This window comes from Zingiber officinale, chromosome 5A (genome assembly GCF_018446385.1).
Source record: "Zingiber officinale cultivar Zhangliang chromosome 5A, Zo_v1.1, whole genome shotgun sequence".
Lineage (NCBI taxonomy): Eukaryota > Viridiplantae > Streptophyta > Magnoliopsida > Zingiberales > Zingiberaceae > Zingiber > Zingiber officinale.
The window spans coordinates 89574304-89645917 of NC_055994.1; the positions used below are offsets into that span (position 1 = coordinate 89574304).

Genomic DNA, 71614 nt, shown 5'->3' on the forward strand with positions numbered 1-71614 from the left:
AAGTCCTCAGACCCAATTGGGCTTCAGCCTGGTGTCAAGTCCTTTAAACCCGTCAATTCCTACATACTCGATAAAAAAGTTAGACAAATATAACACCTGACTTTAATCTATTTGTCATTCATCAAAACCTGAGTTTAACCATTGGAGCTAACTGCACCAACAATCTCTCCCTTTTTGATGTAATGATAACCTGAGTTAAAGTTAGAAAAGTTTACAAGAACAAAGAACAAGACTAGCATTGTTAGTATTAGCCCTAATACCAATGATAACATATGAGGTATATATATACTACTAACAAATAAGTTAGTGTCTAACCACATGCAACAGGTATATAACTCAACATATGTAAGCATATCACATGGATATAAATAAACTACTGCATAAGTAAATAATTAACAATATCTGCAGGTATAATAATAACAGCGTATGCATGGATGACCACCCCGCCTATCCCTCTGTGCCATGACCCCTGTATGGCCGAGAGGCTGGATCGATGACAACTGTACTCACTCAAAGGCCGCCACTACTCTAGAGTGACCGAGTGGACAGGTGTTGAGTAGCTATTTAGCTACATAGCGAAGGGGGTCCCTGCTGCTCACAACTCCAGCTGCCACTATCCATGAGTGGCTAAGTGTAGCACGACAGGACAAGCGACATCTACTCTAGCTACCACTACCCATGAGTGGTCGAGCGTGCGGCTCTAGGCAACGACCCTCTCAACCACAAGGGAGACATGATCGCCAGCATGCATGCAAATGACATGATGCGTAAAATGCAACAATCATTATATATATATACATAAAGCCCGCATGCTCAATAAAATACATGAATAAAAAGCAATCAAAGCAAGTAAGCATAGTATCTGGTATCTGGTATCTGCTAAATATCATGGATAACAATGAGAGACTATATAGACATCAAATCGATTATCCCAAAGATCGAGTGGATAAGTATAAAGCTCAAGAAAAATACGAGTGAAGTCAGGGTAAATAAGCAACTATCTGAATATATAACTTATGCACTAAGGTCAAAGTACTAAAAAGATAAAGCAAGAAGTACCTACCTTTATCTGTCGATCATGATAAACCAATCTCACGTCAAGACGCTTGTCTCATATCAACGTCCTGCAATAACATGATATACAGATTTAGCTAATTACATACGAATTAAATAGTTAAATCAAATCTCCAAACCTATTTAGGGTAACACTAATCGTAATACTATCATTGATTAACCCCGATTATTGATTAAGTTCCACTAATCTCCAATTTCCTTAATTAAATTAGATTTAATCCATCATCAACCCTAATTGAATCAATTGGATAACAAATCCATCTTTTAAAACACTCCACATCTTATAATCAATCCAATGATCCTTAATAACGATTATGAATTCATCAAACTCAACTATTAATCACCTTTTAATCGACTGATCCATATATGAAAATTCACCCAATTAAATCACAGTATTAATTTAATGATTATATTAATCACAATATCAATTTAATTAACAATCCGTCATAACAAATCATAATGCCAATCCCACAATCCTATTAATGATCATGTAACCATCTACATCAACTAAATTACCAAAAATAACCATCAATCATATTCTAATCAACTGCAATCAATCATGAATCGATTACAAAATCAATCTCATTTATAATCAATTACAACCAACAATCACCATACTGCCAATTTCATATCTGCGTCCGCAAGATTAAACTTGTGGGTTGCTCCACTTGTGACATCCAACAATTATCCATATAGTACCCCAACAATCCATCGCCATTAATCAAAGGTTAATTCAACATAAATCAACTTAACTAGAATTCTTACTCAATCAATCCACAAACGCTCGGTGAAGAATCCAGGTGTTGCTACGATGAACAAAGAGCTCTCCTCTTTGAGTCCGAAGAGGAGATGGTGTCTTCAACGGCTATCCTCCTCTCCAAAATCGAAGGAAACACATATCTCCAATTAAGAGTTGGGCGGGCAATCTGGCGTCGAGCACTCCCCTATGATGGTGTCCCTGTTGGTTGCTACTCGGAAAGTCTAACGGTTCCACTGTACAAAAATTTTGTACAAAAGTCTGAACATTTTCCTAGCTACCATGTGTTCTTTTAAATTAAACTTAGATCGCCTGCGGAACTTTACACGTTTGATCCTAAGTTTAACTTATTTGTTCTTTTAGGTTTAGACTTGGATCTCCTGCGTAACTTAACACGTTTAATCCAAATCACCTAGGTTATTAATTCCATTAAATATTAATTTCCAAAATTGGCTTCCAGGACTGCATGGCGAGGCACATGACCTTCTTGGATATGGGAGCAACCACCACCGCCTAGACAAAGCCTTTTAAGGAAAGCTAATATTTAATTTCCTTAAATAACTCTAGGTTAACCAAAAAGAACAATCGAAGCACAAGTTCGAAAAAAAAAACAAAATAATACAACATCGAAAACTAATTCGAAACCTAGAATCACATGCCTCTTGTATTTGGTATTTTTACAAAGAAATAAAACTAGTATGATGCAAAAAATAATTACTAGTTATACCTTTCTTTATGAACTTTTAATGACCTCTTGATCTTCTACCGTATTCCTCTTCTAACCTCGGACATTGTGTGGGCAATGATCTTCCGAGATGAGAACCACCAAGGCACCTTCTTCTACCTTCCTACAAGTTTCGGCCAAGCATATCTTCTAAAGGATGAAGAACTTTTTTCACCAACCAAGCTCCAAGGGATGCAAACTTTTTCTCCTTCTTCCTCAAGCTAGATCCGGCCACCTCCTCCAAGCTCCAAGAGATAAAGGATTTCGGCCACACAAGAGGAAGAGAGAAAAGGAGAAGGGCCGGCCACACCAAGGAAGAAAAGAGGGAGAAAATAGAAAAGAGTCGTTAGCCATGAAGCCTCCTCTACCCTCTCTTTTATAATCCTTGGTCTTGGCAAATAAGGAAATTTAATAAAAAAAACTTCCTTAATTCTTTTGCCATGAAAAAGAAAAATTATTTAATTAAAAATAATTTTCTTTTCTCAATAACAATGGTCGGCCACCTCAAGCCCCAAATCAAGGAAAGTTTTAATTAAAACAAGAATTAAAACTTCCTAATTTGTTTCCGGAAATTTATAAAAATTTATCCAATTATTTTAATCCCTTCATGATTGGTTAATAAAAAGAAAATTTATAAATTAAAATCTTTCTTTTAAACATGTGGATAAAAAGAAAGTTATCTCTAAAAAATTAAAATCTCTTTTAATCTACATATAAGGAAAGATATCAAATCTTTTCTTAATCTCTTGTAGAAACTTATAAAAGAGAATATTTAATTTTTAAACTCTCTTTTAAATCATGAACATGGTTAAAAAGGAAAGTTTTCTTAAAATTTAAAATCCACCTTTTAATCAACAAATAAGGAAAGATTTCAAATTTTAAACTCGCTTTTAAACATGTAGATGATTTACAAATAAGGAAAGTTTTTGACAAAAATTAAAATCATCCTTTTAATCTACAAATAAGGAAAGAGATTAATCTCTTCTCTTAATCTTTTGTAGAAAGCTATAAAAGGAAATTCTTAATTTTTAAACTCTCTTTTAAAACAATAATATCCACATAAGAAATACTTTTAATAAAAATCCTTTTTAATATTTTAGTGGTCGGCCACCTAAGCTTGGGTCTAAGCTTGGGACCCAAGCTTTGGTCGGCCACCAACTTGGCTCATCCATTTGGTCTTGGCCGACCCTAGCTTGGGTTCCAAGTAGCTTGGCCAACTCCATTGGATGGGTAAGAAGGTGGGTATGTAGTGGGTATAAATCTCTATATACAAGAGGCTACGATAGGGACCGAGAGGAGGAATTGGTTTTGGTCTCCCGATGAAATTAAGCTTCCCGTGTTCGCCCCGAACACACAACTTAATTTCATCAATAATAATTCATTCCACTAAAGAACTATTATTGAACTACCGCACCAATCCCAAATTATATTTTGGGCTCCTTCTTATTATGAGTGTGTTAGTCTCCCTGTGTTTAAGATGTCGAATGTCCACTAATTAAATGAGTTACTGACAACTCACTTAATTAATATCTTAGTCCAAGAGTAGTACCACTCAACCTTATCGTCATGTCGGACTAAGTCCACCTGCAGGGTTTAACATGACAATCCTTATGAGCTCCTCTTGGAGACATTATCAACCTAGATCACTAGGACACAGTTTCCTTCTATAATCAACAACACACTATAAGTGATATCATTTCCCAACTTATCGGGCTTATTGATTTATCGAACTAAATCTCACCCATTGATAAATTAAAGAAATAAATATCAAATATATATGCTTGTTATTATATTAGGATTAAGAGCACACACTTTTATAATAACTGAGGTCTTTGTCCCTTTATAAAGTCAGTATAAAAGAGACGACCTCTAATGATCCTACTCAATACACTCTAAGTGTACTAGTGTAATTACATAGTTAAGACAGACTAATACCTAATTACACTACGATCTTCCAATGGTTTGTTCCTTTCCATCTTGATCGTGAGCTACTGTTTATAATTTATAAGGTACTGATAACATGATCCTCTGTGTGTGACACCACACACCATGTTATCTACAATATAAATTAATTGAACAACTACATTTATCATAAATGTAGATATTTGACCAATGTGATTCTTATTTCTAGATAAATGTTTATACCAAAAGCTTAGACTTTTAGTATACATCCTAACAGTCCCACGACAGAGAGGGGAAAGGAGGTGTTGGCATCGCTTGTCCGTGCGAGAAATGAGATAGAGACCCAGAGAGGGTTGCTTGTTCCTCTGGTGACAGTGGCACCCGGCGATGAAGTAGCTTCAACGGCGATCGAGTGGAATGAGGGTGCAGTGGTGGCTCTGTGCCGTGAGATTGGAAAGTAGTGACGAAAATCCGCAAGATGGGTTTGAGGAGAGGAGAGACCGAGAGGGCTCTCACTCGCGCTAATAGTGTTGCCTTTCATGATGGTTGCTGCGTCACCTCTGGGCCTCGCGCGAAAGGCCAGCATCGGTCGAGTGGCGCCGACGATGGCGTCAAGTGCGGTGTCGACAACGTCGGGTTAGGGAAGAAATGAGATCGGATTGGGAGAGATGAACAACAAACCTAGGTTTATATACTTAGGTTTCATAATCTAACTTTAGGTTAATCAATTAATCAACTTCCACTAAAATGATAATTCAAACAGGCTTTCTCTAAGCCTAATAGATCTATCCCCTCAAACATGTCATACGATATTCATTTAAATCTTAAAAAATTTCTAAAATTTTTTAGAAAATTCTATAAGGTTATTATGATTTGCCATATCTTATACAGAGAATACAATAAAACACAGTCGGTTTACTTGGTTCGGAGCCTTCGACAACTCCTACTCCAAGACCCAGGTCCCGTGGACGTATCGATGGGTAATCCACTAAAAAGCCTCTTTTGATACCTCTAGAAGAGGAATTGAGTATAATAAGATTAGAACGAGTGCAACACATTGTACTTGTCATTTTGCAGTAATTAAGTACATAAATAAAACCTGTTACCAACACGTAAGGATCGAGTGTGAGAGTGAGAGTGTGTTGGTGTCCGTCTACCAGTCCTGATTAGAAGTCCTCAGAACAGTCGTTAGGCATGTTAGGGTCAAAATATGCTAAAAGGGGGGGGGGGTGAATAGCTCATCGTTCTTGTTGATGTGCTTCTTTGATGATGTGTAGCGGAATAAACAACAAGAAACACACTCACAATGCTAACACTAAGGATTTACTTGATATCTACTTCAAGAAGAGGTGACTAATCCAAGGATCCACACATGACATGCTCTCCACTAATGAAAACACTCCTTCTCGGTCACAGCCGGAGGTGGAGAAGCCTCGTACAAATCCACACAATAAAATACAACACACACAAGAAGAAACATACAAGAATATAAATGAGAACTCTTTATTCTTGCTTACTTGTTGCTTGTTGTATCCTCTTGAACCTTCGAAGTGCACTAGCACTTGTCTCCAAGAGCCTCCAAGAACTAGCTATAAGTAGTGGAGAATTTACGTGAAGTTGTTTGAGAAGAATCAGGCGAAGAGTTGTTAAGGAAATCGCTCGCAATAGCTATATACTATGCTCCCAATTGATTGGGCTTCGTCTAAATCAATTGCCACGTCACATCCCAGCCATCGCAACCATACATCGCCTGCATCCCGCGTAATGGTTGAATCCCAATCAATTGGGGAGACTTGAATCGATTGACTGATCAATTCAGAGTGCCTCTATGCTCTTTGCAGAAAATATGGAATCGATTGACCAATCGATTCCGTCTGTCTCGCGTTCTTGCGAGAAAAACTGAGCTCAATCAATCGGCTAATCGATTGACAGCTTTCAATCGATCAACTGATAGATTTAGAAGATCACTGTTCGCTCAGAAACTCTCTCAATCGATTGACCAATCGATTGGGAAAGTTTTGATCGATTACCCAATCGATCAAGATAGTTTCTACACCAAATCACGTCAACCAATAGATTGGTTGATCGATTGACCCTCCCAATTAATTAGCTAATCGATTGGCAAGTAGAAAAAAGTGTAAAGCTTGAAATGAGCTTTGTTTCACATCCAAGATCACCTCATTCCGATATCCGAGTCAAGAGTTATGACCTTCGAAAGTTTACTATGTTCGAACTTCTTAGTTCCATGCCAACTCCCTATTGGACTTACAACCGCTAAGTGTTCGGTCAACTTTTTGTTGGTTGCTACTGGGAATATCATACCGGTTCCCCTGTACAAAAATTTTGTACAAGTCCTGAACCATTCCTAACAACCTATTGTGTTCTTTAGAAATTAAATTTGGAATCGCAAACGGAACTTAACATTATTGATTCCAAATTCAACTTATCTGTTCTTAGTGGTTTAGACTTGAATCACAAACGATGTTTAACATTATTGATCCAAATCCACCCATGTTACAAATTTAATTAAATATTAATTTCAGAGATTGGCTTTCAGGTTAAACATGACGAGGCACTAGGCCTTCTTGGGTATGGGAGCATCCACCACTTCCTAGACAAAGCCTTTTAACGAAATTTAATATTTAATTTCCTTATAGTAACCCTAGGTTTAACCAAAAAGAACAATCGAATCACAAATTCAAAAAACAAAAGAAACACAAAATCGAAAACACAAATTCGATTACCTAGATTCATTAGCCTCTTGTGTTTGGTATTTCAAGATCTAAATAAAAGGATGAACTAGTTATGATGCAGAAACTAATAACTAGTTATACCTTTTATAGCTTATAGACCTCACGATCTTCTGTCGTATTCCTCTTCTTATCTCGGACGTCGTGTGGGCGACGATCTACCGAGACGAGAATCCACCCAACCTTCCTTCTTCTCCAAGCAAGTTTCGGCCACCACAAGAACTCCAAGAGAAGATGAGGTTCGGCCACCACCACCAAGCTCCAAGGGATGCTAGAAACAAAACCTCCTTTCTCTCCTTCTTCTCCAAGCAAGATCCGGCCACCACAAGAACTCCAAGAAAAGATGAGGTTCGGCCACAAAAAGAAGAGAGGGGAAGGAAGAGGGCCTGCCACACCAAGGAAGAAAAGAGAGGAATACTAGATGTATATTCTTGTGAGGTGAGGCACCTCTACCCTCTTTTTTATATTCTTTGATCTTGGCAAATAAGGAAAGTTTTAATAAAAACTTCCTTATTTTCCTTGCTATTGAAAAGGAAATTTTAACTAATTAAAAATCATTTTCTCTATCAATGTGGCTGGCCATATCTAATCCTCCAAGGAAGGAAAGTTTTAAACACAAAATTAAAACTTCCTTATTTGTTTCTGGAAATTTTTAAATAAAAATTTCTCTTTTAAAAATTCCCTTCATTGTTGGTCATAAAAGGAAACTTTTATAAATTAAAATCTCTCTATTAAAACATGTGGATGATTTACAAAAAGGAAAGTTTTCTCTAAAATTAAAATCTTCCTTTCAATCTACAAATAAGGAAAGATATCAAATCTTTTGTAGAAACTATAAAAGGAAAGATTTAAATTTTAAAACTCTCTTTTAAAATCATGAGGATGGTTAAAAAGGAAAGTTTTATCAAAAATTAAAATCTTCCTTTTAACTACAAATAAGGAAAGATATCAAACCTTTCTCTTAATCTTTTATAGAAAACTATAAAAGGAAAAAATTTAAATTTTAAACTCTCTTTTAAAACCATGACTTCCACATAAGAAAAGATTTTAAAAAATAAAATCCTTTTATTTATTTTGGCCGGCCACACCAAGCTTGGGTTCAAGCTAGGGTCGACCACCTCTTTAAACCATCTCACCTTGGTTTGGCCGGCCCTAGCTTGGGCTCCAAGCTAGGCTTGGCCGACCACCTTAAGGTGGGTATGGGTGAGTATAACACTTTATAAATAAGAGGCTACGACAAGGACCGAGAGGAGGAATTAGTTTTGGTCTCCCGATGAACTTGAGCTTCCCGTGCTCACCCCGAACACCCAACTCGAGTTCATCAATAATATCTCATTCCAGTAAAGAGTTATTATTGAACTACCGTACCAATCCCATATTACTATATGAGCTCCTTCTTATCATGAATGTGTTAATCTCCCTGTGTTTAAGATATCGAATGCCCACTAATTAAATGAGTTACTGACAACTCACTTAATTAATATCTAGCTCCAAGAGTAGTACCACTCAACCTTATCGTCATGTCGGACTAAGTCCACCTGCAGGGTTTATATGACAATCCTTATGAGCTCCTCTTGGGGACATTATCAACCTAGATTACTAGGACACAGTTTCATTCTATAATCAACAACACACCATATAAATAATATCATTTCTCAACTTATCGGGTCTATTGATTTATCGAACTAAATCACACTCTTTGATAAATTAAAAAAATGAATATTGAGTTTATGTGCTTATTATTATATCATGATTAAGAGCACACACTTCCATAATAACAAAGGTCTTGTTCTTTTATGCAGTCAGTATAAAAAGAACTTACCTTAAATGGTCTTGCTCAATACACTTAGAGTGTACTAGTGTAATTTTATAGTTAAGATAAACTAATACCAAATTACACTACGACTATTCCAATGGTGTGTTCTTATCCATCTTAGTCGTGAGCTACTGTTTATAATTTATAAGGAATTGATAACATGATCTTCTATATGTGACACTACACACCATGTTATCAACAATATAAATTAATTGAACAACTACACTTAGCATATAAATGTAGATATTTGACTAATGTGATTCTTTATTTCAAAATAAATATTTACAAAAAGCTAGGTATACACTCTAATAATCTCCCACATATACTAAAAGACTATGCTGTCATAAACGTTGTCATACATCTGATTCTCATTCCTTCAACATGTCGATTAAAAGCTTTCGCCGGAAGGGCCTTAGTGAAAGGATCTGCCAGGTTATCTGCTGATGCAATCTTGGCGACAACAACTTCTCCTCGCTTTACGATGTCTCATATCAGGTGATACTTGCGCTCTATGTGTTTACTCGCTTTATGAGCTCGTGGTTCCTTCGAGTTTGCTACTGCACCACTATTATCACAATAAATTGTGATAATTTTGGGCAAACCAGGAATCACATCTAAGTCCATTAGAAAGTTCCTGAGCCACACAACTTCTTTGGCTGTCTCAGAGGCTGCCACATACTCAGCTTCCATGGTTGAGTCAGAAATGCATTTCTGCTTAACACTCCTCCATGCAATGGCTCCACCTCCTAAAGTAAACACATATCCTGATGTAGACTTACTATTGCCCCTATCTGATTGGAAGTCGGAATCCGTGTAACCCACAGGGAGCAAATCATCTACTTGGTAAACTAGCATATAATCTCTAGTCCTTCTCAGGTACTTTAATATATGTTTTACAGCAGTCCGATGTCCTTGTCTAGGGTTACTTTGATATTTGCTAACCATGCCCACGGCAAAACAAATATCCAGTCTCGTGCATAATATAACATACATTAGGCTTCCGACAGCCGAAGCATAAGGAACTTCCTTCATGTCCTCTATCTCCTTTGATGTCTTCGGAGACATCTCTTTAGATAAAGCTACTCCATGTCTAAAAGGTAGAAAACCTTTCTTGGAGTCTTGTATGCTAAAACGAGCAAGAATTGTATCGATATATGAAGCTTGGGACAAGCACAGTATCCAGTCAATCCTTTGATCTACTTGACTCTTTTTCACATCTAATTGATTAACCTTGACCAGAGGAGAATTGTATCAATAATCTCCCCAAACGGACGATTGCACCTGCAATCTCCATGTATTGTCAAACATCGAAACATAAATATCAAGACTGAAGCTTGAGCTAACTCAAGTTTAGTCAACCAGGTCAACCTTGACCTAGGGATAGCACCAACATGGCATAATATCTTCGTAGCAGAGTCGTAGCAGGAGCTTGGAGCAGTCGAAAGCTCAAACAGATGCTCTGTAGCTCGTATATCAGTGTTGTATTAAAGCCTTCTTGAGATTGCCATATGTAAGGCATGGAAGGCGCCTTCAACTTGGAAAATTTTATCCCGAACAGCCCGTCACTTATCCACGGTGAAGTCAAAATTTCATCCTGCGGAAGGCGCCTTCCATAGCCATAGAAGGCGCCTTCTATGAACAGTACGAAGGCGCGTTCACTACTTGAAGGCGCCTTTGGACACTGTTCATCCAAAAGTAAATTTGCTTATTTTTTCTGCAAAACAACGTTAGTCCAAATAACCTGCAAAACAATTATTAAGACAATAACAATTAATAATAAAGAGTAGTAGCTAGTTCCTGTCCTCACAAGACCAGGAACTAGTCACGGTCTTAGTTTTAGGGATCCCAAATAGACCTAAATTGAATTGTGGCTACTGTCCCTCAATCGAGACGTGTCCTCACAAGGTTACTCTCCTCTAGTCACTTACCTTAACTTACCAACTTGCCAAACATCTGATCAGTCTGTCGACCTGTCTGGACTTCATGCCAGCTATCCGGTCAACCCGTTGACCTAGTTGGACTTCATGCCAGATATTTGGTCAGCTCATTGACCTATCTAGATTTCATACCAGTTATCCGGTCAGCTGTTGACCTAGCGAGATTTTCTTCCAGATATCCAGTCGGCCCATCGACCTATCTGGACTTCTCTTGCACACTTGATCAAGTGATTAGATCACAACACAACCTAATTTAACTTACTTGTCATTCATCAAAACTTGAGTTAGACTGTTAGTGTAAATTACACCAACACCATGGGATACCAACATATAGTTCCACCGGGACTCATCCTGACTGGATCACTTTCCTCTAATGACTCACCTTACTTACCATTTGTAGTCACTTGAGTTCCCTTTTGACCCAGTAGGTCTTCCCATCAGTTGTCATGTTTGCAAACTCAATTGGACTTCAACCAGCTGTCAGGTTCCGCAAATGCAACTGAACTTCCTGCTACATATCAGGATGCACCTTGACCTATTTGGAGTTTATGCCAGTTATCATGTCTCATACCTAACTAGGCTTTAGCCCGGTAAAAGCCTGGTATTAGGTCTTCTAGATCCATCAATTCCTACATACTCAATAAAGAAGTTAGACAAATATAACACTTAACTTTAATCCATTTGTCATTCATCAAAAACCTAAGTTTGATAATTAGTGCTAACTGCACCAACACCGAGTCTCGATCTCAATCTCAGATCTCAACATCACTCATGTCTCACCCTCGGTCTCAAATCCCAGCTTTACTCAATCTTAAGTCTCAAATCTCAACATCACTCAGTCTTTAGTCTTAGATCTTGATATCACCTTGGTCTTAGTCTCAATCTCAGTCTCATATCTTGGCATCACCTAGGTTTTCAGCCTCACTCTTAGATTTCGACATCACCCATGTCTTGGTCATAGCTATCAACACTCTCCATGCCTCAATCTTAAATTCGGACATCATCTAGATTTCACCCTGAGCTATTGAAGTCCTTTCTGTCTCAATTTAATATCTTGACATCACACATATCTCAGTCTCAGTTGTCGATTTTATCTATCCTCAAAGTTACTTCACATTGACATCATTTGCTCATTTGTCCTCGAATCAGAACGACACGAAACCCTCATTGATGAGGCTAATTTTTCTAGAAGATATAGACAACAATAGCGAATATTTTAAAACACTTGACACTAGGTGAATGGAGAAACCCTTCCGTATTTATCAGATTTGTTTTCTAGATGCCCTCCTTTCAACACGTGGCGCTTTATGAAATGAGGGGCAACTAATGGCCGACGACTTTGGTCCCCCCATCAGCCCATACGAGGATGATGCTGTGTTTAATGTGGAGATGTTCTTTTGACAACTATATAAATCCCAGAGAAAATAAGTACAAGGCACTCTCAATTTCGAAACTCTCACACATGCTCTCTATGGTACCATCTACTCTTCTTCTTCTTCTTTTTTTTAAATATATACCACCTTAAATAAATATTAATTTGAGAGTCAGAGTGATTTGCAACGCTAGTCTAATGCTCCTTTGGAGTTTCTTTTAGGTTCTCTCATTATCCTCATTGCCAATTTCCGGAGAAGACGTATGTCAGTTGATGGCTTGATAATTCATCGTATTTAGCTGGAACAAATATCAAAGATAATATTATAAAAATCCTAAATAAATAAATGAATGAAAATGACTTCGTGCCTACTTAAAAATCAAATCTATGGTGGCACGACAACATCGATCCAACTCGATCCGAGAGGGTGGCCCGAGCTTGCTTGCTTGAGATTAAGTCAGTTTCTGGGCACCATATGCCTACCTATGTTATCTAGATATGAATATATAAATACTTCATATATCATGCTTTAATATTGGATGTTTATTTTTCACTTTATCCACTTTTATTTTATTATCAGTTTTTTGATAAGATAGTTACTTTACTATACCTTATTTTATTTTTTAAAAAAATCAAAGTACAAAATTGAGTAAAACCAAAGCACAAAATATATAATAAAATAAACATTTCTATTTGTTCTCCAACCAAGTTTGTACTTGCACAGCTAGGTTGAGTTGTAACTTTAGAAGTCAGCACCTACTAATAATAATAATAATAATAATAATAATAATAATAAAAGTGAAAGATATATTACAACCAACGCCGACACTACTTTAGAAGAACTTAATTAGATTTTTTATATGCTCGAATCTCATGTGGGTAGCCAATTTTATATAAATATAATTTAAATTAGATATAGAATTATATATCTCCCATCACAACCACCACAAGAAGGCCAAGTGGGCCCTTCCACGTATATTATATATAATAACTTTATTTTTTATCCATATATAATTCAATGATTTAATTTTCTCTATATATATTTAGAGATAGTACTTAAATTGTTATAATGACAAATTGAATGTAATTATTCAATGAATATTAATAGTACTAAATACATGTGAGGATACATGTACTATCTAATTTGACTTAAGAAAAAGAAAAATTACAGAATTAATAAAGATTGAGTTGGAAAATTATATATTGTTTTTTAAAATGCAACGTTAATGAATTATATGCTAATGATAAATGCACATGGAATAGTCGTTTAGAAAAAAGACATCACAATTTAATTAAGCACGAAATGGAAGTCTAATGATGCTCTTAATCGAATCATTACTTGCCCCAATAAATATATTTAAGCTGAGCTAGAAACATCGCAGTACATGCAAGCTTGGAAAGTTGGCAAGTTAGTCCATTTGTTCATGTAATTTTTTTTTTGTTTATTAGTTATTTTAATTATCTTGTCTCTCTGTCAAATTCCAGATTTCGGTTTCTCATTTGATTTTGTCGAAACTCAAACGTGTACTTTTTAAAAACAAATAAAAATACAAATAACTAGATGGCTTATGTGTAAAAATTTAAAAATAAAATCATTTTTTACAATAAAAAATGATAAAGCTTTTTAAGAAGGCCCTAAAAGCACATAAAAAGAGGTGTGAAATTGGTAAATTATATATGAATTTTAAACAAATTGCATTATTAGCACCATTTTTATATTTGTTTTTTTTTCTTTTTTAGTTTCTTTTAGAAAAAAAAAACAGAGATTAGGTGAACGAAATCACGAAAAGAATTTAAAGCTTTTGCAACGCCAAGTTTGCCTCTCCTTGTCAAAAGAATCATCAATTCTTCATACCTTTAATCAAAATGCTTAGGTTGCACCAAGCCCTCTCCACCGATTAATTATAAAGATGATCTGTTAAGATAAATATGAAGTGATAAGTAACCTAGCAATCCAATATCCGCCCAACTTTTTCATGAAGGGAAATGTTCCATGATGTGTCATAGTTAGGAATTAAATTATGACTGCTTGAGAAATTACATGAACACTTTGTTGATGCACCGTAGTTATGAGCAACTCGTTTAATTTATTTTTTAATTGATATTAGGTATCTAATTTATACTAATTAATTTTAGGATAATCGACCCAGTTTAATCCATGAAAATTTTCCATCAATCATAAAAGTAATTCGAGAAGTGCTAACTGACCAAGGATATTAGATGTTGAGCAAGTTTAGGACAAGGAAAACATCAGTCATCAATCGAGACTTTCAGTCAGAAAGAAGTCCGTCCTTTCTTCTAGTTTCGTTTGAAGTGCTTTCTGCAGTAGACGCTCGAGACCAAATAGCTCAAGGGGCGGTAGATATAGTATTCAAATTTATAATTTATAAAATTATATTATAAATAAGCTTAAATTAACTTATAATTTAATTATTTTTATTAGAATAAAAAATGATATCATTTATTTATTCTGAACAGCCTACAATAAAATACATATAAATAAATAACAAGAAATATTTTTATTCTACGAGAGATTAGACATCCAATAAAATATTTTCACATTCATGAAACAAAATAATCCTAAAGTCTATTAAAGTAAATATCTATATAAATATTACGATGAACAAGGATTGGGTTATGTAAAAATGCAGAATGATTAGATCGTGATTAGCTAAAAACATGGCAATTAAATGTGTTTAACCCAGGAAAATACCAAGCTTGGGAGTTTCTGGTGCGAGAAGACATAAGAGGTGAAAAGGCGACGATGTATACCCAAAATGCCCTCCCTCCGCCTTCCTGCTCCTTCAATTGTTTCCATTCCACTTCCACTCCATATTTTGCACCTCATTTGGCTTTTTTTTTTAAAAAAATCTGCTTTTTAGTAGTGTTCCACCATTCCCCCGGTTGTCCTGTCCGAATCGGAGGCCTGTCTCTCTCTCAACTGTGATCACTACTTTATCTCTTCTTTGAAGGAAGAATTTTATTGCTTCAAGTGTCTTAATTGTTTATCTTGTGTACTCTTTGTTGTTCAGGATCAGGAATCCTCTTTCCTGTGACCTCTCCTCCGCCTGACCTTTACCTTGTAGTTATTTTCTTTGAAGATCCACTTGCTACCTTTGTTTTGAGGAGTGTTCCAGCATTAAAAGTAACTTTTTTAGTTTGTTCTTTGCCTACTGCCGCTCCAAAATTTGTTTTTGTACGAGTCACCCTCGCTGTTAACAGCTGTATTCATTTGTTCTCCATTTTTTCTGAAGTGGGATCCGTGGAGAATAGGGAGGATAGAGGCAAGTAGTGGAGGCGGGAGAGAGGGAGGAGAGGGATCAAAGATCTGGGCTTTGTCTGAAGATCTAAGCTTTTTTCCGAAGGCATTTGCTCTCTAGGGCAATGAGGTCGGACGCTCTGCTAGATTCGGCGGTCTTCCAGCTCACGCCTACTCGGACCAGGTACGTTTCAGATCATTGTTTCTTGTTCTAGGGTTTCATCGAGGCAAGCGAATAGGATCTGGCTGAAGATTTTCTATATCGGAAAAAAGTTCCTTTTTTAAGAGTTTTGCCATGATTTAGAGTGGGTTTGTTCCCTCAAAATGAAAGGAGTCTGACTGCTATTAACTTGGAGTTTAGATGTATGAATCAAGTGAAAATATTGTCAGTAACATTGGTTGCTAATAGAAATTGTTAATTTTGTTATTTTACTTGGAAGAATTTGAAAAGGGATGTTGCCATCGTGGTAAGAGTTCATGCTTTCCTGCTTTCTTACTTAGTAAACCAAATTTCATATAAGCCAATGTGGTATCGATCGGATTATTATGAATCCATCTGTCTTGGGTTATCTCAGTGGATGGTGGCTTGCAGAATATACTGCCGTTCAACTCAATTCTATTAAAGAATGTTGTAGACTTGGGGTTGACTGGATCTTTACAAGAGATATTTTTGTAGATTCCTGGATGTTATTGGGAAGTAGTTTATTTTTTTGTAATTTTCAACAGGTGTGATTTGGTCGTCATAGCAAATGGTAAAACGGAGAAACTTGCATCTGGCTTGTTGACTCCTTTTCTTCCTCATTTGAAGACTGCCCAGGATCAGATCGCCAAAGGTGGTTACTCCATAGTCCTTGAGCCAGATCCAGATAATGATGCTGCATGGTTCACCAAAGGAACTGTGGAGAGGTAAAGAAAAAGGCCTCAAGTGCTTAGCTCTGCAAGAAACTGCTGTGTATTGTTTTTTCTTCATAAACTCCTAACTTCTCTACATTGTGATTATACTTTTATCTTCTGACGAACTTTTGGCATGTTGTTAATTACTGGTCCTGAATTAGCTTCTAATTTTGATACAAGCAGATTTGTTCGTTTTGTGAGCACACCTGAGGTCCTAGAGCGGGTGACTACCATTGAAAAAGAGATCTTACAGATTGAGAATGCAATTGCTATTCAAGGAAATGAAAATGCTGGCTTAAGCACGGTAAATATCCCTTTTATACTCATTAATATGTCAGTTGTAAAACTCATGATGATTTTTTTTCTTCTATTGTTTTGGCAGGTAGAAGATCATCAAAGCAAACCAGCAGAAACTTTTGAAGGTGAAGTAGATTGACCTAATTACTTCATTTAGTTTTGAAATTAAAGGTATGAAGGGGCTATCAAAAATGTTTACACTCAGATTACTTAGGCATATTAGCAGTGACTGACCAAGTGGCTAAACTAGTTGAGTCCATAAGACTAGTACCATGGTCATGTCATTACTTGAATAGAATCCTTGCATTAATTTTTTGTCACCTGTAGTACGTAAGCAGAACTAATGTAAATTACTTCAACATGCTCAAAGCATTCCATAAGCTTTGAAGTTCTTCTATAATCACATCTCACTAGGTTGATGACCTTAACATCATCTATGCCAGTATAGGAGTGTCTTGTTATGGAACCTCAGTATACTTCATCATCTATGCCAGTACCTTTTTCATTTAAATTTTGTAAGATTTAGCAAAGTGGATGACTGTGTATTTTCAACGTGTATGAAATAGATTCATCATATTGTTGAGCAGATTTCAGAGGTTTATTCAACTCTTGTACTTCTGGTTATACTAACCTTGCTACCATCACTTGCTTATGTGTAGTTACCAAGACTTCAGTCGATAGTGATGCTGGAAAGGCAATTGTTCTATATAAGGTAATGATTATAGATGTGTCATATATCCATATATGCTTTCATAACATTGCATATACATAAACCTCTAAAGTACCATGAATTTTGTCAAATAATTGAACATTGGCATGCCCCTGTATATTGATGAAAAGAGGAGACATGATGTATCAAAACATGATAATTGCACAACAATAGCATTTCATATGTTAGAACTCAAAATTTAGTTGAAGAATGTGAGGCTAAAGATCATGATAGATTGTAACTGATTAACTAGAATCCTTGACATATTCATCACCGAGGAAATCATCTTTTGGTTTTTAAAATAATACATATACTAATTAAAAAAAAAACTTAAGATATTTGAATATCAAGGTTATTCTGATTTTTATCCATTGTACGTGATCTAAATGTTTTACCAAAAGTAATCTGCTGTGTCAACAGTTGCATATATTTGTTTTTAGTGTACAGATCAAAATACAAAATAAGCTATATTTCAATTGAATTTGATCTTAAACCTTTCAAGTATCACAAGGGAAGTGTGGAGTTTGAAAGAAAAAATAACTTTCATTAAACAATCAAATGATTATAGAAAATACATGCAACTTATTCAGGAAGTATTGACAAATATTTGTATCAGCTCATTTTTGATTATGATATATCGAACAACTTGTTAAAACATTCCTTCTTAGGCATGTATAGATGGTTGTATGCCACACATGTTCACATTTTTATGCAAGTATTTGTTTGCTGTACGTTGTTCTGAGTGTGTTGTCTTATGTACAGCCTGGCTCACAACCTGACCCACCTGATTCTAATGGATCTGCCAAGCCTCAGGAAAATTCAAAGTATGAGCAATTTAACATGCTGTTCATATTTTATTATCTGTAATTTGCTCTTCTAAGCGTGCAAAAGTAACAGTAGTTGTATTATCTAAGATGCAAGGCTTTCTGCATAATGTAAAGAGTAATCAAGACTCAGGACTTTGTGAGTCCAAAACTTAGAACTTATTACTTAGCAGGTACCTAATTTATACAAGAGATGATACACACACACTTTACAAGAAAGAGACTCTTCGGTTTCTATGATACCAGTAAACACTATTAACTCCTAGTTTCCAACAGAGACTCTTCGGTTCCCATGATACTATTAACTCCTAGTTTCCAACATTCCCCCTCCAGTTGGAGCGTAGATATCAAAGGCATCCAACTTGTTGCTGAGATACGCAATCCTTGGTCCTCGAAGAGCTTTGGTGAGCAAGTCTGCCAGCTGATCATTAGAGTTGACGAAGGACGTGGTGATTTCTCCAGAAACAACTTTCTCACGGATAAAATGACAATCCATTTCTATGTGCTTTGTTCGTTCATGGAACATTGGGTTAGAAGCAATATGGAGAGCTGCTTGATTATCACATATTAACCTCATCGTTCCAACCTCACAGAAATTCAACTCAGCAATGAGTTGTTTTGACCATATCAGTTCACACGTAGCAAGGGCTATAGCTCGATACTCTGCTTGAGCGCTTGATCGTGCAACCACATTCTGTTTCTTGCTCTTCCAAGAGATGAGGTTTCCACCAAATAGAATACAATACCCAGAGGTGGATCTCCTATCACTTGGGGACCCAGCCCAATCTACATCAGCATAGCCAGTAATTTCTTTGTGTCCCCTATTTTCATACACCAATCCTTTTCCAGGCGACCCTTTAATGAATCTCAAAATTCGGACAACAACATCCCAATGTTCAGTACGAGGGGAATTTAGGAACTGGCTTACTACACTGACAGCAAAAGCAATGTCTGGTCTAGTGATAGTGAGATAATTTAGCTTCCCCACCAATCTTCGATATCTGCTGTGATCAGAGAATAGTTCTCCTTGATCAGGAAGAAGTTTGACATTTGGATCCATTGGGTTCTCTACTGGTTTGCAATTTAACATTCCAGTTTCTTCAAGGATATCGAGGGCATATTTTCTCTGGGATATGGCGACTCCTGACTTGGACTGAGCAACCTCTATTCCAAGAAAATATCTCAGTTTTCCCAAGTCCTTTGTTTCAAAATGACGGAGTAAATGTTCCTTCAATCTTTGAATTCCAGCGTGGTCATTTCCTGTTATGACAATATCGTCTACATACACCACAAGATACATGCATAGGCTCGAAGAATGCTTGTAGAATACTGAGTGGTCTACTTTACTTCTGATCATTCCAAATTCTTGTAGAGCCAAGCTGAATCGTCCGAACCAACATCGAGGAGACTGTTTAAGGCCATATAAGGACTTGTGGAGTCTACATACCAGGCCTGACTCTCCCTGAGCAGCAAACCCAGGTGGTTGCTCCATATAAATCTCCTCAGATAGGTCACCATGCAGAAATGCATTCTTGATATCAAGCTGGTGTAAGGGCCACTGGTTCATGGCTGCCATGGAAAGAAAGATTCGAACCGAAGCCATTTTTGCCACTGGAGAAAACGTATCTCCATAATCTTGGCCAAAAATCTGAGTGAACCCTTTAGCCACAAGGCGTGCTTTAAGTCGATTCACAGTGCCATTTGGCCCAACCTTCACAGTAAAGACCCATCGGCATCCAACAGGATTTTTCCCTATGGGTAAAGGAACCAGGGACCATGTATGATTAAACTTCAATGCTTGCATTTCTTCAATCATTGCCTGCCTCCATCCTGGATGAGAAAGGGCCTCCTGTACATTTTTTGGGATAGAAACAGAGGACAAGGAAGAAGTGAAAGCACATTGTATAGGAGAAAGGCGATGATAACTAACAAAATTGTAAATAGGATGTGGGTTACGAGTGATACGGTTACCTTTGCGAACCGTAATTGGGAGATCAGAAGGATCCGAAATCGGTTGGGATGCTCGGTCAGGCACTGAAGCACTGGGCTCATGAACAGGAGCTGGTTGAGGAGTCGGAACATTGCGGGAATGACGCTGATAAGTGATCAAATGAGGAGATCCTTCTTGAACATTGGACTCAGGAGTGGTTGTATCAAGAAAGGGTATTGGCAAGATCGGGGATGGAATGACAGTTTCTTCTTTGGAGGTGAAGAATGGTGTATTCTCAAAGAAAGTCACATCGGCAGAGATAAAGAACCGATGCAACGAAGGAGAATAACATTTGTAACCTTTCTGAACCCTTGAATATCCAAGGAAGATACATTTAATTGCTTTGGCTGCGAGTTTATCTTTTCCTGGAGATAAATCATGCACAAAACAAGTACATCCAAAGATACGCAGAGGTATCTTGTATGTTGGTTCATTGGGAAACAAAAGGGAGTGAGGAACCTGATTACCCAATACTGAAGATGGCATTCGATTGATCAAATATCCTGTGGTAAGAACTGCATCAGCCCAAAAACTTAGAGGAACATTAGCTTGAAGCAATAAAGTACGAGTAGTATCAAGCAAATGTCGATGTTTTCTTTCTGCAATACCATTTTGTTGTGATGTGTGTGAGCAACTAGACTGATGAATCATGCCTTTAGCGATCACAAAAGAGTTGAATGAAGAAGAGAAGTATTCTTTAGCATTATCACTATGGAAGATGTGGATTGTACGACCAAATTGGGTAGAAACCTCGGAACAAAACTTCTTAAAATTCTCAAATAGTTCAGATCGTTCTTTCATTAAGTAGATCCAAGTACATCTTGAATAATCATCTATAAAGGTAACAAAATAACGAAAACCTAGAACAGAAGTGGTGCGACAAGGTCCCCAAACATCAGAGTGGATTAACTCAAAAGGAAACTTGGATCGACTAGCTTTCTTATTTTTGTAGGAATAACGAACATGCTTACCAAGTTGGCAAGGTTCACATTGGAGAGATTGTAAATGAGAAAATCTAGGAACCATCTTTTTCAACTTACTCAGACTTGGATGTCCTAGACGATTATGAAGAGTATCTGGAGAATCAGCCGCAGCACAAACTGTAGAGGATGAAGATTGAAGGAAGTAGAGCCCATGCGACTCAGAGCCTGCGCCAATCATCTATCCCGTACTCCGGTCCTGGATATGAAAAGAATCCGGAAGAAAGGTTACTGAGCAATTGAGAGAGCGAGTTAACTTACTAATTGATAGTAAATTAAACGGGCTGCCGGGAACAAGAAGAACAGAATCTAAATTTAGAGTAGGAAGGGGAGAAATTTTGCCTACTCCAGCAGGTTGTATTTTTGAACCATCTGCAAGGGTTATAACATGGGTTTTTTTTTGTGGAAGACAAGTTTGAAAGCAATGAAGGATTACCAGCAATATGGTCGGATGCACCGGAGTCCAGAATCCAGGAGGAAGAGGGCAAAGAGTGAGAAAAGCAAACCGAAGAATTACCAGATTGAAGTTCTAGGGCTGCTACATCGCTAGAAGCAGCTTTGAAATTAAGGAACTCTTTATATTCGTCGTTAGACACGACGAACTTGTTTTCTTGTAGAGATTCATCTTTCTTGGCTGAGTCTACCACTTGCACCTGTGACATATTTGCAGATTTTGCTGGGAAGCCATGTAAAGTGAAGCATCGATCTCGAGTATGTCCTATTCGATTACAATGGGAACACTGTGGTCAATTTCCACGACCTCCTCTCCCACGTCCACAACCCCGGCCTCCACGATCAGAGTTGGTAAAGAGTATAGCAGAATCATCTTCAGTTTTGAGAGACCCATCTGTCAATGGCACACGAACCAACCGATCAATGAGTTCATCGACAGTAGGAATATTTGGGTTGGTAAGGACTTGATTCTTGACACTGTCAAAATTCTTATGTAATCCGTGAAGAACAAACACCATATACATCTGATCCAATTTCTCCAACACTTAACTGGGATCGCTGTATGTTAGGTGCATCTTGACTTGATGAATCGTGGACTGGGCTTTGTTGAGATACAAAGTTAAGTCATGATCCTGCATCTGAAGAGTTGCCAAATTATGGACAGAATCATAGAGCCGTTGAATGTCATTGGCATAAACACTCTTAGCTTTTTTCCAGATATCATAACAGGACTTGTAGGAGCGATAATGAACCAAGAGTGATGGGTCAATAGACTGCCAAAGAAGAGACACCAGCTGATAATCAACTCTCTGCCATTCAGCCTTCGATGCATCATCATGCTCCGCTACTTGAGTTTCGAGGTGATCTGAAAGCCCTTGACCAAGGAACCAAATCTCAACAGCCGAAGACCAATCCATATAATTTTTGCCATTGAGTTTCTCAGAGGTAATAGAGGGAGTTCCTGAAAAGGCAAATGAAAAGGGGCTTTTCTGGACCTGAACCTTGCTGGACCATGCTCGATGAGGATGAGGATGAGGATGAGGCCATAGTAACAGTGATAAGCTAGTGAAGCAGAGGAAGAAGAGGCGACCTTGTCTGGTAGGTGTTGTCTTCTGGATTTGAGAAGAAAGAGACAAACCTCAGGCTTTGATACCATGTAAAGAGTAATCAAGACTCAGGACTTTGTGAGTCCAAAACTTAGAACTTATTACTTAGCAGGTACCTAATTTATACAAGAGATGATACACTCACACTTTACAAGAAAGAGACTCTTCGGTTTCTATGATACCAGTAAACACTATTAACTCCTAGTTTCCAACAGAGACTCTTCGGTTCCCATGATACTATTAACTCCTAGTTTCCAACACATAAGATGTTAAATAAATAATTAATTGGTAAATAAGAGAAAAAAATTCAATATCTATATTTTTCTGCTTTGCTGTTAATGAAATAATTTGATCATGTGATTTGAATGGTACTTGAAAAACTAGTCTTCTGCTTCTATGGTTGCCAATATTGCCTTCAAGTATTCTTTGTCAATTTGTCCTCTTGAAAGCTTCTAATGTAAACTAAATCTTATTCTTATGCATTTTACATTCCCTCTTTTTTTTCTCTCTTTTTGTGCAGAGTTCATCTTTTGAAAGTTCTTGAGACTCGGAAAATGGTATTGCGCAAAGAACAAGGCATGGCCTTTGCACGTGCTGCAGCTGCTGGTTTTGACATGGACACGCTGCTAGATTTGATCTCTTTCTCTGAAAATTTTGGTGCCTCACGTCTAAAGTACGTGTTTTCGATCAAATTTTCTTTTGTTAATACATTCGGAAACCAGTATTGGTTCTTGTATTCATAACTTGTACTGGTCATTTCTTAAAATTGTGGTATAGTGACAATGCAAACCTTAAGGCTTTCACATATTCCACATTGTAAAACAGGGAAGCCTGCGTATCCTTTATGGATTTATGGAAGAAAAAGCATGAGACTGGACAATGGCTTGAAGTCGAGGCTGTAGAAACAATGTCAATGCGGTCTGAATTTTCTGCTTTGAATGCCTCAGGCATTATATTTACTGCAGATGTTATGGCTCAGAAAGATCATGGGGATTCACAATCTGTGTATGCTGGTGATATGGTTGCTGATAGCAATGGAAAATCTGGTATATATGCTCTAAATATGTTTGCTAAACTCACTTTACATTAATATCACTGTTAAAAAAAGATGGCTCCAATTCAAATAATTCATACTATTTTAGTAAAGATGAAGTTCGGCAATGTTATATTTAGCTATCTAGAATATGTTAGTTGATGACCAAATGCCTTTGGAAACTCAAGGTTTGTGTGCAATTGAAATTGTCAAGAAGCTTCCCCATATTGATGCTCTCAACATTGCAATTTCTTGTGTCTTACAATAAATCAATTCTTATTTTGTCTGGTTGGCTTTCTAATCCTGGTTCAAAATTTTTGAGAAAAATGATCAGTTCTTAATCTCACTTTTGATGGGATTATTATTATCTAAATCTTATATAATATTATTTAAACAACTGTTGTTGAGATTATTGTTATCTGAATCTCATGTAGCATTCTTCAAATGACTAGGCTGATTAAATCATGAATGGAAAAAAATACTTCAGTGAAACGGAAGCACTGTTTGCAAGAACATTGTCTGATTCATCCCATTGCTAACTTTATGTTGGTTCTAATTCGTACATTGCAAACCACTGTATCTTAATCATCAGTTTCTTTTCCAGATAAGAAGATCCCTTCAGAATCAAAAGTACCACCTCACCCGGAGTATTTTCAAGGTCAATTTCAGCCTCCCACTTATCCACAGTGGCCTATGCATACTCCACCAGGTCCTCCTCCTATGTTTCAACCATATCCCATGCAGGGAATTCCCTATTACCAGAACTTTCCAGGAAGTGCTCCGTATTTTCATCCTCCTTATCCTCCAGTGGAGGATCCTCGATATAACAGTTCTCGCAGAAAGGGTTCAAAAAGGCAATCAATGGATAGTAAAGATATTGAATCCGAGGCTTGGGATAGGAGCTCACAATCACAGGACGATACAGATGGAAATCCATCAGATCTTGAGAACGAAAGTTCTCATGGGCATAAATCTCATAAAAAAAGTGGTCGTTCGGGAAAGAAGAAGTCTGGTGTTGTTGTTATTCGCAACTTAAATTATATTGCATCCCAGAAGCATGGAGCTAAGAATTCTGAAGGTGACCAACAGTCTGCTTCTGGATCTGAATCAGAAGAAGAAAGTGAAGATGCACATCCTGAAGTACGAGAAAGCAAGCACAAACACTCCAAGCGAATTTCAAAAAAAGATCATGGAACAAAACCTGTTGAATATTCAGATGCATATGGCAACGATAAAGGTTTATTTGGAGAGGAGGCAGATTCTGGAAATTGGCAAGCATTTCAAAGTTTCTTACTAAATGCTGAAGAAAAATCAAGAAGAGCTGATAAAGACATGTTTGCAGGAGAAAAAGATCCTCCATCAAAAAAAAAACAAAGCAAACTTGAAGCTGATCCCATTGTCCCTTTTGAACGAGATTACGATGAATTCAATGACCACAAGATACTAGGAATTGATTCTATTAATGGGAAGGCAAGACGAATGAAGCAGGCAACTTCTGATGATCACTTGTTAGTTTCAAGCTACGGAAGAGATGCAATAGATAACCAGTTCAAAGAGATAGAAGGCTCAGGCGGAGCATATCGGCAGAGGAGTAGTGAAGAGTTCATGATTTATGGGGAAGACAAGCAATTGAGTGTTATGAGGTCTTCTGATCCACTCATTGATCCTACCAATGAGCGAATTGATAATGCACTGAAGAACTCTTCATACACTATGACAGATGAGTCCTTCTTGATCCCTTATAGGTCAGACTTGCCAGAAGTTGGATCAGGCAACATAGCTATTATTGGGATGGATTCTGAGATCCCCACAACTCATGAGGAGCCTCAAGACTCTAATGATAATGCTAAAACCCAACTTTTTTATGAACCAGATGAGTTGTCTATGGTTCCTGATCGTGCAATGGAAAGTTTATCTATAGGATATGATCCAGTTATGGATTATGATTTTGAGCTTCCTGTTGAGAACACCATCAAAGTGATAGCTAGTCACGAAGAAGACCTCTCTACAAACACAAAAGAGGAACCAAAGAAATCAGACAAGGAGAAAAACTTGAAAGCATCAAATGACAGCTTGGAGAAAAGGAGGGATGTACTGGCAAAAAAGGGTGCATCCTCAAAGCTTAGTTTGTTGACAGAAGCTCAAAAACGAGCAGAGAAGCTGCGATCTTATAAAGGTGATCTCCAGAAAATGAAGAAAGAAAGGGTAATTCTCATGATTCATTCACAATATCTTTCTGGGAAGTGTACACATTACTCTAATTGCTGATCATAAACAAAGTGCTAGACATAAAATAGTATTTAGAAGGGTAATCACATTCTAAAAAACATGCAGGATAAATAATCATCATGTTTATCCTAGTTTCCTTAAAAACTCGTATGCGATTGTTTTTCTCTCCCCTGAAAGTATTTCATTCACAGCATAAGTCTTTAACTGTTCTTTGAGTAATCTTCTAAGCATCTTTTGGATGAAAGCCTTATTTAAGTGCATAAAGAACAGTGCTTATGACCTCACATTCTACACTACATTATTTGTATTAATCTGCAATGAACTGTTATTCGAGTTTTTGTGGGATTTTTGAGCGTGCTTCACAATTCTAAGCCAGCATGTTTAACATTGTAAGGTAGTAAAAATTGCAAGTCAGTTCTTCAGATGAAACTGAGGTAACTCTTCTTTGGCTCTTCTGATGTAGTTGTATATATGTATATCTTGCAAATGATATATTTCCAATGTGGTGTGAGGACACGTTATTGAGACCCAGAAAAACTATAGATATAAAAATAATTTTATAAATATTTGCTTAGTCTAGTGCTAAATGAGCTAGATCCAGGTCCGGAGCACTTTCGGCCAAACATCAGATTTGAATCTGCTATAATAGTGCTATTAATGGATTGTTTGAGGATTTATTTCACATCCAATTTGGTGTAGATTTACACATAGTGGTCAAAGACCAAAAGTATATTTTGCAAATAACAAGTATAATCATATTAATGTGTCCTACTAGAATGCCAGGTTTCTTTCTCTGTACTTTTTTCTGACTATGGATTTTCCTAATTCTAGGAAGAGGAAGAAAGAAAGCGTCTGGATGCATTGAAAAGAGAGAGGGAAAAGAGGATAGCTGCAAGAAGTGGGTCCACTACCACCCAGCCAAAATCCCATTTGGCTGCAAAACCTTCACCAAGTCCTCTCAAAGGATCAAAGTTTAGTGATGCAGAGCCTGCTTCTTCACCCTTAAGGAAATTGGCACCCCAAACCTCTTCAAATGGTTTCAGTGATCTCCAGAAAGCTACCAAATCTAGCAGATTAAATGGAAGTAACAATGGCTTGACTCGATCAACATCAGCTTTGCCTGAGGTTAAAAAAGAAAGTAGTGGGTGCATTTCAGAAGCAAAGACAGAGTCTCTCCGTATGAAACGACTCTCAGATCCGAAAAGCAGTTCCACTTATCGTGCTTCTACCATTAAGCCAGCAACTGCAGATCAAGGTCCCAAGAGAAATGTGCCTGATGAGCCCGAGAAAAAGATTACTGAAATTACACAACTAGATCAAAGTAAATCAACAACTCTTCCAGAACTCAGAATTAAAACAAAAACTTTATCTGAAAGAGTTGAAGCTAAAATAGCTACCAAAGACCCAGTGAAGAAAGAACTTGAAAGCAGAACTTCTCAAGTTTCTGATGGCACAAAACCAACCAATGAAAAATCACCTAGCACTAGTGAGGACAATCATGTCATCGAGAAGACTGTGGTGGTGCTCGAAGACAATGTGGTTGCTGCACCTACTGTCCAGCAACCCGATGAGATAATAGGCAAGAAAGAAAGATCTCATGGAGATGGTTCAGTTATAGTTTATGCATTTACTCATGCACCACCTTCATCTATTACTATAAGTCAGGTTGGGGATTCTAGTCAAAGCAAGCTGGATGAACTGCAGAATCACCCAGAGGTATACTTAAATAAATGCTACATTTCTCTTAGAAAAAGATTATAAGAGTGTATGTCCTTTTTTTTTTGGCAAATATCCTATTTCTAATTGGGATTTCATTTGGGGTAAACAGTGAATTGTTATTCTTAGTTTGTAATTTCAAATTCACATATTTATTCCATTAAGGTTGACGGTTTTGCTCAGTGCTTTCCTTTGCTCCATTCTTGAGGGGATAACTGTTGTGGAATGAATATGGCTACTAACCACCTTAGGAACTTTATGCTCTCAATACTTTACTAGTTGACTGTCTCCCTGATGCTTTTGCTCAGAGCACTTGCATTGTCATAAATGAAACTTCCATCTTCATTGTTCCATAATTGTTCATCAAACACTGATTCAGGATTGGTTCTCATTCTGATCAGGTTGTCATTCCTCAGCCAAGGAGTGAACCTCCTAAATTTGTAGGCTCAACTTCAATGGAAAAGCCTTATGAAGCCCCTTATGCCAAGTTAAGCTCCTTTGACGATCCTATGAACACTATTTCACAGTATGATGGTGGTCTATCTGCAACGGATTCTGAAACAGTTGCACTGCATGTTGAGGATGCTATGGTTCGTGTCTCCAATTTTGAGGTTCTGGATTCAGGGCATCAAACTCATGAAACACTTGAGAAGCCTCGAAGCAAGGAAGCAAAAGGTTTTAGAAAGCTGCTGAAATTTGGCCGGAAGGGCCACAACTCAACTTCAGCTGAAGGTAATCAGGATTCAGATACTACTTTGGATGATCAAGCTATTGCTGCCACTTCCTCCAATGATGGTAAGATCTTAGCCACTAGGTATTGTAGCTTACGGTTTTGTGTTTAGTATTTGGCTCAGCTACTTCTACAACTTAATTAAAATAATTGAACACATCAAGAAGGAAAAACTCCTTTTGTCTGGAATACATTGTTATTCTTACCGGCAACTTCTATAGCATTTATGCTGTCAAGACAAGAAGTTTTGGAAGCCCTACGTGAGCTTGTGGTGAAACCGTAGTTGAATAAAAAGTGTGCAAAGTATTTATATCTATATCTAATATTATTTAAAATGATTTTATATCCATATGCAATTCTGGAGGCCGCTAGCTTCACTGCTTGTGTTTTTCGCAAATGATAATGTAGAAAAGAGGTGATACTCAAATGCATCTCTTTAATCTTTGTGGTTGCATCCATCACCACTTGCCTAAGCTCAGGTATAGAGTTCAAAATAGAGTACCTACATGTCGTAGACCTTCATATTCTGATTGATGTATTTATGAACTTCTCTTATGATCATACTTATACTGCACCATCTAAAGGTAAAAGGTAAACTTCCAACCTCTTTATCAGATTTACTATGAAGTTGAATGCTCTGATAATTTCCAGTCAAAAATTAGCTTTCTGTTTCTTTTTTTTTTCTCTTATAAGTAACAGGTTACTCGAATTGCTGTAGCTGTTCTGATATATTGTTGGTTTGATAGCACTTTCACATAAGATGTATTCTGTTGCAGTTTCACGGTCTTTTTCCATCCTTTCACCATTCCGAAGCAGGAACAGTGAGAAGAAACAGGCGGTGGCATGAGCAGCCGGAGAATGAATATGCATGAAGAGCAGGAAGAGAGTGATCTATTTCTGCCAGGCAGGTAAACACATGGATTGGGATATTTTGGTTCTCTTAGGAGTCGCACATCATTGTTCTATAGTCATAGTAAAGCTTGTGTTATTTATTCCCTACTGTCAATATTGTTGTTTGCTGCATTCTTATACCCTTTGTTTGTAGAAGAATTAATTATGGTTTGCTATTCAAATTTGTTTCTTGAAGCACTCAATATGTATTGTTCAAAGATCTACTAAAAGAACTTGGCGCAATTGTACATTGATTGCAACTATTTTTTTTCCTTTTGATATATAGTCAACTTTGTAGACCTTGTGAGCATTGTGTAAAATTTATTTTTATTTTTTGATTTTGATTTTTTTTTAATTTTTTCTTAATGGGTGTTAATGGATTGGGTTGAGATTTTTTTTAAGTCCTAATTTGAACTCAATTCGAACTTAATTCAATCCTTAAATCAGAACTAGATTTGAATAATCCAAAATTTTGATTTAAAATAAATTTTTTAATTATTATTATTTTTTATTTTTATTTCAATATTTTAACATTATCATATTAATTTTGATGTTATTATATATAAAATCATCTTAATTTTTAAAATAAAAATTAATTTAACTTAAAAAAACACAAATTAAGTGATTAAATTTTAAATTTGGGTCAACATGATCCAATTTCAATCCAAAATTCCTTTAATTTGAACTCAATCCAAATTCAAAAATAATTTTTTTTTTTTTTGAGTTGCTCTCATTTTTATACTCCTATTATAGGTCAAATCTTAAACTTTAAAAATTAAACCTTAAATTTTAAATCCTCAGCTCTAAAAAATAAAATTCAAAGCTCTAAAAAAATAAAAGAATCTTTTTTACACATGGTATTCATAAGGTATGCATCGGGTATATATAAATACATTACACACTATCGCTAGTGTTGTTTATGCCTAAAGTAACAGCAGTTTTTTTTTAAAAAAATTTTGTTTATTTTTTAAATGTAAGATTACCCTAATTAAATTTTACTTTTAAAATCTAGAAGCTAGTCATAATATTAACCAAAAAAAATCAAATAAAATCATTTTTTTTTGAAATATATATATATAAATTTGATATCTGATCACTCATCCATGATTCGTGGTCAAGACACTCAGAAATGATCAAAACATTCCAAAATAAATACACTCAGAAAGTATAAAATACTTTTGGATATCCGATCATTTAATGGATGAATACATATATATATATATGATCCTGTCTGAGCGCTGAGTCCACGGATGCTAGGGACGTGGCATGCTCCGCTGTCTCTGACTGTTGGTGTAGATCTCCGGCGAACTTGCAAAGAAGCCGAGCCGAGAGGGATTTCCCGGCGACGACCCTCCGACGCTCAAGTCAGACAACGAGAAATGAGAGAGGCAGCGTAACTGTGGCTACAGTGAGATAGCGCATACCTTCGTCGACGTCTGGGGGTCCTTATATAGGACCCCGGGGAGGCACGGGCACGCTTCTCGATGCATGCACGCTTCCCCAAACATATCTTAATGAGCCCATGTCAGAAAAGTACCTCTGGCGTCATTCCGCAATCGTCCGAGCATATCCCGGATGTGACGGTGGAAGCTTCCACCGTATGATCCTGTGTATGGCTCGGCCGCCAACTCTGCTACTTGTCGGCGGCAGATGTCTCGAGGATGATGTTATCCCCTATCTCCTTTGTCCTCTTGCGCCTCTTGTCTATTCCAGGGTCGAGCGGTTCGGCCGCTCGGCAGGCATATCACTTCTGCCCCGGTTGTAGGTGTCGGTCCGACCGGGAGGACTCCCGGTCGTATGCTCGGATGAGATTGTTCCTGCCTCTTTGTTGCCTTGTGCTCCGGCCGAACGGACAGCCCGCTCGGCCATGAAACCTTTTTACCTTGAGCATCGGAAACCCGACCCCTAGTCGGGTTGTCTTTCATCCAGCCGGGGATTCACGGCCGGTCGGCATGCTTCGTCCGGTCGGTCGGACTTCTTCGTCCGGTCGGTTGGGTCTCGGGGTTGAATCTCTTGACCTTTGACCTCCACGTGCCGTTTGTTAGAGTGTATACTGAAAGCCTAAGCTTTTGTAAACATTTATTTTGAATAAAGAATCACATTTGGTCAATTATCTACATTTAGTTGTAGTTGTTCAATTAATTTATATGGTAGATAACATAGTATGTGGTGCCACATACAGAAGATGATGTTATCAGTACCTTATAAATTATAAACAGTAGCTCATGACCAAAATGGAAAGGAACAAACCATTGGAAGGTCGTAGTGTAATTAGGAATTAGTTTATCTTAACTATATAATTACACTAGTACACTTAGAGTGTATTGAGTAGGACCATTAGAGGTCGTTTCTTTTATACTGACTTTATAAAGGAACAAAGACCTCAGTTATTATGGAAGTGTGTGCTCTTAATCCTAATATAATAACAAGCACATATATTTGATATTTATTTCTTTAATTTATCAATGGGTGAGATTTAGTTCGATAAATCAATAAGTCTGATAAGTTGGGAAATGATATCACTTATAGTGTGTGTTGTTTATTATAGAAGGAAACTTTGTCCTAGAGATCTAGGTTGATAGTGTCCCCAAGATGAGCTCATAAGGATTGTCATGTTAAACTCTGCAGGTGGACTTAGTCCGACATGACGATAAGGTTGAGTGATACTATTCTTGGATTAAGCTATTAATTAAATGAGTTGTCAGTAACTCACTTAATTAGTGGACATTTGACATCTTAAACATAGGGAGACTAACACACTCATAATAAGAAGGAGCCCAAAAATGTAATTTGGGATTGGTGCGGTAGTTCAATAATAGTTCTCTATTGGAATGAATTATTATTGATAAAATTAAGTTGTGTGTTCGGGGCGAACACGGGATGCTTAATTTTATCGGGAGACCAAAACCAATTCCTCCTCTCGGTCCCTATCGTAGCCTCTTATTTATAGAGTACTATACCCATCTATACCCACCTTCATACCCATGATGTAGGGGCCGGCCAAGCTAGCTTGTGGATCAAGCTAGGGCCGACCAAGCCTTGGTTCATGGGTGACCGGCCCTAGCTTGAACCCAAGTTTAGGTGGCCGACCCCCATTAAATTTAAAAGAATTTTAATTTTAAAATTTTCTTATGTGAAAGATATAATTTATTAGAGAGATTTAAAATTAAAATATCTCTTTTAAAAGGATCTACAAAAGATTAAAGAAAGAGATTAGATCTCTTTCCTTATTTGTAGATTGGAAAGATATTTTATTTTTCTTCTTTATAAATTATTCACATGTAGAAAAATTAAAATTATAGAAATTTCTTTTTATCAACCATGAAGGGATTTTAAAGGGAAATTTTATTTTATTTTATAAATTTCCGAAGACAAATAAGGAATTTTAATTGTTGATTGAAATTGCCTTGTTTGCTCTTATTGATGTGGTCGGCCATGACATGAAGGTTAAGGAAATTTTTGTTTAATTTTTCTTAATTAATTCATGTCAAGGAAAGTTAAGGAAATTTTATTGTAATTAAATTTCCTTATTTACCAAAGCTAAGGATTATAAAAGAGGGGGTTGGGGTGCCTTCATGACACACAACTTTTATTATTTTTCTCCCTCTTTTCTTCCTTGGTGTGGCCGGCCCTTCCCTTTCTCTTCTCTCCATCATTGTGGCCGAACCTCACATCCCTCTTGGAGATCAAGTGGTGGCCGAAATCTAGCTTGGAGAAGAAGAAGAGAAAGCTTCCATCCCTTGGAGCATTGGTGGTGTTTTCTCTTCATCCTTGAAGGAGCTCTTGTTTGTGGCCGAACCTTGCAAGGAGGAGAAGAAGGTGCTTTGGTGGTTTCTCATCTCGGAAGATCGTTGCCCACACAACGTCCGATGTTAGAAGAGGAATACGGTAGAAGACCTAGAGGTTTTTTGCTTGCAAAAGGAAAGGTATACTAGTATTTTATTTCCGCATCATACTAGTTTTATCTTCATGTAAAAATACCAAATACAAGAGGCATGCAATTCTAGTATTTCGAATTTGTTTTTGATGTTGTGTTCTTTGTTTTTCTTTTCCTTGTGATTTGATTGTTCTTTTTGGTTGACCTAAAGTTATTTAAGGAAATTAAATATTAGCTTTCCTTAAAAGGCTTTATCTAGGCGGTGGTGGTTGTTCCCATATCCAAGAAGGTCATGTGCCTCGCCATACAGTCCTGGAAGCCAATTTTGGAAATTAATATTTAATGGAATTAATAACCTAGGTGATTTGGATCGAACGTGTTAAGTTCCGCAGGAGATCCAAGTCTAAACCTAAAAGAACAAATAGATTAAACTTTGGATCAAACGTGTTAAGTTCCGCAGGCAATCCAAGTTTAATTTAAAAGAACACATGGTAGCTCGTCCACCCAACTTCCTCCCATGTGGTCGAGTCGAGCCCGAAGAATTCGGAGGATCTCCCGATTGGCTACTTCGGCTTGACCATTGCTTTGGGGATACGCCATAGACATGAAGTGCTGCTCAATGCCATATCCCTTGCACCATTTCTCGAGTTGCTTTCCGATGAACTGTCGCCCGTTATCCGACATGAGCCAACGCGGGATGCCGAACCGACAAATGATGTGTTGTCAGATGAATTTCTTGACCATCTGCTCGGTTATCTTGGCCTCCACCCACTTGGAGAAGTAATCGACTGTCACCAATAGGAACTTCCATTGTCTGGTCGCCATAGGAAGGGTCCTACGTTGTCCATGCCCCACTGGTCGAACGGGCAGGACACTATGGACACTTTCATTTCCTCCGTCGGCTTATGAGAGAAACCGTGGTACTTCTGACAAGAAAGACATGTTGCGACGGTCCGAGTGACGTCCTCATGTAGAGTTGGCCAGAAGTATCCAGCCAGCAGAATCTTCCTAGCCAAAGACCGGCCACCCGGATGACCTCCGCAAGATACTTGGTGTACCTCCTGGAGAATGTACTCGGCGTCTTCCGAACTGACACACTTCAGTAGAGGTCGGGAGAACGCCTTTTTGTAAAGTTGATCTCCGATGAGCGTGAACCGGTCGGCTCTCCTCCTCTGTAGCTGGGCTCCCTCCCGATCGGACGGCGTGACCCCTGAGCGCAAAAACTCCATGATGGTTGTTCTCCAATCGCTCGGGAATGTGAGACCTTCCATCCGGTCCACGTGCACTACCAAGGATACTTGCTCGATTGGTTGCTGGATGACGACCGACGATATTGAGCTTGCAAGCTTGGCTAATTCGTCTGCCGCCTGGTTCTCCGTTCGGGGTATCTTCTGGGCCACCACCTCGGTGAAGCTGGTCTTGAGTTTTTCAAAGGTCTCCGCGTACAATCTGAGTCTTGCATTGTTTATCTCAAAGGTGCCCATGAGTTGTTGAGCAGCTAGCTGGGAATCTGAATGGATCACCACCCGACTGACTCCAACATGTCGTACGGCCTGCAGTCCGGCTATGAGGACTTCGTACTCTGCCTCATTATTTGTTGCTCGATAGTCCCGCAGGACGGACAAATGCATCCGCTCTCCCTGAGGCGAAAGTAGCAGGATCTCAATTCCGCTTCCGAGCCGAGTGGACGATCCGCCCACATATACTTTCCATGTAGCTTCGGGTTCGGGCTTTTGTACTTCAGTCACGAAATCTGCCAAGGACTGTGCCTTGATCGCCGAGCGGAGCTGGTATTGGATGTCGAATTCGCTTAGCTCCGTCGTCCACTTGATGAGCTGTCCGGATACTTCAGGGTTTATGAGTACCCTTCCCAATGGGTTGTTCGTCATCACAATAATGGTGTGCGCCAAAAAGTAAGGGCGCAATCTCCAAGCGGCAAGGACCAAGGTGAAGGCCAACTTCTCGAAACCAGTGTAGCGAGACTCAGCATCCTTTAAGATATGACTTAAAAAGTACACTGGTTGTTCTTCGCCGCTCGACCTTACTAATGCTGAGCCCACAGCATGCTCAGTTGAAGATAAATAAATGCGGAGTGGCTCACCTACGGCCAGTTTTGCCAACACAGGTAAGAAATTCAGGTAAGTTTTCAGTTCCTCGAATGCCCGATCGCACTCCTCGTCCCATTGAAACTTGGTAGTTTTACGCAGAATCTTGAAGAACGGCAGGCTCCAGTCGGCGGTCTTAGAGATAAACCTTGACAGCGCCGTTATCCGACCGGTGAGACGTTGTACCTCTCGAAGATTTCTGGGAGGCGGCATGTCTTGCAATGCCTTTATCTTGCTGGGGTTCACCTCTATGCCGCGCTCAGTCACGATGTAACCCAGGAAGCGCCCGCCTTTTGCTCCGAACAAGCACTTCTGAGGATTAAGCTTGACTCCGTATCTTCTTAATGTTTGGAAGGTCTCCTCCATATCCGCATAGAGATCGACCGCCCGGAAGGACTTGATAAGTATGTCGTCCATGTACACTTCCAAGTTGCGTCCGATCTACTCCCTGAATACCTTGTTCATCAGACACTGGTAGGTAGCTCCTGCATTCTTCAGCCCGAACGACATTACATTGTAGCAGTAGGTGTCGTCTGCCGTGACGAAGCTGACCTTCTCCTGGTCTTCTCGGGCGAGCGGCACTTGATGGTAGCCTTGGTATGCATCCAGTATGCATATCAGCTCGCACCCGGCCGTGGAGTCCACCAGTTGATCGATCCGGGGCAAGGGGTAGAAGTCCTTCGGGCATACCTTGTTCAAGTCCCGGAAATCAATGCATATTCTCCACTTATTACCCGGCTTAGAGACAAGAACCACATTTGCGAGCCAACTCGGGAATTGCACTTCCCTTATGTGGCCGGCCTCCAGAAGCTTCTCTACCTCCGCCCAGATAATTACATTCTGTTCAGCGCTGAAGTCTCTCTTCCTTTGCTTCACTGGCCGAGCGTCCGGCCGGACGTGAAGCTCGTGCTGCGCTACGCTTGGCGAGACCCCTGGCAGCTCATGGGTCGACCAAGCGAAGACGTCACAGTTTCGCCGTAGGCATTTGATCAGTTTTTCCTTCTGCTTCTCCTCCAGGTCGGATGCTATGAAGGTGGTGGCCTCCGGTCGGGAAGAGTCAATCTGCACCTTCTCATTTTCTTCGTAAACCAAAGAAGGTGGTTTTTCAGTTATAGTATTTACCTCGACTCGCGGCACTTTCCGAGCGGACTTGGCTTCGGCTCGGACCATCTCCACATAGCATCTTCGAGCCGCCAGTTGGTCTCCCCGCACCTCTCCTACTTGATCTTCCACCGGGAACTTGATCTTTTGGCAGAAGGTAGAGACGACCGCCCGGAACTTGTTGAGAGCCGGTCATCCCAAAATAACGTTGTACGCAGAAGGAGCATCAACCACGATGAAGCTGGTGGTCCTTGTCCTTCTGAGTGGCTCCTCTCCCAACGAGATAGCCAGCCGGACTTGGCCGACCGACAGAACTTCGTTCCCAGTGAACCCGTAGAGGGGGGTCGTCATTGCCAATAGTTCAGGTCGGTCGATTTACAGTTGGTCGAAGGCCTTCTTGAATATTATGTTGACCGAGCTGCCTGTGTCAATGAAAATACGGTGAATAGTATAGTTAGCTATTACCGCTCGAATGATCAGGGCGTCATCGTACGGGACTTCGACTCCCTCGAGGTCCCTAGGCCCAAAGCTGATCTCGGGTCCGCTCGCCCTTTCCTGGCTGCAGCCGACCGCATGTATCCTCAGCTGCCTTGCGTGTGCCTTTCTGGCTCTATTGGAATCTCCTCCGGCCGGGGCTCCGGCGATGATGTTGATCTCGCCTCAAGATGCGTTGCCCCTATTCTCCTCCTCCCGAGCGGATGGTCGAGGTCGTTCATGCGACGCCCGATGGTGCACTCCGGGCTGCTGACGATACTGCCGCTCGGGGGATCTTCTTTCTATTCTTTGAACGGGGCTCCATTGTCGATGTCGCCGGTCTGGTGAAGGTGATCGGCGGCGGTAACTCCTTGGCGCGGGATGAGCGAGGGGGGGGGGGGGAGGCTCCGAGAGTCGCGGGTGTTGTGAGTAGCTGACTGATGGAGTGAACAAAACATCGAGGTTCATACCTTCCCCTTGGGCTTGGGCCGATCAGCCGCGACTTGCTGGACGGCGTGCGACCGAGTGTGCTGATGAGGACCGGCGACTTCGGTTCTCGGTCCTCTGGGAGGCTGGTGACTGACGGGCTGCTTCCGCTCGGCGGAAGCTGGTTGGTCATTCAGGTCTTCATTTCTTCTTGCCGCCTGGGCTTCCTCCACATTTATGTATTCATTGGCCTTATACAGCATATGGTCGTAGTCCCGAGGCGGCTTTCGGACGAGCGAGCGGAAGAAATCACCGTCCACAAGCCCTTGCGTGAACGTGTTCATCATTGTTTCCGAGGTGACCGTTGGAATGTCCATGGCCACCTGGTTGAAGCGTTGGATGTAAGCTCGAAGCGGTTCCCTCGCGCCTTGCTTGATGGCGAACAGATTGACGCTGGTTTTCTGGTGGCGCCTGCTGCTCACAAAATGATGGAGGAACGCCGTTCGAAATTCTTTAAAACTTGTGATAGATCCGTCCGGCAGCCTCCGGAACCACTGATGCGCCGATCCCGAGAGAGTGGTGAGGAACACTCGGCACTTCATACCATCTGTGTACTGATGCAGAGTGACAGTGTTGTCGAATTTATCCAGATGGTCGTCTGGGTCGGTTGTCCCGTTGTACTCCCCGATCGCAGGGGCACATAATGCCTCGGCAGCGGATCACGCAGGATGACATCTGAGAATTGCCGGTTGATCCGCTCGGGTGACGCGTCTGTTCGGGGTGCCTTTCCTTTTCTAACGTCCCGGACGGGTGCTTCGTCCGATGAAGATCCCTTGTCTTGATTAGCTTGCGCTACCTCCGAGGGCGTCTGGAACAGAGCCCGATGAAAAGGTATCGGGGCGAGCGGCACCCCCATCTGGGTGTCGGCCGGTCCCTTATTTTGCCCCCATATTGAGAGCTGCTCCTGCCTATCTTCGGGTGGCGCTCGGCCCCCCGAGGCTGATGTCGCCTGCTGCGCTGCCCGCTCGGCCTGAGCTTTCTGCTGCTGCTTCACGATTTTTGCTGCTCGCGCCTGGATGAATGCTTTGGGCTCCTCGGGAGAGAGCGTTACCAGAAGTTGACGTCTAGCTTCTTCCATCTTCTTGGCTCGGATTCAGGTGTGTTCCCACAGACAGCGCCGATTTGATCCAGTCCGAGCGCTGAGTCGACGGACGCTGGGGACGTGGCACGCTCCGCTGTCTCCGACTGTTGGTGTAGATCTCCGGCGAACCTGCAAAGAAGTCAAGCCGAGAGGGGTTTCCCGGCGATGGCCCTCCGACGCTCAAGTCAGACAACGAGAAATGAGAGAGACAGCGTAACTGTGGCTACAGTGAGATAGCGCATACCTTCGTCGACGTCTGGGGGTCCTTATATAGGACCCCAGGGAGGCACGAGCACGCTTCTCGATGCATGCACGCTTCCCCAAACATACCTTAATGAGCCCATGTCAGAAAAGTACCTCTGACGTCATTCCGCAATCGTCCGAGCATATCCCGAATGTGACGGTGGAAGCTTCCACCGTATGATCCTGTGTACGGCTTGGCCGCCAACTCTGCTGCTTGTCGGCGACAGATGTCTCGAGGATGATGTTATCCCCTGTCTCCTTTGTCCTCTTGCGCCTCCTGTCTGTTCCAGGGCTGAGCGGTTCGGCCGCTCGGCAAGCATATCACTTCTGCCCCGGTTGTAGGTGTCGGTCCGACCGGGAGGACTCCCGATCGTATGCTCGGATGAGATTGCTCCTGCCTCTTTGTTGCCTTGTGCTCCGGCTGAACGAACCGCTCGGCCATGAAACCTTTTTACCTTGAGCATCGGAAACCCGACCCCTAGTCGGGTTGTCTTTCATTCGGCGGGGGATTCACGGCCGGTCGGCATGCTTCGTCCGATCGATTGGCCTGCTTCGTCCGATCGATTGGGTCTCGGGGTTGAATCTCTTGACCTTTGACCTCCACGTGCCGTTGACCTTCCGCCAACGAGGATCCCCCGTCCTTACCACCGGATCAATATATATATATACAGAAGTGATATGCTGCGGACAAAGCCGTGCGGACCGCTGCGGACATGCCTTCCTGATCGGTCACCAGACCGATCAGGGAACCTCCTGATCGGTCTCTGGACCGATCAGGGAACCGATCATTTTCTGATCGGTCATTTTCTGATCATTTTTCGATCACTTCTGTATATATATATATATATGATCTTAATACGTTACATGATAAATCCCACATGACATGACATGGTTCACAAGTCACAACTTAGGGCAATGGGCGTGCCATTAGTCGTGTATTTGCTTACACCATAGAGATAATTTTTCTGTTAGTTCGTTTACCAAATAAATTTGTATCTCATTTATGCACATTTAGAAGAAGATTTGTATCATTTGTAAAATGGGGGGGCGTTTGGTTTAGGGGATTAAGAGTGGGGAATGGGAATAGGAATCATTGATTACCATTATTAATGTTTGAATTATAGGAATAGGAATGCAAATAAGGGAATGAATCCTTGAAATTGGGTAATAACTCATTCCCATGTATCTCCCCTTCAATGAGTCATTACCCTATTTTCATCAATCAAAATATCCCTTATTCCAAAAATACCCTTGAGCTGAAACTAAAATTTTCCCCTTAATATCAAATATCAAAATATATTTATTTATTTTTCTTTCATATCACTTCTCTCTCCTTTTTCTCTCTCATCATTTTATCAACACTTTCTCTCTCATATCACACTCTCTTTCCTTTTTTTTCTTATTACACTTTCTCTCTCATCATACTTTCTCTCTCCTCAATCTCTCCCATCACACTCGCTTTTCTCTTTTTTTCTCATTTCACTTTCGCTCTCATCATACTTTCTCTCTCCTCAATCTCTCTTGCCACACTCCCTCTTTTTTTTCCTCAACACACTTTCTCTCTCATCATACTTTCTCTCTCATCATATTTTATCTCTCCTCAATCTCTCACATCACACTCAATGTTTTCTTTTTTTCATCACACTTTCTCTCTCATCATACTTTATCTCTCACCATACTTTCTCTCTCCTCAATCTCTCTCATTACACTCTCTCCTCATTTTTTCTCATTACATTTTATCTCTTTTCATCCTCTCCTATCGTACTTTCTCTCACATCATATTTTCTCTCTCATTATGCTCTTTCTCCTATCACACTCTCTTTTCTCATTTTCTTTCATCACATTTTCTCTCTCTTCATTCTTTCACATCACACTTTCTCTCTCTTTATTTTTTCTCATCACACTTTCTCTCTCATCATACTTTTACTCTCATCATTCTCTTTCATCATATTTTTCTCTCACATTCATCTTTCTCTCATATCTAATTTTTTTTCTTATTTTTCTTTAAGGGTAAAAAAGGAAATTTTGATTTATTCCGATAGAAAATATACAACTAACCAAACATTGCTTTTAAGAATGATATCCATGCTCATACCCATTCCCATTCCATAATATAATGATTCTCATTCCGATTCCTATTTCTAACAAAGAACCAAACGCTCCCTGAGTTATTTGTATTCATCTTCTGTTTTGTTGCTACAATTTTGAATATAATATATTAGTTGTATTTAAAAATTAGAGTAAAAGAAAAAAAGTATTTTCCACAGAAATAATTCTTTTTTTTTAAAAAAAGTTTAACATTAATTTTCTTTTTATATGAAATGCAGTTTTTTTTACTAACTGTGTTTTAAAAAGATTAACATTAATGTCAAAAAAAAAAAAAATCAACGACAAATATTTGTTTATATCATATAAGAAAATTACATATTAAGAACTTTTGGAAATCAAACAGGCCCATTAGGGTTTCCTTAGAAGCCCACTTTAGCCCTAGTTTCGCTCATCCCAATCGTCTATTTAAAGAGTCGCAGGGTTCCATTCAGCGTCCTAAGCCGCCACTCTGCTGCACAGGGAGAGTCGAGGATCCTGAAAAATCATTTGCAGTCATGGTGAGATCCATCATTCCGGTTACCTCGAGAAGTTAGGTTTGGTGGTAATCCGATGCTAATCTGTTTTTTGTGTTCCAATCTTTTCAATCAGGTGAAGTATTCGAGGGACCCTTCCAATCCAACCAAGTGTAAGTTTCCTCCTACTTTCCTTTCTTCTTCTCGCCGGTGTCTTCTTCGCTTCAAGTTTCGATTTTGGTTGTTCTCTACTGTTTTTCTTTGAATCATGCTTTTGAGTTGGTTTTCCCCTCTTATTTATCCATTAGATTGGCGTGATGAAAGCGGAAGTTTTGAACTTTGGGGCCTATTTGTTTTTCTAATGTGGTTTCTATGATTTAGTTTTTTTCCTTGACATGAGCGGGGCTGGACTTGTGATTATAACCGCAGTTTTGTGTTGCTTGAAGGGGGAACGTTCTTCCTTTACCTTTACCTTTACTGTTGTCATATACTACTTTAATTTCCCGATTATGTTGTTTAAGTTACTTGTTATTCTTCTTAAGTTTTTTTTTTGGTTCATGCAGCTGCTAAGGCTATGGGTCATGACTTGAGGGTTCACTTCAAGGTACATTGTAGATATTTGCTATTCTATTCTTAAAAAAAAAATTTGGAAAAAATTTACTTGCTAAAAATTCTAAGACAATGCATCTCAACTCCCCTTTCTGAGAATGGTGTCAGTGTGATTGATAAAAAACATGATGCTAAAAAATGATTGCTTTGTTGGTAGTATGTTTCAAATCTTATGTGCTATTTGGATTGGTAAGGATTAATTAAGTATCTGATTAATGAAGAAGGTTTTTCATGATTTTAGTTATCTAATAGGTTTTAGTTTATTGTATAAGACATTAGTGCACACATGGCAAATTGTTATTGTATACAGAAGTTATTTTATTGGTTATTTTTATGATAATGTATGGCCAGGCAACAGATGCATATTTGTATATGTGCATTGCTGCTCATTGATTTATGTCCATTGAATGCATAAATAATATGCATCTTTTTGTTGAGCTCATTGATTTATGTCCATTGAATGCATAAATAATAAGCATATTTTGGTTGAGCTTATTGATTAACATACAAAAACTAACATTTAATTAAAACCTATATTTAAACATATCTAAATTACCCTTTTTCTTCTTATTTGTAATATATTTTCAATAGACATTTTTGTGAATTTAGTTGTATGTTTACTTGTATCAATAGTTTAATAAAATTATTTGCATTGCTAGAGTATATTAATAGTTGTACTTGCTTAGGCATAAACTATTGATCCTGTCATGTTCTTCCTGTCTGATGATTCTCAATTCTGTTACAACACCTTACTTCTTTAAGTTATTATTGTTGGAAATAAGCGTTTATTATTGAGTATCATAACATTGTTATTTGTAATCTTTGTGACCTTTATTGATAAGAGTTTTGACCATTTTGATTATTCTCAGTAGTCATTAAGCAAAATTACATGTTTACATCTTGATTATGTCACCAGAACACTCATTGATAGTGCACATTCATATAGTACATTACATGTTTAAAATTTGATTATGTCAACAGAACACCCGTGAAACCGCACAGGCGATTAGGAAACTACCTCTATCAAAGGCGAAAAGATATTTGAACGACGTCATTGCTCATAAGCAGGCTATTCCCTTCCGGAGGTTTTGTCGTGGAGTAGGCCGAACTGCTCAGGCCAAGGGCAGGCACCCGAATGGGCAGGGTCGTTGGCCTGTGAAATCAGCTGGATTCATTTTAGATCTCCTAAAGAATGCTGAAAGCAATGCAGAGGTATTATGGATACCGGCAATGAATTTCTAGCTTCAGTGCTCTGCTTATATTGCTAACTTTTGTTTCTGTTATGTAGGTCAAGGGCTTGGATATTGACTCACTCTTCATTTCACACATACAAGTTAACCAGGCCCAGAAGCAGAGGCGCAGGACGTACCGTGCTCACGGTAGAATCAACCGTAAGTAACCCCCCCAAGCTAAAATGTTTCTTATTTTTTTTTAAAAAAATCAATATATAATTGAGCTGCAATGTTCTTTATTGCAGCCTATATGTCCTCTCCTTGCCATATTGAACTTATATTGTCTGAGAAGGAAGAGTCAGTCAAAAAAGAGGTAATCTCCTTCCTTTCAAAGTTATTCTCAAGAATATCTGTCTTATTCGAATATTCGGAAGAACTTACTCAAAACGTTATTGAAAATTGCCGTTTTCTTTGGGTCCATTCATCTGTTCTCATTTCTTTCAATGAAAGAATAAATTCTTAGAAATTATTCCCTTTGGAAACATCCCAACCTTTTTCATTCTTTGTATTGCCATTTATTTTTTTGTCGTTAATAATTTCTGGTTGCATCATCTTTTGTTGCTGCAGCCTGAGACCCAGCTCGCCACCAGCAAATCCCGGAAAGCTTAGCCAATTAGAAGCGAGACATCTCCACAGGCATAGCTTTTGGTTTACTGGATGCTAATATTACTTGCTTGTCATTTTGGTATTTGAAGCATTTACTTGGGCATGTAACAAATCATTATCAAATTGCTTTTGTGCTCGATGAGTTTGTTCTAGCTACTCTTTTCAATGGGAAAACTTCTATTATATTTTGGCCTCTTTAAATTTTTTCTGTAATCTTTGTTAGCCCCAAGTTCATAGTCTTTGGAGCTTAACGTGTGATCAAGGAACTTGTTTGTAGGTTCCTGCAAGAAAATAAGATAGAATATTTCGTGCAAGTATCTTGATTTCAAGGTTCGCTTTCAGTCTCTCAATCACTAGTTAAACCATGCTTGCAAACAAACGCTTCTCCACTCTCCCAAGTGATCATGTGAACTCCACACCTAACTTGCTAAGAAGTCGTACGTATGTTGATTTATTCTTGTCATGTACAAACAATAGTCTTCTCTGCTCCGTCATTATCATTAATTAATTAACTAACTGCCAAAATGATGTATTTGGTGATGCAATCTATTCCATTCTGTTATTCATGAAGTAATACCTGATGGAATATTAATCACTTGTTAAAGGTTTTTTTAATGCGAAGCCTAATTATTGTTGGAAAGTAGTTGAAGTGTAAGCTTTGCTTTTTTATGTTGTGATTCTATGTATAATTTATCAGGATTTATCTCAACCAAAAAACAAACACAGTTTTTCTTAATGAAAATAAAATAGAATACTCTACAAATCTATTGATAAAAACGACGCTAGGGAATGGCTGTATCAAAAGGATTGGCGGCTGAATGCCCATTATTAAAAGACACGTGGAGGAGTGACAAAGAAGCAATCTGGTGGTGAAAGAAAGGGAACATGGAGTCGTCACTCTTTGTACAAACTCTACTATTTAAAAATTTTAAATTATTAAATATATAAATAGAGAGAGAAAATAAATAAATAAACTCCCAATAATGGAGTTTAATAATTGAAATCTGATGTGATGTATCTCAACTCTTTCAACACCAACATTTGTTTGCCTAATATCTGCATGGACCCTAGTTTTTTGTTTTCTTTTGTTTTAAAATCACTCAATAATTTGCTCGACAATATTTTATATTATATTTTCTTTTTAAAAAGTATGATACAATGAATAAAATGTGATCAATTAATGACGCATGTCCTGAAAAAAAAAACTCCTCTCAGGGAGATTAATTAATGCTTAACACAACCCTACCCAATTGCTCGTGACTTGTAGTGATCAAACACTGCAAATTGTGAACAGTAGGATTCCCTCGGGGCCACTTAAGTTAATAATTTCTCCATTTATCATTAATTATAATTACATCATATGCTGATGTGTCCACGTCACAATTATTATTATTATTATTTTTTCTCGTACTGCACCATCCAAGTGTATAACAAACTCCATTGATCTCTTTTGAATTATTGATCACCGTGCTTTGCTCTTCCTTCGACCTTCTTCATAACAAGCAACCGTGGAAGAATATATATATATATATATATATACAGAAGAAGCAACTTCAAGACGCCTGCTCATTAAAGCGTTAAAGGTTTTGGATAAAGTAGGAAATTAACAGTGTATATATATATATATACATACATATCGATCAAGTTTTGGTAATTAATTAATGGGATTGAGGGAGATAGAGGCGAGGCTGCCTCCAGGGTTCAGATTCTACCCGAGCGACGAAGAGTTGGTGTGCCACTACCTCTACAACAAGGTAGTAACTCAGTGGAGCCATGACGATCAGGAAGGAGAAGGAGAAGGAGAAGGAGAAGCTGAAGGAACGATGGTGGAGGTGAATTTGCACACCAACGAGCCATGGGAGCTTCCAGGTTTGTTCTTTAATTAATTAATCAAACACACGCATCAAATTAAAGGTGGTTAATTAACGTGGAATTATATTATTATATTGCAGATGTAGCTAAACTGAGCACTGCGGAGGAGTGGTACTTCTTTAGCTTCCGCGACCGCAAGTACGCGACTGGATTGCGCTCCAATCGAGCCACCAAATCGGGTTATTGGAAAGCTACGGGGAAAGATCGAGTCATTTGTGATCCGAGAACGCAGGTCGTCGTGGGGATGAGGAAGACGCTGGTGTTTTACAGAGGTCGAGCTCCCAATGGGACCAAGACTGCTTGGGTCATGCATGAGTTTCGCCTTCAAACTTCCAATTCTCCTCCCCAGGTATTAATTAATTAATTAACTCTTTATTTTAAAGACAGGAAATTTAATAAGTTTTTGTTTTTTTTTTAAAAAAAAACTTTATTCGTCGCAAATTAATACTTCTCATCGAAGCAGGAGGATTGGGTTCTGTGCAGAGTGTTCCACAAGAGGAAAGGATCAGGAGATCAAGCAGCAGCGGTAGCTCATGACACAACTTTGAGCTCGCCACCATCTTCTTCTTCGCCTCCTCGACAGCTCATGAACCCGCCCGTGGCAGCAGCAGATCATGGAGCAGTAGTGTTCACCGACCATTTCATGTCCCATGACGATCTCTCTAATTCCCTGCTGCATTACTGCAGCTCATCATCAGAGCAGGATGAGCTAGGGTTCTTGGCGGACGTGGGGTTGGATCAGATAATTCAGCAGCACAGCTTGGGGGTTCATCAGACACCGAGGTGGCAGTATCACTAATTATTGTCTAATTAATTAGAGTTTATTTTGGATGGATCAGCTGGGAAAAGTCGATTTGAATGTGAAAGACTGTGACTGCAATGCACATTACATTGTTTATATATATATATATATATATATATGTCTGTGTACATGTATATGTATATATTTATATATACGCATATCTTATTATATATTGTAATTTTCAGTACGTGTAATATATAATGATTGCATTTCTTAATCGACTATATACATGAATATATTTTTGAAGTCGAGTGGAATTAGACGCGCGTGCCTTGGGCTAACCCAGGATTCATAGAAAGTTTGTCGATGATCATTGACCCGAGTTCATATATCACACAGATGATTAGAGACGTTGAGTGCATGCATGCACTTAATCTTGAAATGGTTTAGGGCAATCATTTTGCATCAATAACACCGAAATCCGACAGCTTGGAGACTTTCTGCTACGTCTCGATGGAAGATTGTCACCGGTGGCGGCGATCCTTAGTCGATCATGAAAAGAGAAAGGGGGGAACTTTTCGAGGTCGAAGAGATGATCGGAGAGCGTTCCGCCGGAGATGAACTCGAAGACGAGCAGCGGGAACTCGGTCGGTCTCGAGGCAGCAGACGAAGAGCTAGCTTGACGTTACGGTGGCTGGTCTGCGACAGGATGAAGACCTCGTTGATGAGCCGGCCGACTCGCTCTGGTTGGTGATCGATCTTGGGCTTCTTGATGGCCACCACACGCAGGCCGGTCAGACAAAATGTTGCCGTGCCCTTGTCAACGGTTAACAAGACATCGGCACCATGTCAACGACATGTTGCAACCGGCCAGACATGGATTGGCTTTGAGGAAATTCTCTGGATCACTTTTTACGCGCGGTTTAGAAAATATTTTCTTTTTATATATTGATAGGATGTATTGTCCTCATCTATTTTATAAGTGGGGATTGTACATCCCCATCAATATATACAAAGGGAGTATTCTTTGGACCGCTTCCAGAGGATCCGGCTTAGGATTGGCTTGGCTCGGCCTGGGCGGCTTGATGGACATCGGAAAAATAAAAACTAAAAATTAAAATTAAATTAACGAGGGAGTTCACACGTAAATAGTATTGTAAATGAATCAAGAATTCGTAAACAAATTTAGTGTCATGTTTATGTTCATTTAATATACACAAAATCAATTAAACAAACAATTTTGAATAGATATATATCTAGCTCGTTAATATTCATGAACAATATTCATAAATAATGTTCGTGGACAATAATTATGAATAATGTTTATGAATCATGTTCATTAATAAAATTTGTATTAATATATTAAATAAATAAAATAAAATACATGAAGAAGTTTGAATTAAAGATCAAATAAGTTTAAATTAAAAATTCCATAATATTTAAATGAACCAAGCTCAAATTAAATTTGAATTGAGAACTTAATAATATCTAAACGAATAAAGTTCAAGTTAAACTTTAAATAAACTCAAACTTATAAAAAAATAAATTAAGCTAAATTTGAATAATTATTTCAAAATTTTAATTTATTTTAAACTCGATTCAATTTGACCCGACTATCTTATCAAATAAATTTAAATACTCTAAAACTCAACTCGACTCATTACATCTGAGCTCATTACATCTGTATGCGTAAAGTAATTACTTAAGCATTAGATAATATCAAAATATAAATAGCTCATCCACTGAATTAGTATGGTCACGTGGTCCAGTTCAAACCGAATCGAGCCGCTGCGTCGTGACTGGACCAGTCCCACAGCCAAATGGGCTGCCGGGCCCGACACTAACAGCGACATCCCGGTGGGCCCCAGGCTTCTCGGCATGGGCTGCATTGTGCAACTGATGTGACGTTCGACGCGACACTATTAAAATCCACTTCTTATATTTATTTTCAATAAATAATATTTCGCACCATAAAATAATTATATATATTATTATTCAAGTTAATTCCAGAATTATTCACGATGGGGGAGAGTGTAGATTGAGCATTTGAAATTCTTTATTTCCCCCTTTAAATTATTATAATAATGTTAAATATATTAATGAATAACACGAGATCGAATTATTTTGAAATAAAGCTTGATTGTAACATTTTTAAATATTAAAGGGTCAATTTGAAATTTTGGTATGAAAAAAATAGCAGAGTCGAGATCGAGGACAACGCTCGTTACGGATTCCAAAAGCAGAGAGGTTTTGATTTTTACTTGTGGTCGGTAGAACTGACTGAAAATTTGGGAGTGAGATTTCTCCGATTGGACGGAGGCACCTCGGGATCTTGGATTGAAGCAGACCATCATTGATTACCAGATCTTGGGAGAAAGATTTTGTTTGGCTCCCATGCTTGTGTTACTGCGCTGCGGATGATTGGGTGGATCTTATGGTCTTCTTGCTGGGTAGGGTCGGCCGTTCGAAGATTGGGCAATCTCATTCCTCAACTATTTTCTTTCTTTCATTTTTTTTCCTTCTGAAAAACTCTTCTTTTGAATGATGGATGCAAGTTTGGAAGAATTGGAGCGGTTTGTTTCGAGATTGGTGCGTTCCTTTCCCAAAATTTAGGATTTTGCCTTGGGTTGGGTTAGGGGAGCAACTTGACTTGAGGAGTCTCTTGCAACTTTGCCTTGTTGTGCAAGAAAGCGCTCGCCTTTGGTTGAGTTTCTGGTGGCGATGAGCGCCTGAGGTTGCTGCGGCGATGGGAAGCGGACCCAAGACGGTCGTCTGGTTCAGGAGAGATTTAAGGATCGAGGACAATCCGGCCTTGGCGGCCGCCGCCAGGGACGGCTGCGTCCTCCCTGTCTTCATTTGGTGTCCGGGCGAGGAGGGCCAGTTCTACCCTGGTCGAGTCTCTAGATGGTGGCTGAAGCAGTCGCTCATACACCTTGAACAGTCGTTGAGGTCCCTTGGCACTTCTCTCGTGTTCATCAGAGCTGAGAGCACTCTTGCTGCTCTCTTGCAGTGCATTGATGCCATTGGAGCTACTAGATTGGTTTATAATCATCTTTATGGTAAGTTTGAGAGTTTTTTCCTGAGTAATAGCGCAACAGGTGTTGTTTCATGAATATTTTTCTATTTCCTGGATGAGCACGTCAACAACTAGATCACGAGATGTATTGATTGTTCGCTCCATATGGTTTTCTGTTAGAAAATTATGTCCATGTTTAGTGATTGAATAACGATTTTTGTCAGCGGGAGGTGAGCTTCACAAACATCTAAGTGATACAAGTTCGACTCATGAACAAATTTATTGAAGAAAAAAAACGAAGTAAAATTTTGATAAACATAATAAAATCATACTGTCATTATCATGGCATCAGCAAGCTCCTCGTTGTCCTGCCCTTTGACTATTTGTTAGAAAATGATGCTTGTGTTCACCGTTTGAACAAGATGTTTTTGAATAGGATCTGACAGCTTTAATCTCAAGTATCCTGTGAAAATTAATTATTCCAAGTTAAATTAGTTTTCAATAATGTTCTCTGTTATTTATGTTTTGACAATTATTGCCATCAGGGACAAGTAGTACATATCATTTAGACAATATTGCAAACGTGGATACAAATTGATCCCTGCACATTTCTATATCAATCGACTTCTGTCATTGTCCTGTTTCAAATTGAATTGCAGTTTATGTCTACAATAATTCGCCCGAACAAGGATAAGGTGTTTTACCTATAAGATTGGATTGCAAATGTTCTACCTTCAGAACAAAGAGAGTGGTCACCTGATTCTTCTCTTACCGATGTAGAGAGTTTTAGACCTTGTAATAACCTGAACAATAACGAGTATAGTCTACATCAGTTGGCCTCTTAATTCTTATCCAAAATTGGAAGACTTTAAATATTATTGAAAGTCTAAAATGACAATATGTTTAGAAACTTAACTTATTGTGGCATTGCATTCTCTACTAATCATGTTCAGAACATTCAATGATTTGAATAGCAAGTCTTTTTTAAGCAGCTTGGACTAGCATACATATATTTTTGTATTCAATAGTCAATGAATGTTTATTTTTATTTTGTCTTATCTGAATGTAGTTGTTAATTTCCCCCTACTTTTTCAATTAATCTTCCAATTCTATTTAGATCCTATTTCTGTCGTCCGTGATCATAAAATAAAAAGCCAGCTAGTGAGCCTTGGAATTACTGTTCAAAGTTTTAATGGAGATCTCTTATATGAACCATGGGAAATCTATGATGAGAGTGGGCATGCGTTTACCACCTTTGATGCATTCTGGGAGAAGTGCATGAGCACACCGATTGAGCTAACTTTGCCTCTTCCTCCGTGGAAATTGGTTCCACCTCCAGGTGTTTTGATCTAACGTTTGAGCTTGAGTCATATCTGAACTTTTGTTTGCTTTATTGTGTTTATGGCTATTCATTTTGCTAATTTATTCTTTCTTATTCTACTCCAAATGTCCACTATAGCAACTATTGGTGCATAAGGAAGTAACTTAATTGTAGAACATTTTGTTCTGGGTTAAGCTATGGATCATGCCACTTAAGTATCTAGGAAACACCAAAACTCAAAGTAATCAGTCCTTGTTCCTTGCAAATCAGTTGGAGGTAGTGCAAGTGTCTATTACCAATGGTTCTTCCATATACCTGAAACTTGTGAAACATTCATAAGAGAACTATATGTTCGATCAATAAGATATCTCCATTAACACCTGGGAAATTATGCTTGTGTTCAAGTCAATTGAATGTGCAGGCCTTGATTCTGTCCAGGATAATAGTAAATTGGAATCATATGTTTGCATACTAGATCAAACAAAAAATCTAACATGGAAAGAGGTTTAAATAATGAGAAAGTTGGTATGAAATACAGGTGCAAAAGCATCCATCCATTATGATGGTGGAGTTTATAATCAATATATTTAACTCAAAATCGAATTCAAATTGTTCATGAACATTTGTCCTTATTAAGCTATGGTTCTCATGACCCAGTACTTACTATAGTCAAACATTCAGATTCATCTTTGTTCTTGAGCTTGCCCTCCTTGTTTGAGTAACTCAGGTTTTTTTTTAGTCAGAGTCAGAAGCTTTTCTTCTATTCAGAAATACTAATGGTTCTATCTAGAGAGATTACAAGTTACAATGCTTGCCTGACAATTGCAAGAGCGTTACATATTTATCTAAGGAAAGTATTTGAATATTTTTATCAACTCTTGCAAAACTAATATTTTTAAAGATTGAACTTTTAAATTTTAGATAAGAGGGACAAGATGTACACATATGTCATGCAGGATTCAATTTAAGTACCATTTCCTGCCACTTATGAAGCTTCATGATGTTTAGAAACAAGAATTGATCTGTATTTATATTACTGCATTTCATCTCATTTGTTCTGATGTATCAGGGATGGAAAAGGTTCAGGGTTGTTCAATCGAGGAGCTAGTGCTTGAAAATGAAACTGAAAAATTAAGTAATGCTTTATTAAGCCGGGTCTGGTCTCCTGGCTGGAGCAATGCAGATAAGGTGTTAAGTGAATTTATCAATGGACATCTAGTAGATTATTCTGAAAACAGAATGAAGGTAGAAGACACCACCACTTCCCTGTTATCACCGTATATCCATTTTGGTGAACTTAGTGTTAGAAAAATTTATCAAAATGTTAGAATCAAACAACTGCAATGGACAAAAGATGAGGACTGTAAAAAAGAAGAAAGCGTGAATTTGTTCTTGCGATCAATCGGGCTAAGAGAGTATTCACGTTATCTTTGTTTTAACTTCCCCTTCACACATGAGCGATCACTATTGGGTAATCTTAAGCACTATCCTTGGCGTGTTGATGAAGGTCAGTTTAAGTCTTGGAGACAGGGAAGAACTGGTTACCCCTTAGTGGATGCAGGAATGAGAGAACTTTGGGCAACTGGCTGGCTGCACAACAGAACAAGAGTAATCGTGTCAAGTTTCCTTGTGAAATTTTTGCAGCTTCCCTGGACTTGGGGAATGAAATATTTTTGGGACACATTGCTAGATGCTGATCTTGAAAGTGATATCCTTGGTTGGCAGTATGTTTCAGGTAGCTTACCTGATGGGCACGAGCTCAAACGCATGGACAATCCTGAGGTATGAACCACCTGATGATTTGCTATAAAGAACTCTTATGATTACCAAAAAGGGAAAAGAACACGATTTGATATTGCTAACTGATTTTAGATTTTTGTAAGAACACTATCCACCATAATTTCATATTTTCCTTGCTAAAAGAAATTCATGTCCCTTTTGAAATTGTTGGTAGTCATCATTTATCATTCTAATTAGGCATTATGGTCTTTACTGCTCTAACTCTACTACCCATTAACTGAATAATAGTTATAAAGGGATCATTTATCATTCTAATGTCATATTGTTACATAAATCATCGGTACTTTCATTGTCATTTATATTGCATTGTCTTCTCATGATAATTAATGATTCATTCATATATGCATGTAATGATCTCTTACGGATCTCCCTTCCTGTGAAAACCAGCTCTCACATAGTCCTATCGTCGGTAGTAAAACATTTCTTAGACCCACTGTCTTTTCAATTTGGAATCAGGTTCAAGGTCAGAAGTATAATCCAGATGGTGAATACATAAGGAATTGGATTCCAGAGCTCGCTAGAGTGCCGACTGAATGGATTCATCATCCATGGGATGCTCCCATGGCTGTGCTGAAATCAGCTGGAATTGAGCTAGGTTTGAACTATCCAAGGCCAATTGTAGACATCAATACAGCTATGGAACGACTTGATGATGCTGTGGGCAGAATGTGGGAGCTTGATAGGGCTGCGAAAGTCGCACAATCAAGCAATTCAGACGAAGTTGTGGCTGATAATTTGATTAGTATCAATAGCCTGGACATCCCAAAAGTCATCGTAAAGAAAGAGGTGACTTGTGATTATTCATCCCTTGACCAGAGAGTACCCTCCTTCTACAACATCAAGGATAGCTCAGAGAAGGAGGTGGAAGTGCTAAATGGAGAAAGATCTAATCCTATTGCCTTGTGTTCTCAAGTTGATGCTGCCAAGTCAAAGGATGTCGATCTGATTTCAACCGCTGAATCCTCATCTGCAAGGAAAAGGAGCATCAGTGAGAGTCATTGTGCCGTTCCAACCCATTTCGGCACTCCAGTGGGATATCCTCTACAACAACATGATTCAGTTGACCAACACCATTCAGAAAAATCCAACTCTGATTATCCACCATATCAAATTCTTGATGAAAAGGTAGTTGCTAATACACTTTCAGTTTTGCAGAAGACATGGTTGATTTTTTGTCAAAAATCTTGATATCTTAGAATAAATAAACTTGACAGATCACAGATCCATGTTTATATTGAAATTTACATTTTGATTGATTTACAATATGCTTTTTTGTTTGTGTGTTTGTTTCATATCCAGCTTCTGATATGTAAATGATGTTGTTGATGCAGGAGGAGCACTGCGATGCTGAAAGCAGCTTCCATGGCTTGAGACCATGCAAGAGACTTCCTTAGCATCAACAAGTGGTACCATGGTTATTCAACTGTTGTACATTAACAGTCTTAATTTTCTTTCTGTTTTAGAAAATCGAAACAATAAATGAAACAGTCTGTTTAATCTCGGTCGGTTGAAATAAATGTTCAGCAGGTGAGTCTCTTATAATTAAGAATTTTTTATTCAATTTAATACAGTTGGATATGCGTTTATTCTAAAAACAATTATTTGAAGTTAAATCTATAAGACTAATAATAAATTTAATCCTTGTAAAAAATAAATTAAATTGTATTTTATAAAAGAAGTAAATATAATAAATTTTATATTTATATTTAGATAACATAGAAGAATTTTTGAATGAATATATTAAAAATTAGATATAAAGAGGTATTTATAGAATAATAAAAAAAGAAAATGTTTTATCTAGATAAAATGTATTAGAGATGAATGTAATAGGATATTAATAAACGATGGAGAAATAAACGAACAGAGAAAAATATATTTTTATTAACTTTTCAACGAAGGTTTAGATGACCAATTTAACTTAGGTAATTTAATTAGGTCAAATGAGTATAGAAATTTAATTTTTTATCTAAAAATTTAAACTTTAGAAGTACAATAAACTATAAATGTAGGGGTGTAATCGAGCCGAGCCGAGTCGAATTCTTGAATGTTTGAGCTTGACTCGTTTAGAATCGATTCGAGCTCGAGTTTTATTTAACAATTATATTTATGGTTCATAAGCTTATTCGAGCTTTTATCGAGCCTAAATGAGTTTAATTATAAATTTAAATATTCATTAAAAACTAAATTATATATTTAGAGAAAATTATAATATTCTTATTAAAATTTATAATTTTATTCTAATAAATAAATTTGATATATTTGCCTATATTTTTCATAAGCAGAGTGTAAAATCTATAAATTCAATATCAAAACTATTATTATTTTTATTTAAAAGTTGATTCATGAGCTTAACGAACGTGTTCACGAGCTAACGAGCCGAGTATTTTGAAGCTTGAGCTTGACTTGTTTATCTTAACGAGCCTAATTAAACGAGCTCAAACGAGCGACTTGGTTCATTTACACCCCTATATAAATGGGATGTACAATGGAAAAATCATTGGACCAGATGATATTCCAATAGAGGTATGGAAATATCTGTTGGGTTACAAGATTACAAATAAAGTCCCACATTAAAAATACATGCGAAAGATCATAGATTTATAAAGGAAAAATATCTTTATTAGTATGAGTCATTTTGGATAGAGTCCAAGAGTAAAATCATGAGAGCTTAGGCCCAAAATGGATAATATCACACTATTATGGAGATATCTAAATTCTTTTTGATCTTACAATTGGTATTAGAGCCAAGGAAGTCCTAGTAGAACGGGTGGACCGAGGGGTAGGAAGACTTGGTGGGTCGAGGATTGGACGTAGGAAACTTGGGGTCCTTCGTTTGAGTGGGGGGGGGGGGGGATTGTTGGGTTGCAATGTTGCTAACAAAGTCCCATATTGAAAATACATAGAAAAGATCATAAATTTATAAATGAAAGATATCTCCATTGGTATGAGGGCTTAGACTCAAAGTAAATAATATCATACTCATACGGTGCATAATGGTAGGACCCGGTTGCCGGGAGGTAAGGGGATATGACAGTCAACAGTCAGGAGGATGTGACAGTCAGCTTCTAGGGAAAGAAGAGGTAAGATCGCATAATGCCCGGTCGGGTGCTTACAGATCAGGATCCTATATTTGAATCAGGATATGCAATCGGGGTGAGGCCTAACATGCTCCGACTGGTCGGATTTTCACATCTCGGTTATATCTAGGCCTAGTTCTCTTAATAGGCCAACTCCCGGTCAGCTCTTGAGCGATATCACCTCAGCTCTTCCTGCTCCTCAAGACTTAGGCTAGGTGTTACACCTGATAGATCATCCCGAGGTGCCCTAGTCATACCCAGACGGGACAGAAGACGCTAGTCATACCCGGACGGGACAGAATACGCTACACGACAAAAAGGTCAAGAATCATAACCGCTTGTTAGAGAATAGCTGTTGTATATCAAGGAATATTCCAATGGTCTGCGGTCATCTACGATTGGAACCTTCTTCTAGTCCACAAAAGGGTGTCACGCATCCTCCATCACCAGACAGGTCCTGACACCCAACATTCCCTGAGATCAGTCAGGCTCCAGAGGTACACACTGTCATATAAAAAGGGAGGTCCTCTCCCTTGAGTAGGTACGATTTCTCGCATATTTGCACTTGTCTTCTACTTTTCTTTCTCCTTTGTACACTGTTCTTTTGGGGAAAAAGTACCTGACTTGAGCGTCAGAGGGCCTGCTCCGGAGACTTTTTCCTTGGTTTCTAGCCTCTAACGTTCCGTGTTCTTGTTTGAGTGTGTGCAGAGCTCAAGTACCACCGGCTTAGTTACCGCCGTCTGTCAGCGCCACGTGGGGGTCTGTTCTCCGGGGCACATACGATAAGGGTGTTATAGTTGCCTCTCTGTCAACACCAGCGACAGCTCATCCGACCTTCGTTTGACTCAGATTCTGGAAAGGATCAATTTGGCACCGTCTGTGGGAACTTCCTTCACCTGTTCTAGAGCGTGAAGATGGAGGAGACCGAAAGAATCAACGTGACCATGATGGCAGGGGAGTACGAACTATTCAAGGAGGCCAAGAGGTGAGCGGCTTCCGAAAAATAGACCACTGCTTCACAACCGTACAAGATGCCTGCAATTTCCAAGGACCCTACTCACGTCTTTGATAGAGGATCTAAAAGAAAACAGCCCGAGGAGTCCCCCCCCAGCGTTCTATCAAGAACTTAACCCAGACTATTACCACAAGAGCTCGGACTGTTATAATAAGAAAGAGCAACCGCAGGCTTCCATGGCGGAAAGCTCCCCGCCCAGGGACTCAAAGAAAGGGAAGACCATAGTCCTCAGGGAGGAGTCTCGGGGGGGGGGGGGAGCCTGAGGAGCAAGTGTCCTTCTCTCTAAGGATACTCGAGGAGAAAATACCGAAGGGGTACAAGCCCCCAGCTATCGTAGAGTATGACGATAGCAAGGATCTGGAAGATCATCTCCGAAAGTTTTGGAATGCTATGCTATTGCACCAATACAACCACGCCATCAAGTGTCGAGTGTTCTTGAACACTCTGTCCGGCTCGACACAAAATGGTTTGATGGATTGCCGAATGAGTCCATCACCTACTTCTATGACTTCAAGACTATTTTCCTGTACCATTTTACCAGCAGCAGGAAGTACCAGAAGACAAACCACTGTCTCTTCGCCCTCAAGCAAAGGTCTGCCGAGCTCTTGAGAAGCTATATCAAACACTTCCACCAGATAGCCCAAGACGTCCCGTCCGCTACCTCTAAAATATTGATCAGCGCCTTCTCCCATGGGTTGGTAGAAGGGGAGTTCTTCCGAGCCCTCATCCAAGAGCCTGTGAAGAACTTCGATGAGATGCAAGGGAAGGCCGCTAGTTACATCAACGTAGAAGAACCTCAGGCGGCTTGGCGGAAAGCGGACAAAGCGCTTGCTCCCGCCAACAAATCGGAAAAGAGGCCACCCCAACCGCCAGCTCAGCCTCTTCCACGCGCTCGGGATGCCCGACTGCAATTCCCTCTCGGTTGGGATTCCAGACTCTCGCCCCAACGCGAGTTATAAGTGAGCATGCTCTCACGCTTCCAAACTCTCATCCCAGCGCGAGTTATAAGTGAGCATGCTTTCACGACCAACGACCTCTCGGTCTGGATTCTAGACTCTTGTCCCAGCATGAGTCATAAGTGAGCATGCTCTCACACATCCAGATTCTCACCCCAATACGAGTTATAAGTGAGCATGCTCTCCGCCTCCAGACTCTCGCCCCAACGTGAGTTATAAGTGAGCATGCTCTCACGACCAACGACCTCTCGGTTGGGATTCCAGACTCTCGCCCCAGTGCGAGTTATAAGTGAGCATGCTCTCATGACCAACGACCTCTCGGTTGGGATTCCAGACTCTAGTCCCAGCGCGAGTTATAAGTGAGCATGCTCTCATGCTTCTAGACTCTCACCTTAGTGCGAGTTATAAGTGAGCATGCTCTCACGCCTCCAGAATCTCACCCCAGCGCGAGTTATAAGTGAGCATGCTCTCACGACCAACGATCTCTCGATCGAGATTCCAGACTCTCGCCCCAGCGCAAGTTATAAGTGAGCTTGCTCTCACGACCAATGACCTCTCGATCGAGATTCCAGATTCTCGCCCCAGCACGAGTTATAAGTGAGTATGCTCTCACGTCTCCAGACTCTTGCCCAGTGCGAGTTATAAGTGAGCATGCTCTCACGACCAATGACCTCTTGGTCGGGATTCCAGACTCTCGCTCCAGTGCGAGTTATAAGTGAACATGCTCTCACGCCTCCAGACTCTCGCCCCAACGTGAGTTATAAGTGAGTATGCTTTCACACCTCCAGACTCTCGCGTCAACATGAGTTATAAGTGAGCATGCTCTCACGACCAACGATCTCTCGGTCAGGATTCTAGACTCTTATCCCAGCGCGAGTTATAAGTGAGCATGCTCTCACGCCTCCAGACTCTCGCTCCAGCGTGAGTTATAAGTGAGCTTGCTCTCACGACCAACGACCTCTTGGTCGGGATTCCAGACTCTCGCCCTAGCGCGAGTTATAAGTGAGCATGCTCTCATGACCAATGACCTCTCGGTCGGGACTCCAGACGCTCGTCCTAGCTCAAGTTATAAGTGAGCATGATCTCACGACCAACGATCCCTCGGTCGGGATGTCAAACTCTCGACCTAGCCCGAGTTATAAGCAAGCATACTCCCGCACATAACTGTTGGGGTTGCAAGGTTGCAAACATAGTCCCATATTGGAAACACATGGAAAAGATCATGGATTTATAAGAGAAAAGATATCTCCATTAGAATGATACCTTTTGGGGAGAGCCCAAGAGAAAAACCATGAGGGCTTAGGCCCAAAGTGGATAATATCATACCATTGTGGAGATATCTAAATTCTTTTCGATCCTAACAATTGGTATCAGAGCCCGAACTGCCAGAAGGTTTAACCACCGACTGTGCACAAGAGCTATGGTCTGATTGAGCCATGTGGGTACAATATTGACCTCGAACAAAGAAAGTGAGGACTCCTATGTTCGGATCAAGAGGACCAGACACCAGGCAGGAAGTCCTAGTTGCGACTAGGCAAGGAAGTCCTAGTAGGTCGGGTGGACCGAGGGGCAGGAAGACCTGGTGGGTCGAGGATTGGGCGTGGGAAGCCTATGGTACTTTTTTTGAGGGGGGGGGATTGTTGGGGTTGCAAGGTTGCAAACATAATCCCATATTGGAAACACATGGGAAAGATCATGGGTTTATAAGAGAAAAGATATCTCCATTGAAATGAGGTCTTTTGGGGAGAGCCCAAGAGCAAAACCATGAGGGCTTAGGCCCAAAGTGGACAATATCATACATTATGGAGATATCTAAATTCTTTTCGATCCTAAAAATTGGTATCTATTGTTGGTGCAATCAACCTCCAAGGTTTTAATATCAGACAAATATGTTTAAGTATGCTTAAGTATGTTTAAGTATGGAGTTTGATCTAGAGAAGTCCTAGTTGTAGGCTAGGCAAGGGAAGTCTTAGTTGGAGGTTAGGCAAGGAGAGAAATCTCGGTATATCGTTGTAACGCCCGAAAATTCTCAAATTATTTTTAGAAATATTCTATGATTTTTCTGGAATTTTTAGATATTTTTCCGGAATTTTCCGAGTAGCGGAAGCAGCAAAAATAATTAGAACCGCAAAATAACTTAGGCGGGAATCGAACCCGAGACCTATGACTTAGGGATAATGTTGGGAACCAGTTGAACCCAGCAGGGCCGTGCTGAAAGGAAAGGGAACCAATTATAATTATAATTGGGTTGGCCGAATTAGTTACTTAGTATAAATAGGAAGGTTAAGCTGGGGGTTGGTTTATTTTGAGAACTTGGTTCGGCAATATCAAATTTCACCGTGACCTATCCCTCTCCCAAAAACCTTCAACGCCGCCCACTCCTCTTCCTCCTCCTCTCTCGGCGCCCAAGCCCCAAGGGCTCTCGGATCACCTTCCGGCAACGACTCCAACACGAAAGAGGTTCTTCTCCGCGAGAGGAACGCAAAGACGTGAGCGGATCGTCGAGAAGGTCATCTCCACCGGAATTCTAGCGAATAGAATCGTAAGAAATTACGAACAAGAGGTAAGAAACCCTTCACCTGCAGTATAATAGCTTCCGTTTGAGTTTTTATGTTTTAGTTAGGATGTATGCAGATTTTTTATCGATACCTAGGGTGTTTTTAACTCTCTTCGCAGATTAGGGATTTAGTTGAGCACCTCTAGACGGGCCGGACACGTTTTCCCTCTTCAGATAGGAGGTTAGACGTTGTCGGGTGCCTAGAGGTGGTCTCCCTAATAGGAGAAGAGTTAGAGCATCCTAGGTGCTTGATTAAAGGTCTAACTCAGTAATAGACAATTTAATTAACTGATTAAATGCACTAGAAGCATTTAAAACAGCAAATTAGTTTTATTTCAGCTTATGTAGGACTACAGTCCCATGGGTGGGCTCCCACAGTAGCCTCTAGGTTCAGACAACCTAGTTCTAGGTTCAGATAACCTAGATTCAGCAAAATAAGTATATAGCATTCAGTATTTTACTTTCAGTTGGCACTGGATTAGATATCCACTGGGCTGGACTCCCATAGTCGTCCCTAGGTTTAGCTAACCTAGTAAACCCTACTAGATTCGGAACTTGCAATCCCGGGTTTAGATAGGGATGCGCGCACAGCAAGTACAGTTGCCGGGCCCCTCAGCAGCATGTTTAGTATTTTCACTTATTATATGTATAGCTTTTCAAATTCACAATCAGTTATGTGAGTTCAGCTTGGTTTCAGTACCAGCTCAGTTAGTTTAGTACGGATCATGATCAGCTTAGTTCAGTTCCATGGTTTGTTTTCAGTTTCAGTTTTCATGCTCAGCTCTATTTTCGCAAGTATGATAACTTATGTTCAGTTCTTGATTGCTATGCTTGTATGATCACATGCCATGCCATGTTTAGCCTAGTCAGTATATTTCAAATAGCATGCTTTGAAAATCATATCTGCATCGTATGCATGTTTTTGTGAGGTAGATGGTTTCTTACTAAGCTTTTTAGCTTACAGATGCTACTTTTCTTATACTGCAGATACAGGTAAAAGAAAAGTGGACTAGTGGTGGCTGGAGGGCAATGCAGACCAAGATGTGTGTGGGAGGAACCTGGAATAAAGATCTGAGGGATCTAGTTTTATTTTACTACGCATTAGAACTTGAAACAAGTCTAGTTATTAAAGTCTTGTTCTCTTTTCCCTTATGCTTCGCATTCTAGTATGGTTAATGGTATGAACTAGTGAACATGCATTATATTATGTCTTGAATGTTGCCCAATGCATGATAGAATAGTTATTAGCATTTGTAGAGCTGTTTCACTAAATTTGGCACGAAATCTGCTGAAATCAGAGTTTCAGCTCGAAATCAGAAACCCCTGATCGGTCAGCAGACCGATCAGGGAGTCTCTGATCGGTCGGTAGACCGATCAGGGATCTGGTTTCTGCGAACAGAACTTTCTGTTCGTTCCCTGATCGATCCGTGGATCGATCAGGAGCTGGATCGCGGCTCACTGATCGGTCAGCAGACCGATCAGTAAGCCACTGATCGGTCTCACTGACCGATCAAGGACCAGCAGACCGATCCAGCAGCGTACAGAATTGCAGCCTAGTTATGGATCGGTCGGTTGAACGATCCGGAGGTTCCTACCGTACCAGTATCGGTAGATCGGTCTGTGGATCGATCCGAAGTTTATTATCAGTTGTAAACACCTCCCCTAGCATGTGTACAACTCCTAGGTACACCTAGAATACTAAGATCAGTTTTTAAAGATAATAGTTTAGCAAAATTTTAATTAGCCCAGCTTTCCGCACAGTATAGTTTAGCATAATTGTAGCGACCGGCCTTACAGCCAATACCCAGAAGGTGGGTCGTTACAGAGTGGTATCAGAGCCAAGTTCCATACTTCCTACACACACATCAGCATTGTACCTGCAGCTTCCAAGTAAGAATACCTCTACTTTATTTATGCTCCTTGTCTTGTTATTACAGTTCATGTTTATATGCCTACTGCTTGTTAGTATGTGATAGTTTTAAACATGATATCAGTAGTTATATAACTGTGATTATATTAGTTATGTTATGTTCTCTATGTCTTTAGAAATGGCACGAGGGCGCCCAGCTAGAAGGACATTAGCTACTGAGCCCCAGCAAGAGGCGCTCCAGACCTTACCGCATTAGTGGCTCAGTTACAGCAGCAGCTAGCTGAACATCAACAGAAATAGCCACCTTAAAGGCTAATCGGCAGAACAGTCACCCCGGAACCGAATTTGACTACTCGGTAGTCTTGGAGGTTCCACCGGCTCAGCCTACCAGCCCCAGCAGGTGAGCCAAGAAAGGAAGCCTATCCGATCCAGTGGCGTCAAGCCAGAGAACTTCTCGGGCACTAGTGAACCATGGGATGCACAAGCCTGGTTCAAAACTCTGGAGAGCACGATGGAGCTTGTGGGCCCGAACACGAGAAGGTGAAGTGTGCCTCCTTACGCCTGACAGGAGATGCGAGAGTCAGAGCGAAGCGCCCAGTGAACCAGATGACATGGGCTGACTTCGAGAAAGAATTCTTCGAGGAGTTCTTTCACATGCGGGTTACAAACCGCCACTACGACGAGTTCACGGAGTTTCGTCAGGGCAACCTATCAGTTGAGGAAGCCGTGAAGAAATTCAACAGACTGGCTCGTCTATGTCCCGAATTAGTCAGCACAGAAAAGGAACGAGTTCGGCTGATGCTCAAAATGTTGAGGCCGGAAATAACGATGAATGTGGCCGGTGGCATCCATAGGCCACAAACCACAGAAGAACTAGTGAGTAGTGCTCTGATCACCGAGCACTACCAGAATAGCATCAAGCAGCAGAAGCAAGTCTCCTCAGTGTCCAAAGGCCAAGGAAACTCTCACACTCAAAAACAGCAAGGCCACAGCTCTAACTGGAAAGAGAACTCCAACAGCAAGCGCAAATCAGGGAGTGACCCAAAAGGAGGACCATCTAGCAAGCGACCCAGTTATCCAAAGTGTACTACTTGTGGGAAATTCCACCCAGGGGTTTGTCGCAAGGGCACACGAGGATGCTTTGAATGTGGACAAGAAGGGCACATGGCCAAGCAGTGCCCGAACAAGACCGGTCTTCCTCAGCCACAGCAGATTCAGTATGCAGGCCAGCCAGCTCAATTATATCAGATGCAGTCCGCTCTAGAAGGTCCACTTATCAGCCAGGGCAGATTAGAAGCCCCTTCAGCTACGACGAACGCGAGGATCTACTCACTTACCAGAGAGGACGTAGCAAATGCCTCGACAGTAGTGACAGGTCAGATTAGTATTTTACAGCAAACTACAACTGTCTTATTCGATACTGGGGCAACCCATTCTTATATAGCCAGGGCATTCGCCGAAAAGTTAGCAATATCCCCAGAGGTACTCAGTAGTCAGTTTCTAACAACATTATCTTTGGGAGAAGTTATGGCATCCACGCACTGGTTCAGAACAGTGCCAGTCATGATAGCAGACAGAGAACTCTTTTGTGATCTGATAGTGCTAGACATGACTGACTACGATATCATATTTGGAATGAACTTCCTGATCAGATACGGTGCCTCCATAGAGTGCCGTAAACAGAAAGTCGTATTCCAACCTGAAGCAGAAGCATAGTTCGAGTACATCGAAGAACCCAAGAGAAAAAGGGCAAGTTAAGTCCTCGATACGTAGGACCCTACCCCGATCACAGAGAGAATTGGGAAGGTAGCTTACAAGCTAGACTTACCTCAAGATATGTCAGCAATACACAATGTATTTCATGTCTCCATGCTAAAGGAGTGTATTCACGACCTTAGCCAAGTGATTCAGCCTCAGACAGTGTAGATCCAAGAGGATCTTAGCTATGAGAGCAGACACAGATAGTGGACAGAGCAGACAAGAGACTAGGAAACAGAGAAGTGTCATTAGTAAAAGTCATCTGGTAGAACCAGAAGCACGAGAAAGTTACTAGGGGAGCGTGGAGACAGCATGAGACAGAAATATATCCAGAATTATTCTAAGTTCGAGGACGAACTTTTTATAAGGGAGGGAGAATTGTAACGACCCAATTTTCCCTATTTCGAGTTCTAAAAGTCCTTATAAAAAAATCTAGAAATGCTATAGAAAAATTTTAGAGATTTTTAGGAATTTTTAGAGTATTTTTACATAATTTTTGGAGTTTGTTTGGTATTTTTACCAAGAGAAAGAAGTTTAAAAAATATATATATATATAAAAGTGTTAAAGCTGGGTTTTGAACCCAAGAGCTCGGACCCAAACCAGATTTTAACGGACTCAGCCAACCATCTGGTCTACGGATGTTTTGTTAATTATATATGAAGCGATATATATTTAAGTAGTAGTTAGGAACAGAAAAATAAATTGGAAATAAAAGTGCACAGCGGAGGATTCGAAACCGCAACCCTTGACTTGGTCAAAACCGCAGCCAACCAACTCTTCCACGAGTATTTCGTGAAAAGGTAAGGAGCGAAATAATCTTAAGCCATAACAGAATACCCTAGGTTATAAAAGGATAAGTTAGGAGAGGGATTAATTATTTTCTTTTCCCTCAAAATTTCTCTTCTTGCACTCGGCGACGGTGTCCGCGATTTCCTGTTCTCGGGCGAAGATGAAGCCGAGGCTAGGGCTTCGTCTCCGGCGGTCGGCGAGCGTCTTCTTCCGTGAGTTCTTCACCGATCCAAGCTCCTCTCGTAAAGGAGAACTCGAAGGCGCGAAGAAGACCGAGATTTCAAGCTCGCCGTAAGCCCTAGAAGAATTAGAAGTTCTTCTCTTCGGCTGTAAGTCCAAGGAACACATGTGAGTTGCTTCTCACCTGCAGTAGGAGTAGTTCCGAGCTTCAATTTGTTTTCTTTGCTTTCGGATTTGTTTGAAGTTTCCTTGTGTTTGCTGCCATGACCATTAAATTCCGAATTTGTTAGGTTGATTATGGTCTCATCTTATTGTTGAGTAATTTGGATTTGGGTTTGTGCCGAATCTAAGCTTGCAGGAGATCAAGTTTTTGTTTCTCTTTGTTCTTGTTGAACCTGCCGTGGCCTTTAGGAAGGAAAAAGGGTGTAGTGGATTTAACCTTGATTAATGATGCCTTTGTTTCCTACCATTGGGATTGCAACTGGATCGTGTAGCTTGACAGTATGTCGAATTTGCATCAGATGGATTTTCATTGGGTTTCATTTTAGTTTCCAACCATCTATGCTAGTTCATAGATTAGTTCTTGCAAGCATTAGTATACAGTCTGAGCTCTATATTCTGTTATAGTTTCCTTCCTTGCTTTCAGGTCATGTTGTACAGAATCGTTGTACAGAATCAAAGTTGATTAGAGATTTAGTTTTTGGATAGCATGTTTAAGAAGCTTAAAGTTGTATTCTTTTGCTTTATTTATAGCATGTTAGAAAGTTTGAAGTAGCATTCTGTTGCCTATTTTATAGCACGTTAAAGAAGCTTGAAGTTGTATTCTTTTGCTTTATTTATAGCATGTTTAGGAAGTTTAAAGTAGCATTCAGTTGTTTATCTTACAACATGTTTAGTAAGTCTAAGTTAGCTCTCTTTTGCTCTATTTTTATAGCATGCAGATTTTGATAGGCTTAATATGCAGATTTTTGTTAAGCTTTGCATGCAGATTTATGTTAAGCTTTGTATACAGATTTTCAGTACGTAGGGTGTGTTCTAGTGCACACCAAGTGCTTGATAAAATGCTTAGCTCAATATAATGCTACAGTAGACATTTTAATAGCTTAGTAAATGCAGTAGAAGCATTTAAAATAACTTATTTAGTCTTGCTTCAGCTTATATGGGACTACGGTCCAATGGGTGGGCTCCCACAGTCGCCTCTAGGTTCAGATAACCTAGTAAAAGCAAGATAAGTTAATTAGTTTAAGATCCAGTATTTTACTTTTAGCAGTGGCACTGTACTGGACCAGATGTCCATTGGGTTGGGCTCCCACAGTCGTCCCTAGGTTTAGATAACCTAGTAAACCCTACTAGACTCGGAACTTGCAATCCCGGGTTTAGTTAGGGATGCGCGCACAACAAGTACAGTTGCCGGGCCCATCAGCAGCATGATTATTATTTTAATCTATTATGTAAATAGTTTTTCAAAACTTCACAAATTAGTTGTGTGAATACAAGTTAGACTCAGTTTAGCATTAATTAGTTTAGCTTAGGTAGCAATTCAGTTTCTTATTGATACACATGATAGTTCTATGATTAGCTTTACATGTTAGCTTTTCAGTTAGTTCCTTTGCTATTTATGAGCATGAGTAGCTATACATGTTAGTTTTCCAGTTAGTTGATTTCTTTGCTATTTATGAGCATGAGTAGCTATACATGTTTAGTTTTTCAGTTAGTTGATTTCTTTGCTATTTATGAGCATGAGTATACATGTTAGTTTTCCAGTTAGTTGATTTCTTTGCTATTTATGAGCATGAGTAGCTTTACATGTTAGCATTCAGTTTTAGCATGTTTTTATTTATATACATGCATATCGAGTTTTTGTGAGTAGGATAGCGCTCACTAAGCTTTTAGCTTATAGATACTATTTTCCTCCTACTGCAGATAAAGGAAAAGCTAAAGTATAAGGAAGAAGGCGACAAGGAGATGCTGTGACGGTGTGTGATGTGTGGACTATGGAGATCCTTGAGACTTAGCTAAAGAACTCACTTAGTTTAAGAATTTGTTTAGTTTAATTTCTTATTAAGTTGATAAGAAAATTTTGTAGTAAGAAGTTATGTTTCCGCTTTTCATTACTTACATGATTTGATTTATTAAACTGCGTGGTTGTGAAAATATATGTTCCAGCCGCCTGTGGCTGAGTATACTCTGTATGTATTTACGGATATGGTCACCGGTACAGGGGAGACTCTGCCGAAATTTTTCGGTAGGGTTTCCATGTGATTTTTTTATCATACCGGTTAAGTAGAGTTAGTAGTCAAGTAACGGTCATCCTTAGAGTGTAGTAGTAGTAAGAAGGGTGGTCCTTACAGTTGGTATCAGAGCGGAGAACAACCTGAGGCGGCAGTGCAATTTGAATACAGCGGAGAACCAAAGAGAAAGGCCAAGAAGTTCCTCTCAGCTATGAAAGCACAGAAGCTACTGGATTCAGGATGTACAGGATTTCTAGCACACGTGGTCAACGCCAGCCAGGACAAGAACCAACAGCTAGCAGAGGTTCGAGTCGTATGTGACTACCCAGCAGTCTTCCCTGAAGAGCTACCAGGCTTAGCACCAGACAGGGAGATTAACTTTGAGATAGAGCTCATTTCTGGTACAGATCCTATCTCTAAAGCGCCATATCGCATGGCTCCAGCAGAACTGAAGGAACTTCAGGAGCAACTACAGGAGCTGCTTGACAAGGGCTTCATACGCCCTAGTCACTCACCATGGGGAGCGCCTGTACTGTTCGTGAAGAAGAAGGATGGAAGCATGCAGCTATGCATTGACTACAGAGCACTGAATCAGGTCACGATCAAGAACAGGTATCCTCTTCCCAGAATAGATGATCTGTTCAACCAGTTAAAGGGAGCGGCAGTGTTCTCTAAGGTTGACCTCAGATCAGGGTATCACCAAGTCAGAGTTAAGGAGGGTGATATACCGAAGACAGCATTCAGAACCAGATACGGACACTACGAGTTCGTAGTCATGCCCTTTGGCGTGACCAATGCTCCAGCTACATTCATGGATCTCATGAACAGAGTATTCAGGGAGTATTTAGATAAGTTTGTTATTGTGTTTATCGATGACATTCTTATCTACTCAGGAACTCAGGAAGAACACTCAGAGCACCTGAAACTAGTATTGCAGACCCTTCAGCAGAACCAACTATACGCCAAGTTCACGAAATGTGAATTTTGGCTAGATCAGGTGTCCTTCCTGGGTCACATCATCTCAAAGGATGGTATTATGGTAGATCCCAGCAAGATAGAAGCAGTAAGTAACTGGAAGAGACCTAAGAACGCCAGCGAAATCAGGAGCTTTCTGGGATTAGCAGGATATTACAGAAAGTTTGTAGAGGACTTCTCCAGGATAGCCTCCCCACTGACAGCTCTTACCAGAAAGAACAGGAAATTTCAGTGGACAGAGGACTGTGAGAACAGCTTCAGCGAGCTCAAAAGGAGATTGACCAGTGCTCCCATTTTGGCTCTACCAGACAACACCAGCAGCTTTGACATCTATAGTGATGCCTCTAAGTTGGGACTAGGAGCAGTACTGATGCAAAACGGCAAGGTGATCGCCTATGCCTCCAGACAACTCAAGGATTATGAGAAGAATTACCCTACTCATGACCTTGAGCTTGCAGCAGTAGTGTTCGCTCTCAAAATTTGGAGACATTACTTATATGGAGCTCAGTGCAGAGTGTATACAGATCATCAGAGTCTGAAGTACTTCTTCACTCAGAAGGATCTGAATATGCGACAGCGCAGATGGCTAGAGCTGGTCAAAGACTATGATATTGATATCCTCTACCATCCGGGAAAAGCTAATAAGGTAGCAGACGCACTCAGCAGAAAGTCCAGTGCTACCTTATTATCTCTTACAGCCATGTCACCGCCCCTACAGAAGGAGATCGTAGATTTCGGTCTCGAACTCATCGTTGGACAGCTCTCTACTATGACCTTAGAGTCTACCTTGCTTGGTGATATTCAGTCAGCTCAGGATCAGGACCCTGAAATTCAGAAAATCAAGCAAGGGCTAACAGAATTAGAAAGTAGAGAATTCAGAGTGTCCGACAGCGGGGTGTTGTATTTTGGTGACAGACTCTGTGTTCCAGATCAGGAGGAGCTACGGAGACAGATTTTAGATGAGGCTCACAGGACTCCCTACGCAATGCATCCAGGTTCCAACAAAATGTATCAAGACCTGAAGAAACGCTTTTGGTGGGCCGGGATGAAGCGAGACATCGCCAGATATGTTAGCATCTGCCTCACCTGTCAGAGGGTCAAGGCAGAACATCAGCGACCAGGAGGAGTTCTGCAGCCTATACAGATTCCAGAATGGAAGTGGGAGGATATCTCTATGGACTTCATAGTGGGACTACCCAGAACCACGAATGGTTTTGATGCCATCTGGGTAATAGTCGACAGGTTGACTAAATCAGCCCACTTTTTAGCTATCAAGATATCCTACTCCATGGAGAAGCTAGCTCAGTTGTATCTCCAGGAGATCGTCAGACTTCATGGAGTCCCACGTACCATTATTTCAGACAGAGACAGCAGGTTTACATCACACTTCTGGGAGTGTGTACAGTCAGCATTGGGCACGAAGTTAAAGTTCAACACAGCATTCCATCCTCAGACAGATGGTCAGACGGAGCGAGTAAAGCAGGTACTCGAAGATATGCTCCGAGCGTGTGCCCTAGACTTCAAAGGAAGTTGGTGCAAATATCTGAGTCTAGCAGAGTTTGCATACAACAACAGCTATCAGGCCACTATCGGTATGGCACCTTACGAGGCTCTCTACGGGCGGAGGTGTAGATCTCCAATCTGCTGGTATGAGAGTGGTGAACAGAAAGAACTAGAGCTTCAGACAGATCTAGTAGCAGATACCACAGCAGCCATACAGCAGATCCGCCAGAGGATAGAGACAGCTCAGAGCCGCCAGAAGAGCTATGCTGATACGCGGCGCAGACCCTTAGAGTTTTCAGTTGGGGACACAGTGTTCCTCAGAGTAGCTCCCATGAAGGGAGTGATGCATTTTGGGAAGAAGGGCAAGCTTAGTCCCAGATATGTGGGACCATACCTTATCAGCAGGAGAGTGGGCAAAGTAGCATATGAGCTAGAGCTACCCCAGGAAATGTCAGCTGTCCACAACGTATTTCATGTCTCCATGCTGAAGAAGCATACTCCAGATGCCACCCAGGTGATTGAGCCCCAGTCGGTACAGATCCGCGAAGACCTCAGCTATGATAGTCGGCCTATTCAGATAATAGACCGAGCAGTTAAGAAGTTGCGGAACAAGGAAGTACCATTAGTCAAAGTCATTTGGCACAGTCACACAGCAGAAGAGGCAACTTGGGAGACAGAAGCCAGCATGAGACAGAAGTACCCAGAATTATTCTAAGTTCGAGGACGAACTTTTTATAAGGTATGGGGGATTGTAACGCCCGAAAATTCTCAAAACTATTTTAGAAATATTCTATGATTTTTCTGGAATTTTTAGATATTTTTCCGGAATTTTCCGAGTAGCGGAAGCAGCAAAAATAATTAGAACCGCAAAATAGCTTAGGCGGGAATCGAACCCGAGACCTATGGCTTAGGGATAATGTTGGGAACCAGTTGAACCCAGCAGGGCCGTGCTGAAAGGAAAGGGAACCAATTATAATTATAATTGGGTTGGCCGAATTAGTTACTTAGTATAAATAGGAAGGTTAAGTTGGGGGTTGGTTTATTTTGAGAACTTGGTTCGGCAATATCAAATTTCACCGTGACCTATCCCTCTCCCAAAAACCTTCACCGCCGCCCACTCCTCTTCCTCCTCCTCTCTCGGCGCCCAAGCCCCAAGGGCTCTCGAATCACCTTCCGGCAACGACTCCAACACGAAAGAGGTTCTTCTCCGCGAGAGGAACGCAAAGACGTGAGTGGATCGTCGAGAAGGTCATCTCCACCGGAATTCTAGCGAATAGAATCGTAAGAAATTACGAACAAGAGGTAAGAAACCCCTCACCTGCAGTATAATAGCTTCCGTTTGAGTTTTTATGCTTTAGTTAGGATGTATGCAGATTTTTTATCGATACCTAGGGTGTTTTTAACTCTCTTCGCAGATTAGGGATTTAGTTGAGCACCTCTAGACGGGCCGGACACGTTTTCCCTCTTCAGATAGGAGGTTAGACGTTGTCGGGTGCCTAGAGGTGGTCTCCCTAATAGGAGAAGAGTTAGAGCATCCTAGGTGCTCGATTAAAGGTCTAACTCAGTAATAGACAGTTTAATTAACTGATTAAATGCACTAGAAGCATTTAAAACAGCAAATTAGTTTTATTTCAGCTTATGTAGGACTACAGTCCCATGGGTGGGCTCCCACAGTAGCCTCTAGGTTCAGACAACCTAGTTCTAGGTTCAGATAACCTAGATTCAGCAAAATAAGTATATAGCATTCAGTATTTTACTTTCAGCAGTGGCACTGTACCGGATATCCCGGATTAGATATCCACTGGGCTTGACTCCCATAGTCGTCCCTAGGTTTAGCTAACCTAGTAAACCCTACTAGATTCGGAACTTACAATCCCGGGTTTAGATAGGGATGCGCGCACAGCAAGTACAGTTGCCGGGCCCCTCAGCAGCATGTTTAGTATTTTCTCTTATTATATGTATAGCTTTTCAAATTCACAATCAGTTATGTGAGTTCAGCTTGGTTTCAGTACCAGCTCAGTTAGTTTAGTACGGATCATGATCAGCTTAGTTCAGTTCCATGGTTTGTTTTCAGTTTCAGTTTTCATGCTCAGCTCTATTTTCGCAAGTATGATAACTTATGTTCAGTTCTTG

The 71614-nt window shown here is 39.9% G+C and overlaps 4 protein-coding genes across 8 annotated transcripts; all 4 read left to right on the top strand.

Moving 5' to 3' along the window:
• Positions 1-15146: 15146 nt before the first annotated feature.
• Positions 15147-29703, top strand: LOC121980930 (COP1-interacting protein 7-like). 3 transcript variants are annotated; one of them, XM_042533209.1, is made up of 14 exons: positions 15147-15275; positions 15365-15477; positions 15587-15775; positions 16318-16497; positions 16669-16789; positions 16868-16907; positions 17442-17494; positions 18254-18315; positions 23365-23517; positions 23670-23890; positions 24482-26082; positions 26938-27822; positions 28224-28617; positions 29329-29703. In XM_042533209.1, the coding sequence occupies exons 3-14, from the start codon at positions 15717-15719 to the stop codon at positions 29397-29399; spliced, it is 3840 nt and encodes a 1279-aa protein (XP_042389143.1). In that variant the 5' UTR covers positions 15147-15275; positions 15365-15477; positions 15587-15716; the 3' UTR covers positions 29400-29703. The 3 variants fall into 3 exon arrangements, with proteins under 3 accessions (XP_042389143.1, XP_042389146.1, XP_042389144.1); XM_042533212.1 differs by having other exon boundaries at positions 15365-15775; XM_042533210.1 differs by lacking the exon at positions 15147-15275 and having other exon boundaries at positions 15317-15477.
• An 11573-nt stretch (positions 29704-41276) lies between these two features.
• LOC121980932 (60S ribosomal protein L17-1-like) lies at positions 41277-44001 on the top strand. Its single transcript, XM_042533213.1, has 7 exons — positions 41277-41416; positions 41508-41544; positions 41935-41975; positions 42962-43192; positions 43269-43371; positions 43458-43525; positions 43780-44001. The coding sequence occupies exons 1-7, from the start codon at positions 41414-41416 to the stop codon at positions 43819-43821; spliced, it is 525 nt and encodes a 174-aa protein (XP_042389147.1). The 5' UTR covers positions 41277-41413; the 3' UTR covers positions 43822-44001.
• A 1282-nt stretch (positions 44002-45283) lies between these two features.
• On the top strand, positions 45284-46708 carry LOC121983000 (NAC domain-containing protein 21/22-like). 2 transcript variants are annotated; one of them, XM_042535993.1, is made up of 3 exons: positions 45284-45687; positions 45771-46039; positions 46151-46708. In XM_042535993.1, the coding sequence occupies exons 1-3, from the start codon at positions 45480-45482 to the stop codon at positions 46487-46489; spliced, it is 816 nt and encodes a 271-aa protein (XP_042391927.1). In that variant the 5' UTR covers positions 45284-45479; the 3' UTR covers positions 46490-46708. The 2 variants fall into 2 exon arrangements, with proteins under 2 accessions (XP_042391927.1, XP_042391928.1); XM_042535994.1 differs by having other exon boundaries at positions 45289-45687; positions 46154-46706.
• Positions 46709-48626: 1918 nt separating this feature from the next.
• LOC121980933 (cryptochrome-1-like) lies at positions 48627-54115 on the top strand. Of its 2 annotated transcripts, XM_042533215.1 has the most exons (6): positions 48627-48882; positions 48988-49491; positions 50566-50787; positions 51839-52551; positions 53026-53694; positions 53901-54115. In XM_042533215.1, the coding sequence occupies exons 2-6, from the start codon at positions 49179-49181 to the stop codon at positions 53961-53963; spliced, it is 1980 nt and encodes a 659-aa protein (XP_042389149.1). In that variant the 5' UTR covers positions 48627-48882; positions 48988-49178; the 3' UTR covers positions 53964-54115. The 2 variants fall into 2 exon arrangements, with proteins under 2 accessions (XP_042389149.1, XP_042389148.1); XM_042533214.1 differs by having other exon boundaries at positions 48627-49491.
• Positions 54116-71614: the final 17499 nt, after the last annotated feature.

Bases quoted from the DNA above. Each gene is read 5' to 3' on its own strand.
- LOC121980932 (XM_042533213.1), top strand. The intron at 41,545-41,934 runs GTAAGTTTCCTC...TGGTTCATGCAG, and splicing joins CCCTTCCAATCCAACCAAGT to CTGCTAAGGCTATGGGTCAT. The intron at 43,372-43,457 runs GTAAGTAACCCC...TCTTTATTGCAG, and splicing joins TGCTCACGGTAGAATCAACC to CCTATATGTCCTCTCCTTGC.
- LOC121980933 (XM_042533214.1), top strand. From the start codon at position 49,179: ATGGGAAGCGGACCCAAGACGGTCGTCTGGTTCAGGAGAGATTTAAGG. The intron at 50,788-51,838 runs GTGTTTTGATCT...CTGATGTATCAG, and splicing joins GAAATTGGTTCCACCTCCAG to GGATGGAAAAGGTTCAGGGT. The intron at 52,552-53,025 runs GTATGAACCACC...ATTTGGAATCAG, and splicing joins AACGCATGGACAATCCTGAG to GTTCAAGGTCAGAAGTATAA.
- LOC121980930 (XM_042533212.1), top strand. From the start codon at position 15,717: ATGAGGTCGGACGCTCTGCTAGATTCGGCGGTCTTCCAGCTCACGCCT. The intron at 16,498-16,668 runs GTAAAGAAAAAG...TGATACAAGCAG, and splicing joins ACCAAAGGAACTGTGGAGAG to ATTTGTTCGTTTTGTGAGCA. The intron at 18,316-23,364 runs GTATGAGCAATT...CTTTTTGTGCAG, and splicing joins AAGCCTCAGGAAAATTCAAA to AGTTCATCTTTTGAAAGTTC.
- LOC121983000 (XM_042535993.1), top strand. From the start codon at position 45,480: ATGGGATTGAGGGAGATAGAGGCGAGGCTGCCTCCAGGGTTCAGATTC. The intron at 45,688-45,770 runs GTTTGTTCTTTA...ATTATATTGCAG, and splicing joins CGAGCCATGGGAGCTTCCAG to ATGTAGCTAAACTGAGCACT. The intron at 46,040-46,150 runs GTATTAATTAAT...TTCTCATCGAAG, and splicing joins CTTCCAATTCTCCTCCCCAG to CAGGAGGATTGGGTTCTGTG.